Below are 72,089 nucleotides of genomic sequence, written 5' to 3'. Positions count from 1 at the left end.
GTATACATCTTTCCGGAAAAATATAAAAAAATAATACATCAATGACCTAAATGCATTTGTTAGTGTCCAAATACATAGGATTCTTATAGTATTTGTTTCCGACTTATTTACTTTATAATTTCCGATTAATTATATGATTTATTCAGGATTAAAATTGAAAAAAAAAAAAAAAAAAAAACCAACTATTTTTAAGGGATTTCATTATCTTTCTCATTTTAACAATTTCGGAAACTTCAAAGGAAAAAAAAAAAAACAAAAAAATTGGGAACTGAATCCTCCAATGTGCCAGTCCAGTGACGGAGCCAATTGCTCCACTGATTTTTTATTTTAAAAAATTAAGTGTGATTGTATATAACTCAAAAGGATTTACAAAATGTGGGGGGAGGAATTTATTATTAGTATTTTGCATACAAATTTTTATTTTTATTTTTTATAATTATAAAAATACCCTCACTAAAGTAATAGTAAACTCCTAAAATATTCACAAAATACCTAAATAAAACTTTCAAATTTTGAAACTCATTTTATAATTCATTTGCCTAACAAAATTTTCGATATTCAAAACATACCCTTTCTTTTCATACCCGACTAAACTCCTAACATATTCACAAAATACCTTTTAAAAAAAAAAAACTTTTAAAATTCAAAAAGATCTTTCATTTTTTTTAATTATTTTTTTTAACTCATTTGTCAAAAAAAAAAAAAAACAAAGAATTTTAAAAAGTCCCCTCCTTTGAATTTTAAAATTGAATTTAGACAATACAATTTTCAAAATTAAAAAAAGACCAATGTATTTTCTCCTTCGAAAATTCTAGAAAGACATTGATCACGCTGGTTAAAATATGCCCGCGAAGGCCTATTTAGCCCAAGAATATCATTTGGTACAAACTTTCGATCGTATCAAAAATGGCAAGAAAAAAAAAATCGAAATATACCTAAAAATTTCTTCTGTAATTTTTGTTCCGCTTCTTTCTTCAATTTGAAGTCGCCCTTGACACATCAAGACGATTCACATAAGAAGTTTGAGTTGAAATGCGGGACTTGCCATGTGCGATTTGCAGTAAAACCTGACTTGGCTAAGCACGCTTGCCTAGTAAAATTACACTTCAAGTCACTCTCTCAATCTCAATCTCGCTAATGCCCTCACTCTGTCTTGAATTTTTCATTTTAATCTGTTTTTAGGTTTCTCCTCCATTATCAGTACGGACAGATACAAGAATTTGGTTGCAAAATGTTTCCAAAGGTATGTATGTTCTCTTTTTCTCTACCCCAAACCTCCCAATTTTCCTAGCATTTGTGCCGTGTTTGGTTGCCGAGAAAATGTCGGAAGTAGTACAGAAGTTTAAACTCAATACTTCTATATTTGTTAGTTTTCATTAAATTTCATTGATTTTATCTGAACCCAAACGGTGGGTTTTTTTTAATCAGTGGGCTATGCAATTTCTTTATTCTTACTAGAGCATTTGTTCAGCCAATTTAGTGCTAAGTTTGAGCAGGGGAGTGAAGAATTTTAGTGCTAGATTTAGTGCTAGGTTTGGGCAGGAGATGCGAAATTTGTGAATTTTGATTTATCTTCTTCTGCTCAAATCAATGTTGAATAAGTGGATTAGTTTAGGTTCTGCAATTGAATCTCATCCACGTCTTTTGTGCATGCATCTGCATCGATACAAAAATGTGCGTTGTTAAATGAAGTATCACACACGCGCACACACATCAAGACACATACATCAATAACTACTGTAAAGAAACACATTTTGGTCACCATCTAGGTGCTGGTTTAATATTTCTGCAAAAGCTTAAAGTATTTATAGTCCTTCAAGCTAGAAACTATGATTATAACTTACTTGTCTATATGAATGTGAATGAGCATATCTTGATCAGGAACATTCTAATTGTAGCCGGAATTTTTGTACAGACAATCTGAAACCTGCAGCGTCAAGTTTTGAATCAATCAACATAAGAATGCTCAAGGAATCAGGCATTGAGGCAAGTGGAACACAGAGACAATTATCACTGGATCCAGCCTGCAAAGAACCGATGAGTGCTACAGCCAGCAAAGAACCGATGAGTGCCACCGGCAAACAACCTGGAGGTCCTGAGCATAGTCCTCCAACTGCGGGGAAGGGAGCCAAGAGACAGTTATTTCCAGACCCATCCAGACTAAGATCTGTGAACCTGGATCCAAACGAAGATGCTGCAACCCAGATCCAAACCAATCAAATCAGACAGACGATTCTGGTGATTCTCCTCCTCTATCTACTTCCATCCTGAAAACAACTGCTGATTTGATGGGGAAAGGATTGAAGGCCCTTCAAGATCGAAAGTTCGCCAAGTCTTCCAAACTGTTCGAGCAAGTTCTTCAATTGGTTCCTTTGTTAGTATTTCTTAATTCGATCTTCGATTCTTGTTCTATTGTTGTGTCTTGTTCGTATAGCTGATTTACTACTTTATTTATTGACTGCTACTTCTGTGTGTTGCTTCTATATAGCATATGTACATATATACTTGTCTCCCCTACTTTTTGACTGATCACAGCCTTCACTTAAAGTTCCCAGAAATTTTAAAATATGTATGATATATCTGCATGTATATATTTATTTATGTATTTTGGATGTGTGCAAAAATATTGCAAAGGTATGCATACACTAATTGCCTGAATAAACTGAAAGCTTTTAACACCTATTCAACTTTTGTCTGTCATTCAGGAATGACAACAAAGCTGAATTTGTTGATCAATTTGTCCCAGCAACCTTTAACAACGGTCTTGTCCTGCAAGCTCATTTTCGTCCAGAAAACAATCTAATGACTGAGGCTTTGCCAATGGAGGCAGATTACCTAGTGTGTGGATTAACTATCGTTGCAAAACAAGTTCCGCCTGACGGTTAGTGCCATAAATTCTTCGACCTTTAGATGATGCATTGTGAAAATTCTTTGTTTTTATGTCTGAATTCTGTGGTTTTATGTCCAATAGTAATGGTTAGATGTGAAAACTTGAGAATTTTGATTTATATTTTTCTGCTCAAATCGATGTTGAATAAGTGGTTTTGTTTAGGTTCAGCAATTGAATCTCATCCAGTCTAGATGTTTCTGTTATATCTAGCCTTTACGTTCCAGAACTGCCTATTTGAATGGACATTTCATGCCATGCATCTAAAGCAGCCACTAGATGAGGAATGGTTCTGTTGCACTTTTTAAATGTTTGAAATTCATACACAAAAAAGTATCATTATAGTTTCTTGACTTCTCTTTTATAACGTACTTTATTATATTAGTGGTTTTGTGCATGCTGCGTCAATTTTTCTTTATCTTCCTACTACAATCTCATTATACACTTCCATCACTATGGTTTTGCAGAAATTGTGGCTTCGTTATCATCTGAGGTCATTTTTTATATGGATCTTGCAATATTTTTGCTTGTAACTGACCATGTTCAAAAGCCATATCTGCAATTCAGCCCAAAGAGGTGGGGCCTCATCACAGGCCTCAGGGGATTCTTAACATCTGCCTTCTTCACAATTGGTTTTAAGGTTATCGCTCCTTTGTTTGCTGTCTATGTCACCTGGCCAATGCTTGGCTTGCCAGCCTTAGTTTCAGTGGTTCCTTTCTTACTTGGCTGCTTGGCTCAGTATCTATTTGAGACGCGTCTTGACAAGCGTGGCTCTTCTTGTTGGCCTCTAGTACCCATAATTTTTGAGGTATATATATAATAAACTATGAATCTTCTCTCTGTAGTAAAAGGGATTTTAAGACATAGTATGTGATGTGGCAGGTCTATAGACTATATCAGTTGAGCAAAGCTGCTCATTTCATTGAGAGGATGATGTTTGCAATGAAGGGGGTTCCTGTATCTCCAGAAGTGCTAGAAAGAAGCGGTGCCATAGTTGCTATGATAGTGACCTTCCAAGTCCTTGGCATGGTTTGTCTCTGGTCATTGATGACCTTTCTTCGTAGGCTCACTCCTTCCAGACCTGTTGCAGAGAAGTATTGATATTTGTGATGGATGCAAGTAGATATATACTTGTATATAGTTAGTACTCATTTCCCGCCCTTTTCTATGCAATGGAAACTCTTATCTACTATTAGGTGTTACACTATTACTGCGGCCCTACACGTGTTCATCGATGCTAAAGAAGTGTTACAAGTTCTGGAATCAAAACATGTATGCATTTGGCATTCTTAGAATATTCATCATTTGTATGGTTTTGTATTTCATGACAGAAGGTATTGAGATTAGAGAAAGTACAGAAAACCTGGAAATTGTATGGGATATTCTCTACTTGTTGTATGGTCAATTGTAGGAATGCGATCAGGTGACACAATGGAGAATGTCTTACTGTTTTACTTGAAATTTTCTTGCAACAGAAATCTATCAACATGGAGCCTAGCTCGATGTCTGCTCCATTTATTGCAGGAGGGAAAATTTTCTTGATTTTTACAACAACTGTGTGGAAGCTCCATCCATTCTGGAGTGTTTGGTTGAACTAGACAATCAACGCAAAGCTTTTCTGCATCTATTCCTAGGCTGCGATTTAGTACCTAATTCATTGACAGCTAACTTGTGTGTGTTGCTTGCTTCTACGTGTACCAGTCTCCCCTTCTTTTTAATTTGTCACAGCCTTCACTTAAGTTCCCGGATTCAGAGACGTGCAAATGTTGATCCCTCTTTCCGGGAGAAAGCTATGCTCAAGAAAACTGAGGTTGCATTGCTTGACTCACAGCTTAAGAGAATTTGAAATAAGGCAAGCACTTACCCAAGCTTTGTGTAAGAACACTTCTGTTGGAACAAAATTCATCTGCAATGGCAGAATCCAATTATGCAGTAACGGTTAATATCAGCCCCACCTTCAACCCCGGGTTTTGAATCACCCTAGAGGTATCCACTGAACATATTAACTGATTTCACTTCCCTTCCTTTGAGCAAATTATATTAGTGGCATATTATATCACATTGTGAAAGTTAGATGGTGCGCTTCGTTGTAGCAACATAAACTGATAAGTTGAACAAATTTAATCTTCCAGTGAAATGAGTCGGTCTGCCTCTACCAGGTCATCTGTACCATTCTGTCCACTTCCATTCGGATGGACCAAAGAATACTTGTGAAAAAGATTTATAACACCGTTACAACTACTCACAACACATGTCCGCGTGTGTAGAATATGTACGATTTGAATGAGTCCGGTGCATCCATTACCTTCTCCTGAAGAGGACAATAGTCCGAGAGGGGAGCCAATTATCATGGATGGTTCAAAGAATCTTTTACAAAAGAAAATATTGCAATTATGAAATTAATGTAATAGAAGCACAATGCAAGATATCAGGGCAGGTTAGAAAGTGTCAACCGATCATAATTTTTTCCAGAGTACCACAAAATACAGGCGTACTGAAGAAAGTTGGGATCAACTCCAGGTGAATCGAAGATAACTAGGATCAAACCCATACAAATTGGAGACAGTTGAGTTAACCAATTACTTATATTGCCTTAGATTGATTCCAACCAGTGCATTGGTGCACTAGTGACAGTTGAGTTTATCCAAATTATCCAATACTGCTGTGAGGTTGATTCCAACCGTTTTCCATGCACAGGATAGAATTTTCGTTCCTTTTATTTTATTATTATTATTTTTTTTTACCTTGACGAAAAACACATCCCCTCTTGTCCTTGTAGGGATTTGAACTTTCAATCACACACTCCCACTTGTCATTGTAGGGATTTCAACTCTCGATCGATCTTCTACTTTAGACGACCACAAAATAATATTACACATTGAAATATTACATTTACCAAATTTATTCAAAGTTGGCACAAAGTGACATGATGGTTTACATTTTATAAGCTAAATGGAAGAAAGTTGAATTGGTAATATTATTGATAAAAAAAAAAAAAAAAAAAAATCTTAGATTGACATTATAATTGCACAATTAATTTGGAACAGTTGAGTTAATCCATATTACAAGTGAAGACACTTGTAATAAATTAGCATACCTTGTCCATACCAAGTACTAGCCCAACAGTTGTCATTTAATTATACATTCTGCTTCCAATTTTAATCCATTTTCTATTAAGTTTATGGTGTTGTATTTAAATTAGGTTCTTGTGATTATTATTTTATCATTTAATTACATATATATTGCATGATATATATGCATACATATATGAATATATGAACGTATATATTTATTTATGTATTTTGGATGTGTGCAAAAATATTGCAAAGGTAATACACTGTTTATCGACTATTGTTGCAAAAGAAGTTCGGCCTATGGTTAGTGCCATAAATTCTTCCACCATTAGATGATGGATTGTGAAAATTCTTTGTTTTTATGACCAATCATAATGGTGAGACGTGAAAACTAGTGAATTTTGATTTATATTCTTCTGCTCAAATCAATGTTAAATAAGTGGATTTGTTTAGGTTCTGCAATTGAATCTCACCCACGTCTTTTATGCATGCATCTGCATCCATACAAAAGTATGCGTTGTTAAATGAAGGATTACACACACACACACATATTTGGAGGCACTATCCATTATGGAGCGTTTGGTTGAACCAGACAATCAACACATAGCTCATCTGTATCCGTTCGTATAGCTGATTTACTGTTGAAAACGGGGCATACAAAATAGAAACTTTGGATGAAATTTGGAATAGATTCTGCTAAGATTTTTTTGCGGATCTATAGACGAACGTGTTCCACTCCGCAAGGAGATGAACTTGATGTATTTACTTTCTCAAATCTGTTTCCTGATGTATAATAAATTAGCTCCAAAGTGAGGTGGTTGATAAGCCTAAATGAGTACACAAAATGCAAAAGTATTTGTCCCTCGTGCAAAAAATGTTAAATCAATTGAAATTTAAATAAAACAATTTGGGATTTGGGTTTGGGCTCAAGGACACCCATGTTTTAAGAGGGGGAGGACTTAGGCAAGCTTGGGTCCAAACTTGTGCTTATTTAAATTGGTTGGGTTGAATTTAAATGAAAACTAATTTCTGGTTTTTGAATTTAAATTAAAAATAACTTTTTAATTTTTTTCCAAAGAGTTGCACCTACCCAAAAAGGCACCTTACTTAAAAACCACTTTTTACTTTTTTTCAAAGGGCTGCACCCACTCGAAAAGGCACCTTGTTGTTTATAAATACCCCAATTTGGATCATTTGCAAATCATTTCAATTCAGAATATCTCTTCTACTATACTGAATTATCTCCTCTTCTCTCTTCCTCCATTCATATAAAAATAGCATGTGACTTCGAGTCTGAGTTCGAGTCTACTAAAGAAAGAGTATTACATCGAGTCGGGTCATCATTTCTTCGGTTTGCAATGCTACTATCGAAGGAAGAAAAATTGTTGTACCTTGGGAGATAGATATACGCCACCGAGTCCGTTAGCACTATAGTGGGGCAAATCTGTCTTAAAGATATAGAATTAAATTCTAGCCTCGACTTAAGTTCAGGTTCTTATATTTTATATAGTTTTATTTTATTAATTATACATAACTATAATTTATAAAGAATTATATATATATATATATATATATATATATATATATCTATATATTATTTTATAATAACAATTATATATATACACACATTATATTTTTGTATAATATTTAAATAAATAATACTACAGTATATGATATAATTAGACCATATATGTTGGACAACATTTACTACTCAATAACAGGCTTCACTTAAATTAAGCTCCCAGAAATTTTAAAAAATGTCTGTGCTTGGGAAAATGCTACAATAGTAAGAAAGCCATTGAATATTTTGAGAAGGCTATATCAATCTGCAAGAACCGGATTCAGAGGCAAGAGACAATTATTTGCAGACCCATCCAGCAATGAAAGTCCTCCAACAAAGAAGCAGTCATTGGACCCATCATTAGCAGAGGAGGACAAGGAGTGGGATTTTCCTTTCCATTAGTTGCGGCAATCTCCTTCGTTTAAAGGCTATCACCTTGAAGGTCTTCTGACAAATAGTGGATTATCTTAAGCATTTGGTCATTATCTCACGGCAAGAAGATACTCTCTATTTCTGCTCATTAATTCTTTCAATCTGCTTCTTAGATGTATAGTCTTACAGTACATTTTTCCTGACTTTGAATGTTAAGTCTGTAGGACTGAATTGTGCTTCATTTTAGAACAATTTTAATTGCGTAAATTTGGTTCCCTGCAGTGTGCTGCTTTATCTTCCATTGAAATTGGTTCTTCGATACTGTTTACAAAAACTTACACATCTCAATGTCGGTGACATTAAGAAAACTACACACTTGAGAAATGGTGTAATGTTATTGTGTCAGTTATATGACACTATCATGACATGAGTCATCCGACTCTGCCTATATAGACCGGGTTGTCGAAAGCTTTCAAACTCTAGAAAGAAGTGGTGCCTTGGTTGCTATGATAGTGACCTTCCAAGTCCTTGGTGTGGTTTGTCTCTGATCATTGATCTCATTTCTTCTTAGGCTCTTTACTTCCAGACTTATTGCAGAGAAGTATTCATATTTTTAATGGAAAGTCTCATGTAATTATTATTTTCTTTAAATCAAATTCTATCTCACCATTATCCTAATTGACAGGATGATCCAAGAGGTCTGGTTTTTTTTCTTTCAAAATTGAGTTAAAACATTAGCTATTAAATGATTCTATAAAAAGACTAATTAGTTAAATAAAAAATGAAGGACGTATAGCATAAGATCAATAACACAAACATAGATGGTGATATACTTTTCTCCTCTGGTAAATATCTTTTATTTCTTTTAAAAATCAAGCAATTTTTTTCCTTGATAGTCACACACCCAAATTAATCAAACATTAGTGACTTTTATCTGCTGCTTTTTTTCCATCATTTATCCATTATTCCTTTTCTCCAAACACTAAATAAAATGAAATTTTTGTTTTTGTTTTTCAAAAATTAAAAAAGAAATAGATATTAGACTTTCTAACGAACGAAAATATTTAAATATCTTAAAAGAAATAAATAAATATTTTTCAATAAAACAGATTACATTGCAAAACATTAATATAGTTTTTAGATTTACAGAAATGATATTTGCGATCCTTCTTATTTAAGTTCTATAACATGCTCTGTTTAATCAAGAATGTTGCATTTCACTATGCTAGTATATTTAACTAAGTAATATACTATACAAACTTTATAATAAACAACTTATTAGTGTTTGAATAATAAACTTAAGACAAAATTATGTTCACATTATACAAAATAATGTTAAAAATTATTTTAAATTCATATTCAGTGTTTTTCTCTCACCTAATTTTAAATTATTTCAATATCAATTGTAAAACTATCAACGAGAAAATATGAAAGAAAAAATTTAAAAAAAAACCCAAAGACAAGTTTGCTAATCTAGGGGCCATTTAGGGGAGCTTTCTCATATTAAAAGTCCTTCATTGATAAAGGCCTTCGTGAAATAAATTTTGATGGAAGCATAAGAAAAAGAGGTTTGGCAAGAACATTTTTTAAAATCACTCTAACTTTTCGTTTATTTTTTTCTTGACAATAATATCCTTTATCCTTGACAATTATTGTAACCTTCTAATAAAAAAAGTGTGAAGGCGACATTGGTGGAAGGCGATGATAATGCTAGTAGTGGTGGTGGTAGAAAGCAATTGTGATGGTGATTGTGGTTGTGATAGAAGGTGGTGGTGGTGGAATATTGTAATGATGTTGGTGGTGGTGGTAGGGGCAGTGGCGGTGGTGAAAGGTTGCGGTTGAGGGTGGAGGCAACGGTGGTGGTAGTGGTGGAAGCCTGGAAGGTGGCGGTAGAAGAAGGTGGCAATGGTGGTGGTTCGTGGCGGTAGTAGTGGAGGGTGATGGTGAAGTTCTTGGAAGGTGGTGGTGGCAGATGGTGGCGGTGGCAGTGGCAATGGTGGTGGTGGTTGGTGGCGATGGTAGCGAAGTGTCATTGTGGCGATGGAGGTAGTGAAGGGTGATGGTGGAGGTAGTGAAGGGTGATGGTGGTTGGTGGCGGTGGTAGTGACGGGTGGTGGTAGCGGTGGCAATGGTGGTGATGGTGGAAGGTCACGGTGGTAGTGGTGGTAGTGGTGATGGAAGGTAGCGGTGGTGGTGGAACGGTTGACCAAGAAATAAAATAAGAAAATGTTGTGAATCAATGAAAAATATAAGAGTAAATTAGTAAAATAATAAATTTATCATTAAAAAATATTGGCTTTTTAAAAAGAGGTTTCAAAAGTAACATTTTACTACTTCTTTGAGATGGACTTCATGTCCAGTGACTTTTAACCAAACGTCACAATTTTTTCCAAATGAAATTTTCAGACTTGGAAGGACTTGAAGCTCTCAAACGGGTTAAATACTGACTTTTGAATTGAGAAAATAACTCCACAAAAATGTATTAATAAATTACAAAATTTTATAATCGGAGGGTTTTCATTGAATTAGTCCACCAAATGTTAAATAGACCAAAACCATCAAATAATTTCTTCCCAAACGGGGCCTAGATTTCTATATATAAATTAAGTATTATGTCAATATTTTAAAGAAATTATATTCTTGATATTGAAAGTAAAAAATACAAATTTCCTTCAATTCTAGAAAGAAAAAAAAAAAGGAAAAAATGACTAAAAATATATGTATATTATACAAGATTTTGGCAATTGCCTGAAACGGAGGAAATCGTTTTTAATATCTTGATAACTAGGGGACCATGGTTGTTAAAATCGCGATTCTGAGTCGTAGAATCGCACGATTCTACGACTCAGCTCTTAAAATCGACTCAAATCGGATCAGAATCGCCCAATTGATAGAATCGTAGGTAGAATCGTTAGAATCGTTGTTAGAATTGTGGAATCGTACGATTCTACCGATTCTACCAAAAATGTGTGTTTGGGGCCTTTGGGCGGGCCTCTATACTATTTGGTCTTTGGGCCTTTATTCTTTTAGTTGTTTGGGCCAAAGCCTGGCCCAAATTTTGTATAAAAATTTATTTACCAAATTATATATTTTAATTAATTATTTTATAAATCATAAAATACAAAACGAAGTTACGAACCCTATCTCAGAGAGGAGTGATCGGTTGATTAACTATACATCAACCTTCACAATAGCACGAATCATTGTAAAATAGGGCTATTGGTCGGGTAAGTCGAACCACTGGGACTGCGCTAGTCTTAAGGCAACCTAAGTATCTAGAGTTATTTAAGAATGATAAGGTGTAATAAGGAGTTGTTGATTGGTTTGTCACTAAGCTAGTAATTGAAGTGTGCATAAAACAAGAATGCTAGTAAATGTAAAGGAAGGAGATCTAGGTAGAGAGGGCTAGGGAAGTGAATCCACTACCTATCCATAAGCATGTTAATACATGATTTACTTGGGGAATAATATATACACATAACCATGAAATGCAACAACATAAAATTGCTACATTACCTTCAAGAATTTTTATGAAATCAATAGGCAAGAATAACTTATCAAAGTATTGCATGTTTTGGTTACCTAAACTAGGTTGCAACCTTAGACATACTCACTAAGCATAGAGTTATCAAGCCCTTAATCACATAGTAGAAGCACATGACATTAGGAATCAAGAATAATTTATCAAAAGAGAACCCTAAGCTATAGACTATCAAATTTCCCAAGCATCATGCCAATAAAAACATTTCCATAAACTCATCTTCATTGTCATTATGAAAATGGAAGCAAAATAATCATAAGAGGAAACAATCTTAAGACAAGATCTTAAACTCAAAATGATCATTAATAGACATTGAAGCTCTTCACATCAAATAAAGCTCTAGTTCATGGAAAGGTCATATATATACATTACATCCCCAAATGTAAATAAAAAATAAGACATGCTTACAAGAAGGAGTTTCATCACCTCCATAGAAGGGAGTTAGTTACCCATTGCCAAGCTAGAAGAAGGAAGAAGCTCCATCTTCATGGATATTTTCGTGCAACCTCCTTGGAGCTTCAAGAACACCTTTCTTGCTCTCTTCTCTCTCCTCTAATCTTGTAGAAATGTAGGATTATGAAATGTGTGGCTCTTATCCCTCTTATCTACCACCAAACTAGGCTCTCTCTTTCCTCCAAAAACATCCCCAACCACCTCATTAATAGGGAAATCCAAAGTTGGAAATTTCAGAGCACAAGTGGGCTGTCTCGTGGAGCAAACTGCCCAAATTTCGAGTGCTCGAAATAGGGCCTCGAGCACTCGAATTTAGTGTAAAAAGCTCCATGTTTCACTTGCTCGGCCCAGAACTACTTTGATGAAATGGCCATAACTTTGCGCTCCAAACTCCGAATGACGAACTGTTTAAAGATTTAGAGAGCTGATTCAGAGCTTTAAAAACTTCATGCTTTGATGAAGACCCAAATCTCAAGTCTAGTTGGTCGAAAATGGGGAGAAAGGCAGTACTTCAGTGCTGCCAGGCAGTTCTGCGCACCTCTGGTAACAAGGCCATAAATCTCTGCTCCGAGCTCCGAATGATGAACCGTTTGAAGATTTAGAAAGCTAATTCAGAGCTCTAAATCTTTCATGTTATGATGGAAGTCCAGTTCTTGAGCTTTCTAGGTCAAAATGGCAAGCAAAGTCCTGACTCCACTGCTGATCTCGTGAAGCAATCTGCCCTAATTTCGAGCACTCGAAATAAGGCCTCGAGCACTCCAAAATTGGCCAGAATGCCTTATGCTTGGTTTGCTCCGCCCGGAACTACTTTGGTAAAACAGCCATAACTTTGCGTTCTGAACTCCAAATGATAAAACGTTTAAAGATTTGGAAAGCTAATTCAGAGCTCTAAAAACTTCATGTTTTGGTGGAGATCCAATTCTCAAGGATGGTTGGTCGAAAATGAAGATCAAGGCAGAATTTCATTGCTACCAGGCAGTTCTGCGCACCTCTGGTAACAAGGCCATAACTCTCTGCTCCGAGCTCCGAATGATGAACCGCTTGAAGATTTGGAAAGCTGATTCAGAGCTCTAAATATGCCATTTTATAATGGAAGTCCATTTCTTGAGTTTGCAAGGTCAAAATGGCAAGTAAATTCCTGACTCCACTGTTGCCAGAAATTCAGAATTGTGCCTTTTGATGGCCAAAACTCCACAAAGCCTTGATTTTGCTCCTTTTTTGGCAAATGGACCTGAAAATATATACATACACACAAATGAAGATAATCTACTTAAATAATCAAATGATGGACTTAACTAATGCAATTTAGGGCGCTTGAATATACAATATTCGGCGCTTATCAAGGAGTGAGGAGTCGAGGACTGAGAGGAGGCGGCAGTGCAGAGGGCAGAGGCTCATAGCTTGCAGATCGGAATCATTGGATCCATATAGTAGCTTACAGGTTCGGCCAGGTATGTTATATATTTATTTTCTTCCTTGATCAAGAAATTTCAAGAATCTCCAACTACTAATTAACAGGATCCATGACGGTGAGGAGAGAATTCAACCAATTGAAAAATAATAGGAAATATATACACACAAAGATATAATAAATAACTTCAAATCCTGTTTTGAATATATATATAATTTTGAATAGACTGGTTTGATGAATTATTATTATTATTTTTTATTTCTAGTGTTTGGAAACCTGCTTTGAATTAAAAAAAAATAGAGGTAGATTTAGGGCAGTAAAATAGAGGAATGTTGAGGTAAATTAAGAGAGATGGAGAGGAGAACAGATCTAAAAGCAAAGCTATGCATATGCATAATTTATTCAGTGAAATCAGTTTTTTTTATAATGGCTAACTCTCCATCACAACTTGTGATTCACAAGTACATAATATAATATTTTTATAATGGATTAAGGAAAAAAAAATAGAGAAAAAGACGAGCAATTCATGGAACAATAATACTATTACAAAACTCAAACCTAAGAGAGAATGAAGTTCCATTGGTAGAAACCTAAGAGCACGGTCTAGAGAGAGAAAGAGGATATGAGGTAGAGAGAGAGAGGGACTATGGGGATATAGATAGAACAAACACAGTTGAATTGAGTTGTGATGTGAATGAGAAGTGTTGTCCAATCCTAGTGTCTCTCCTCTTCTCTATGTAGCCGCTCATACAGCTCTTTCTACAGTAGAAACATGAAACGAAGTGAGGAACTGAGCAGGTGTTGTTTTTGGTGTTGGGAAGAAAAGTGCACAGAAAAGGAAATTATGGAGAAGGTACTAAACTAAGCACACAGTCACACACACAATCGTATATACCCTTTTTTTATATTTAATATATATATATGTACCTCAGGATTAATCTTAGTTAATACATAACTTTCTGTTGGCTCCATGATTTTAGTATTTTACAGAATATATATATATATACACACACACACACACACACACACAAACAGTAGGTTCTAGCTTCAAATTAAGAAGTATATATGTGTAGTGAATTTAATTAATTTGTTGCAGGAAAAGCAGGTATAAGGCTTAATACACCTGATCTGCTTTCTTATCCGTATTTCTAATCCTGCCAACTAGTTATATGAATTATATGAATGCAAAACTTTTGATTGGTTGAATAACTTGAATTATATGAATATTGAAATAGATGTCATCAGCTGGAAGTTTTGGTAAAACTACAAGAAAAAATGCTCTGGGACAAAGATTAGATCCGGGATGGGAACATGGGGTTGAGGATGGGACTTTAAAAAAAGTGAAGTGTCGGTATTGCAACACTTCCCATTCTGGGGGTATTTATCGGCATAAACATCACTTGGCTGGCACTCATTTAAATGTTGAGCTGTGTCCACAAGTGCCCGAAGAAGTGAGAACACAATTTCAAAAAATTCTTCAAGCTCATTCAGAGGAAAGTCAAAAGAAGAAGAAACAAAACTTATATGATGTTGATATCGATGATGATGATAGTGAATGTATAGCCTTAGAACAATCAAAGAAGCGGAAGCAAGGTGGTGCAATGGATGGATTTGTAACAAAGAATTCGTCACAGCAAACAACATTGAATGAGAAATTTAAAAAGGAAGAGAGAGATGCAGTATGTCAAATCATAGCCCGATTTTTTTATACCAGTGCTATACCATTCAATTGTGTGAACAATCCCATATTTCCTCTTATGATTAAAAGGATTGGAGAGTATGGGAGGGGGCTTAATCCTCCTTCTTATCATGAAATTAGAGAGACATTCTTGAAGAAGGAAGTAAGTGAAGCATTGAATATACTCGAGAATTTTAGAGGAGAATGGGTGAAGACTGGATGTACTATTATGTCAGATGGGTGGTCTGACAGGAGGAGACGTTCAATATGTAATTTTCTTGTCAATAGCCCATCGGGAACTATCTTTTTGTCATCCCGAGATACTTCTGATATTTCAAAAATTGGCCAAATGGTTTTTGAAATGTTAGATGAGATTGTGGAAAAAGTTGGAGAAGAAAATGTTGTACAAGTTGTGACTGATAATGCTTCTAACTACAAATTGGCTGGAGAGATGTTGATGGAAAAGAGGAAAAAATTATTTTGGACACCTTGTGCCGCTCATTGCATTGATTTGATGTTGGAGGATTTTGAGAAAAAAATTGAGATGCATAGTGAGACAATTGAAGATGGAAGGATGATTGTTTCATACATTTATTCAAGGTGTATGCTTAACCATTGGATGAAGGAATTCACAAATGGCAAGGAGCTTATTAGACCTGCAGTGACGCGATTTGCCACTTCTTACTTAACTTTGCAGCGTCTTAATGAACTAAAAGGAGAATTGATGAATCTTTTTACAACCTCTAAGTGGAAGTCTAGTAAGTTTGCAAGGACACGTAAAGGGAAAAGAGTTGAAGGCGTGGCTTTAGACAATCGTAACTTCTGGACAAATGTTGCCAATTGTCTAAGAGCTGCAATACCTCTTGTTAAAGTACTCCGATTGGTGGATTCTGATAAGAGACCGGCTATGGGATTCATTTATGGAGCAATGGATCGTGCCAAGGAGGAAATTAAGAAAAACTTCAATGGCATCAAAAAGTGGTAAAGTTTTAATTTATTTAAAAACTAAAAGAGTAATAGAGTTTTTTATTGTTTAGAATATAGTATTGTTTGTAAATAGTGAAACTGAAAATTATTAGACTTACATTAAATTAACGATTTTATAGGTATGAACCTATTTGTACGATCATTGATGCAAGATGGGCATCTCAACTTCATCAACCCTTGCATGCGGCAGCATATTTTCTGAATCCCCAATTCCAATATAGTCCAAGTTTCCATTTAGATGCAGATGTGAAAATAGGAGTTTATAAATGTCTCCAAAGAATGGTTCCTGATTCTAATGAGAGAGTAAAAATTGATTGCCAAATGGACACATTCAAAGCTGCAAGAGGGCTCTTTGGCCTAGATAATGCAATATTGACAAGGAACAAGAAGTCTCCAGGTTAGAAAATGCAATATTGATATTTGATAATTTATTATATTTCGTAATTCAAATGTCAATTGAAAATTGAATAGTTTTAACTTTAATGTTATAATTTTTTTAAAATAATAGCTGAATGGTGGGATTCATATGGTGATGAGTACCCCGAGTTGAAGCGGTTTGCAATTAGAATATTGAGTTTAACATGTAGCTCTTCGGGATGTGAAAGGAATTGGAGTGCCTTTGAGATGGTAAATTACTGAATAATGCATAGTTCTAAAATTTTAATAATGTTGTTGTTTAATTTTAAGTTTTAACCTCATTGGTAATATATTTAGGTGCATTCAAAAAGGAGAAACCGGTTGCAACAAAAGAAAATGAATGATTTGGTATTTGTTATGTATAACATAAAATTGAAGGAGAGGAACTTGAAAAGACAAGCTGTCATAGAACCAATTATTTTTGAAAATGTCTCTTCCGATGATGAATGGATTACTGAAAAAGAGGATCCGGTTCTTCCAACAAAAACTAAATGGTTGAGGGTTCTTGATGACAAAGTTCAAGAAGATGATTCCGATGAAGAAGATGAAGTAGAAAGGATGACTAGGACACGTGAGAACTTAAATTTTAAACTTTTATTATAATATTGTATAAGTTATTACATTATATTAATTTTTGTTCTTTCTTTATGCTTTGTAGTTGAGGAAATTTATGCAATTGATGATAATGAAGATTTGCAGCCATTAAATCCTATTGATGAAGCTAATGAGGAAGATGGTGCAGGGTTCAATGATGACTTTATGGATATGTAATTTTAGTTTCTAACTTTGGAGAGGGATGAGCTAGGATTTGAGATTTATGGACTATTTTATTTTGTGTTACATCCTCTTTTATTTATATTCAGACTTTGGAATATTTTCTTTTACTTTTATTTATATTCGGACTTTAGAATATTGTTAGGATTTAAGATTTGAAGTCATAGATATGTAATATGGTATGTTTTGGCCTTATTTTGGTTATATTTTACATATCTTATTGTTTAGGAAGTTAGTTTCAATTATTTTTTCACAATTTGGTAGAATCTTACGATTCACGATCCGATTCTACGATTCCGATTCTACGGAGTCCAAAACGATTCTACGTAGAATCCCGATTTTAACAACCTTGTAGGGGACTGGGGCGGACGCCAAAGAGTCAAAGCCACCTTTTGGCGGAGGTCTGTTGAGATGTCCCTCTATTAGAGAGGGCACTCGACCCTCTCAAGAAGACGCCAGCTGACAAACCATTTCTTAATTATAAGAAAAAGCAATTTGTCCGTTATATTATGATTTTTATTTATTTTTTAAATATTGCCCTAAATAACTACTATGTGGTACTCCAAATCAATGAAAGAGTCTCATTTTCTCTTATAATTAAATCTGTCAATGACTCAAATGAATTGAATTTCAATTCAAATTCGATTTGATAACTTTGAAATGAATTGAATATCTAATTAGATAGTCTGTTAATAATTTGAATTCAAGTTACGTTAACAAATTAGATGTGAATTATTAATTCGAATAATCCAATCAGACTAAATATAAAATAGGCTATACAAATATCATATGCCTACGTAGTTAGTTGATTATAAAATTGTTAAAAAATATTATTTTCATAAAGTTTTGTATTATTTTTTTTGAAAAGCAATATTAATTTCTTTTCTTCCCCTATTTTTTTTTTCTTCGCCGTGTCCGACACCGTGTCCAACATGAAAAAAATGATAAAAAAAATAGGACACCTTTACAGAGGAGTCGGACACGTGCACGTGTCGGAGCCTCATACACGCGTATTCGTGTCGGATGCCCATTCCCACGTGTCGGTGCTTCATAGCTTCAGATCAATACTTGTTCGTATACCCATTAAGATATTTGAAAATTGAATATAAATGAGGAAACTATTTATAAATTAGGGTTTCTTCTTATCGTCCACATTATTCTTCTTGAGGGTTCAGTATCGCATTAAAGGGATTAAAAGGCATTGAGGTAACGCAATCTAAAATTCCTTATAATCTTGAAACAAAATTCCCAAAACCCATCTTTTTAAGATAGGGTTTATCCACAGTTTAATTTCATTCTTTCAATGAAATAGTTCTCTTTGGTCTCTTACCTAGCTTGCAAAGGAAAACTCACTTTTTTTTAAAAAATGGTATCCTTTAGTCTTGGTTTGCATGCACCGTGTAACTCAAGACTTTGGATTAAAAGGCGTTGAGAAAAAAATTAAAGGTGGTTGAGATAAATATTAATGGTGTTGACGTAAACATTATAAGGCAAGACAAAAATTAAAAGACATTGAGAAAAAGATTAAAATTTGTTAATGTAAAGATTAAAGGTATTGAGAGAATAAGATTACAAGGGGTTAAGAACAAGATTAAAGCATTTAGATTACGCACTCTAAAATTTCTTATAATCTTGAAACAAAATTCCCGAAACCTAACTTTTCACTCTAGGGTTTATCCACAATTTAATTTCATTCTTTCAATTCATTATCCTCTATTCATTAACGAGCGTGAGCTGTTACATACCATCATATGAAATATAAATGGAACACTTCTAGATGAATCCTTCCTCAGCACATGCAAACAACATTCTACTTCAATAGAAGATATCCTTCTCTATCCGTCCCCATCTTCTTGAATTCGCCCACACATTATCCTCAGAAATATCTGAATCATCTTACTGATTAGTTTGTCCCAAAACAATCCCATGGTATGAGTTTGGTTTTACACGCTTGCCGGTGTTCCACTTCCATTGATTCATATATATATATATCTATATATATATATACACACTACTATATATATTATATATAAACAAAAATAAACAATTCTCTCTTATATCAATCAATTATACATTAACGTGAAGAGGGAGATCGGTAAGAAAGTAAATTTTCAATTTAATTTAATTTTTTTTAAATTATTTTATCATTAATGCCGTTGGGTTTCACCGTTTCACTTTTAAATTACCTTTTAAAAAGCATACTTTAAATGACCTTATTTGCATTATATCATGAGTATAGGAGGACTGATCCTCTAGTCCTTATTTGAATAAAAAAGAAAAAAAATTGAATATAAATGAGGATGCCTAAGTGAGTAGCAAGCTTTAACAAAAACTATATATAAGGGTTCTTAAGGGTTCTATGTCACATTGAGGGTCTTGAGGGTTCATCTAGACGATGGTAGACAAAGGGTATTAGACCTACACAGTCATCCTTTATTCAAGGCAGACACATTGATGACTCCATTCTCTTTGCACAAGAACTCCTCAGTGGTTACAGTAATACTCCTAATTTTAAAAGGATAGTCTCGGCATTTTAATTATTATTTAGTGTATTTTTGTTTGATTATTTGCTTATTGGCCTATTTGTTAATTGTTTTTATTTAATTAAATTCTTTGTTAATTGTTTTATTTAATTGAGTTGTTTGTTTTAATTAATTGTTTTATTTAATTGAGTTATTTGTTTTAATTCTTTGTTTTCATTAATGTTATGCTTAGGTGGCAGTGTATAATTATGTGCGTTATTTCTTTATTGGTTTAATTAAATATTAGATTATAATTGTTTTCATTGTGTAAATTAAATGGCTTTAATTTAGGATTTTTATGGATGAAGTAGCCGACTTACAGTTAGGTTGGAATTAGGATTAGTTTTTAAAGAAGCCAATATATATATAAGTTATGTGTCTGCTAAGGGTTTTAGAACCTTATTCACGTACTGTGAGGCAAAGAGAAACAGAGAGGGATTTGGGAGGAAAAGAGAGAGAAACATAGAGAGGCTCAAGGAGGAAAGAAATGGTATTGCTCATGGATTGAACCAAGAGGCAACAGAGGAGGAGAACAGTGAACAGAGGAGAAGGGATTTGTCAGAACTCAAAGACGGTAGTTTAAGGTTTCAAAACTGAAATCGAAGGCAAGTTTTATTCTAACTCCTTCTCTTAAACCTGTATTTTGTGCATGCTATATAGTCTCCAGGAATTTAATCAAACTTTTAAAACGTATGTTTATGCATGTTAAATCAGGCTATAAACTGTTCTACGTTTTATGTAGCTGAAATTATTTTATTGCATGAGCTGTTATGGATTTTTTTTTTCAATTTTTGTCAAGCAATTCATATTGGGTTTTGCAGAGGTTCTGGAACTTTTGAAACTTAAATTGGATCCTAAAAATCTTAATAAAATCAGTATAGAGGGTTCGGTACTTCATCGGAAGCAAAGAAGACGAACAGAAGGAGCGTTGCATAGCTCTCAGGGAGAGAGCCGGCTCCCTAATGGAGGGATCCGGCTCCGTAGGTGAGAGAGTTGGCTCTCTAAGAGGGAGAGCCGGCTCCCTTGCTGTAACACCCAGATGGGTGTATTTTTGGTGTTTTCTAATGATAGGGGCCTAAAATGTAATTTTGTAATTCAACTGGGGGTTTTTTAAAAAATGTTTTGAACATGTTAAAGACCCAGAAATTTTGGTTTAGGCTATGGTAAGGGACATCATGAAATATAAATATTAATATGCGTGCTTTCAAGGAGGGAGGAAGATTTAATTGCTAGTTTTTGTTTAGCAACTTAAATGGACTAGTATGAGTATATTTTTAAGATATCAGTATAATGTGCTCAGCTTATACTTCTGAGTATCATTATATCATGCTCTGGATTAGTAATTGAGGATTAAATGGACACCATGAAATTTATGTATTAAATTGCATGCTGTTAAGGATGGTGGAAGATTTAATTGCTAGTTTTGTTTTAGCCAATTAAATGGATTAGTCTGGAAGTATTTTTGGGATTCCAGTATAATGTGCTTAGTTTACCATTATGATTATCATGATATTATGTTGTAGATGTTAGTTGACGAACTATTATAATTTCTGTTCTGTTAGTTATATGGATATAGATGATTTAAATTGTTTATTTCACTCTAGTAATTTAAACGGAGGTTATATGATTATCATCATATACTGGATGCGTAGTAGGATCTTGCATATATCTGACTTCTATTATGTTTGTCTCTGGATGTATTTAATGTTCAAATGAGTGTGCATCATTTATGGATCATATGCATTATATGCACCGATATGGGACGGTGGTATATTAGGGATGGATTAGATCAAAACGTTAATTCCTACCTATTCATACATATGGAATGGATTAACTAAAATAGTTAAATCATACATGGATTCATGTCTTGTTAACTAAAATAGTTGAACGACATAATGGATGTTTGTTTTATTTTATGTACTAGGAAGGATTTATATATATACTTATGGTACCATGATATGAGCTTTAGTCTCAGGATCATGGTTAGGGTGCGTATATCGCCTGGGATGAGTAATTAGATATAGTTGATGTTTCCTAGTAGGTCTAGGTACACATGCACACTGTAATGTGTAATTTACATGTTACCTTCTATTCAGGCTGATAGTACACTATAGGCTAGTGAGCGTCCTATAGTGTGTATTTATATCTATATGGACTACTTTAGTTATTGCCGAGCTATCTAGGATGTATCTGCGTATCGGACTTCTGTATGGATTATAGTAAGATAAAACTTGCATGTTGGCCAGACCCACTCTTATTTTTCAGGTGTTCGTTAGTTCCAGGCTTAGAGCTTGATCGTGTTGAGCAGATACAGTCACTCATTCTTCCGACTACATAGGATTTCTTTTCATATTTAGTTATGGATTTTGTTTCTGTAATTTACTTACATTTGGGATTATTAGGGGTCCACTAGATGGATTCTCGAGTTGTACGGATATTGAAAAGTTTGAAATAGTAATATATAGATTTGAGGATTTTATATTTAGAATTCTTTCAGCGTTTATTATTTAATTCATATTATTCTTTTGTATTATGTGTTCAATTACATATTAATTATTTGGTATCCCCCGGATCTGTGCTCGGACTTGATCATCTATGGCTCTAGAATCGAGGGGTATCATAGTTGGTATCAGAGCACTCCAAGTTCAGTGTCTTTAGGATTCTATCATTTAAGACTTCCGCGTAGCGTATTCTCTTATTTAGAACTTAAGTTTAGGATTCATTGTATTCCTTTACGGTTTGCTTAGAACGTACTGATGTCAAGTTTATTTTGTAATTTTAGAATGTTTGGCACTAGGAAAAGGATGTGGTTAGGGATGAAAGCAAAGAAGGACCAAAGGAGGAACAAGGTTACTCCGATGATTCCCCTGCGAAGGCGGATTAAGAAGGCAGCATTAAAGATCAAGCAATTGGTTCCAATAGACGTTGTTTCGGAGTATAAGTCAAGGATGATTTCTGGTGTATGAGATTGGCCACCGTACTGTAGACCTAACACAACTTCGGTAGTGCTCGAAGCTGAGCCAAGCGGAGAAGAAAACCCCAAAGAAGATTAGGATGGAGGAGATACTGGAGTGTCCAAGCTGGAGGGTACCAGAGTTCAAGGATGAATATTCTTTTAAGAGTAACTTTAATTACTAGTAGTAGTGGAGATATTAGTAAAAGTGTAGTACGGATTTAATCACGTACACTAGTAGTATGCTAAAGAATATTTGACAATTATTTTTTGGAGGTTTATGATTTAAGAAGTTCTTAATAAAGTGAACTGGTGGTTTTGGCACCTCAATGGTGTTTCATACGGGTTTTTGAGTTTTCTTCCATAAATGGTTGCATTAAACTATATTTGAATCTGTTTGTCGCGATAATAAATGATTATCACAGTGGAGTGATTGGTTTTTGGACAGGCAAACAAAAATTTGCTTGTTAGTACGTTGTGTTGAGACAGGATGATTACCAAGGAGTTTATAAAAGAACTTGTGTAAATCAATATGGTAAGTTTGATTTCAAGGAAAAAATTCCCAAGATAGTGCGATAATCTAAAAGTGAGTAGATTACGGAGTATTTTGTTTACCTTACGTGTTTTGCTTTACGGAGTATTCTGAACATTTGGGATATAGTTTAGTGGTGCCACAAGTATGCGATAGACCTCAGGGTATATCTACACTTTTAGGCAATACTGCCATTTTACTTGAGTGTGATGTGCCTGTGACACTAGATATTGGTAGACTCAGATTTCTAGCCAATCTAGTGGTCCTGGACATGCACACTTATGATGGTACTTGGGATAATTGGTTATCTCACTACCATACCCAAGTTGATTGTTGTGATAGGTTTATGGTGTTCACCATACCTGGTCAGGATATGTACATCGTCGTTACGCCACATTCTAACGGGGTCACTAGTACGTGTTTGTTCTATGTGGAGAAGGAAGTGGAGGAGGAGATTACTGTGTCATTGGATAGCATACCAATTGTACAGGAATTTTTGGATGTTTTTCAAGAGATTCTAGGATTTTCACTTAGTCGTGAGATAGACTTTGTGATTGACTTAACTCCAGGCACTACGCCTATGTAATACCCCTAATTCTCAAAAGGATATAACTGGAATTTAATTAGTTGTATATGTGTATTTTAATTGATTAAATTGATGAGTTGGTTTATGTGCATTTAAATGTGATTATCTGGTGATGTGATTAATTGTAATTGTTTATTTATTTTATTATTTACTTAATTGATTAATTGTAATTATTTTAAAATTAATTGTTTAATTGTAATGGTTTTAATTTAATTGTTGGTTAATTTATATATTTGATTATTGTTGATTTAATTGACATGTAATCGTTGGTAGCTTATAATTTGTATATGTCGTAGGGTTTTATGTTTATATAACTTATGGTCGCCGACTTATAGGAGGTTGGAATTAGGGTTAGGGTTTATAGAAGCCTATATATATATAAGCTTTGGGTCTGCAAGGGTTTTGAACCCTTTTCCCGTAATTGGAAGTAGAGAGAAACAGAGAGGGTTTGAGGGGAAAAACACAGAGGGAAACTGAGAAAACCAGTTAGGATTGGACTGAAGGTGTACCAAGGAGGAAGGAATGGATGGCTTGTGGGGTTGAAACTGAGCAGTAGGAGGTTTACCGAAAGTCGGCCGTCGTCGGAGAATTTAGAGACGACGTTGAAAAGTTTCAAACCGAAACCTAAAGGCAAGTTTTATTCTATCTCCTTCCTGTAAATTTGTGTTCTGTGGATTCTATATGGTCTCCAGGAAGTTAATTAAACTTTAAAATGGATGTTTATGCATAAAGAACTAAGCTACAAACTGTTTTTACGTTTTGTGTAACTGTAATTGTTTTCTTGCATAAACTGCTATTATTCTATTTTAATTTTTGTCAATCAATTTATAATGGTATTTGAGAAGTTTCTAGGATTGTTAAGACTTGAATTGAACCCTAGAATCTTTAAAAAAAATTAGAACAGACAACTGGAACTTCGCTAAAAGCGAAGAAGAAGACCAGAGGCGGAGAAGCTGAGCTCTCAGCGAGAGAGCCGGCTCCTTAAGTAAGGGAGCTGGCTCCCTAGATGAGAGAGATGGCTCTTCACGAGGGAGAGCTGGCTCCCATGGTGGGGGAGTCGGCTCCCTTGTTGAAACACCCCTACTAGGTGTTTTCTACTATTTTTGTGATTTCAGGGGCTGAAAGGAACTTCTGAAATTAAACTGGGGGTTTTTTTTAAAAAAAATTGAACCTATTTAAGACCCAGGGATGTTGGTTTAGGCAATGGTAAAAGACATCATGAATTATAAAGTATTAATGTGCATGCTGTCCAGAAAGAAGGAAGACTGAATTGCTAGTTGTTTTAGCAAATTAAATGAACTGATATAAAAAGTATTTTTAGGACTTTATATCAATGATATATATCACATATTTAAGTCCCAGGAGTGTTGGTTGGGTTGCGGTTATGGACGTCATGTAATTTTAGATGTTATTTACATGCTGTCAGGAGTTGAGGAGGTTTTACTTGCTGGTTTTGTTTTAACCAGTTTAAATGGATTAGTATAAAATATCGTTGGGGTTTTATATACTATGCAGTTTAGACTTCTGAGTGTCATTATATTATGCACAGGTTTTAAGATTGGGATTAAATGGATGTCATGGGATTTAAATATTAATTTACATGCCGTTAAGGATTGAGGAGAATTTAATTACTAATATTTGTTTTAGTAATTTAAATGAACTAGTATAAAAGAATTGTTTGGGAATTCTAGTATAATGTGCTTAGGTTATAATTCTGATAATCATTATACCATGCTATAGATGTTAATTGATAAATTGTTTTAATTTATGTTCTGTCAATTATGCGGATATGGATAGTTTGAATTGTTTATTATTACTTAGCAACTTAAACGGAGTATCTATGATTATAATCATATGCTGGATGCATGATAGGATCTTATCTGTATCGGATTTCTATTATTTTGGTTTCTGGATGTACTTAATGTTCATTTGAGTATGCATCATTTATGGATCATATGCACCGGTATGGGACGGTGGCATATCAGGGATGGATTAGATCAAAACGCTAAATCCTACATGTTCATGCATACGGAATGGATTAACTAAAACAGTTAAATCTTACATGGATGCATATCCTGTCAACTAAAACAGTTAAACGACATAACGGATGTTTTCTTTACTTTTCTATATTATGAAAGATTTATATATATATCATTATGATACTGTGATATGAGCTTGAGTCTCCTGATCATGGTTAGGGTGTGTATATTGCCTTGGATGGATAATTGGATCTAATGATGTTCCCTGGTAGGTCGAGGTGTGCATGACTACGCTATGTGCGTTTTGCGTGTTACCTTCTACTCAGGTGTGATGACTATAGGTCAGTGAGCATCCTATAATGTGTATCTATATCTATATGGACTAAGAATGGTTAGGGAAAGAAGATACTTGGTTCGCCGAGTTTTGGTTAATCAAAAATTAATCAAACCTTTGAGACAAAGACTTCATTTCGGCGGCTATTTCATTTGAATGGTCAACTTGATGTAAGCCAACACTCTTCCTACTGTGAATTTCTACTATTATTGGATGATAGTGTTCTATGCAAAGAATTTTCACTCATGCTCTCATAGAGACGCTACACATCATCCTCATGCCTATCAATGTATGAGCCACCCATGGAAGCATCAACCATACCCTTATAGTTATTTGATAAGCTCTCAAAGAAGTATTGAACTAATTACCATTTGGGCATGTCATGATGTGGACACTTCCTAAGCAATTCATTGAAGCGTTCCTATGCCTCATGAAACGTTTCTCTATCCCCATGTGAAAATTCTTGAATTGAGGTTCTCATGGCATTGGTCTTAGAAACTGGATAGTACTTCTTCAAGAACTCTTGTTGCATTTCTGCCCAAGAAGTGATTGAAAAGGGCCTAAGATTGTTAAACCAATACTTTCCCTTGTCTTTTAAGATGAATGGAAAAAGTTTGAGTCTTAAAACCTCTTCCGGCATGTCCGTATATTTAATAGTGGAACATACTTTAAGAAACTCATCCAAATGCTTGTAAGGTTCTTCACTTGGAAGTCCATAATAGTTAGGAAGCATTTGAATGGTTTGTGGCTTAATTTCATAATGATGTTCTCTAAAAGGAGGCAATTGGATGCATGTAGGTGCATTATACTCATTAGGCACATAATGGTCTCTTAAAGCAAGAGGTGGATTAGCTACTTGAGGTGCAACATGAACACCTTGGTTTTGAATTCCTTGATTGTCGATGGGCGATTGTGGAGCATACATTGGCCTTGGCATTCCATATGGAACTTGGCCTTGTTGTTGTGGTGGTTGGTGAATGAATGGCCTAGGCATGCCTAATGGTACTTGTTTATTCTCATTGTGCACATTGGGATGAAGGATACCTTGTTGGTCTATGTGACTAAGGTCCTCAACATGATTATCATTATGGTTATCCATTGAAAGATTGGTTTTATTTGAACTTCTTCTTTACCTAGGATTTCTAACGATAGATTCAAGATGCAAATCAAGAGGGACAAGAGTTGGTCTCAATGAATGACGTCCATGCATGCACAATGCAAAACACAACAAACACAAAGAATGACAAACACTATGCCTTCACAACAATGCTATTAGACTTCTTCCACAAACATTTAATTCATACTCCCATGCTTTAACAATAATGATGCAAGACAATTAAAAATAAGCCTCCACGCGAGCTGACGATTTAACTAAGGGATTGAGTAAAGAAAATCTCACAAAGGTCCTTTAGCACTTCAACTCCAAATTTAAAGCTTAGCTTAGCAATTTTTACAATTTTTAGCTTTTTACTTTCTTTGCTTGCTTGAATTGAATGCTAAATGGCTCCTTTGCTTGCTTCCTCTCCAACAATGTACCTAGTTAAGTAAGAATAACACAATAAGTAACCAAAAAAATAAAATAAAAATAAAGATAAAGTAAAGACACGATCAAAAGAGTATTAATCCTAGTCAATTTTGCCAAATCTAATCAATAAATCCCCGACAACGGCGCCAAAAACTATACATACTTAAAGCCCTAGATGTGCACAAAATAATGCACAACACTTTGAGTTTGGAGAATAGTGTCAAGTAGGCATTATACTTAAATTTATAAATCGCTTAACAACTATACTATGTAATATGAGTGAGAAGGGATCGTCCCAAGGGATTATGAGGATCGAGCAATGTCGTGGAATCACAATTAGAGCTAGTAGGTCGAATGATCAAACAATTGGTTGGTTGGTTGATTAAAGAGCAACTAAATTAAACTAAGTAATAGCAAAAGAGTGTAATTAAGAGTAAGTAGGAGAAAGAGAGAGATCTTGGGGTTTAGAGATCACCACTAAGTAATGCATTTCTATATCATTGACAAGTGATTAATGAGGGCAAATGGTGTGTTGCAATATTGATGTGTGTGTGTTTGGTTGATTCAACAAGCAAGGATGACTAGTTAAGCATGTATTGTCTAAACATCATGTGAGAGGCACAATATATCTAAGCAATGAAGCATATATTATCTAAACAACATGTGAAAGGCACAGTAAATCAAAACAAGTCATTAATCCTTTCATTAAGCTCACAATCCAAATACAACACAAGGATAGAGACATATGCTACTTGTATTCAAAAGCTTGGATCATCAAACAACAAGCATAGATTGTCCTTCCATTTAACACTACACTACAACTACACTACATCTACACTACTAGCATGAAAATAAACTAGGAGAGAGGCATAATCCATCAAGAGATAAGCATGAACCATCAAGAGAATTATAAGAGCATTCCTTTAAGCACTATGTTTTGACAATCTTCAAATCTATAGCACCAATACACATAGACATGCATCAATAACACAAAATCTAGAGACAAGCACATGAACATCTATTCTAGCATACATAGATATATGGGTAAAATGAAATGACCAATTGGAAGCATTAAACCACATAAATCATTGAATAAACAAGATCTATATATATATCAAAATGTCAAAACATCAATTACAACACTAATCCCTCAATAATACATAAGATTAAGATATAGAAGCATGCTTGGGGCTAACTCTAGCCCCAAGAGGATGTTTAGCCACTCATGGTGATGATGCTTCAACCCTCAAGGGCTAATTCCATGGTTGAAATCTGCTCCTTGTTGATGAAGAACTGCTATGGTGTCTCTAGCCTCCTCTTCCTCTGAGCTTGCTCTCCAAGAGATGATATGAAAATAATGTTGGCTCCCCTTGTAAAAAGCAATCCTTATCCTTATATAGGTAGGTCAAAATGACACCCAAAATGAGCTGGGGTCGTGCACACAATATTCCCTAATGATTGGATAAAGGACAACTTTCAATGAGATGGAATTTTAAATTTTTCGCACTGGAAGAAGTTCGATCAATCGAACCTTAGTCTTGGATCGATCGAAAGTAAGTGAGATCGATCGAACTTAGGCTGGATTGATCCAACTGGCTGAGCTTCTTGGAAAAAGACAAATCCGAGATATATATGGGAGATATTTATGGGAAAAGGACAAAAGTGGTTAGTGGGTGGTACAGCTGTGGATATGATTAATCATTTGAATAAGGACAAAAGTGTTTGATCGATCGAAGGATGGTGTTGGATCGATCGAACTTTTGGAACTTTATGCTTTTGGGTCAAGGCTTGGATCTATCTTGAAGTGTTGAGATCAATCATTGTTCGATCGATCGAACCTTGAACTTGGATAGATCGAACTTTGCTGCTTGCCACCTTTGGCTTCATTTGCTTCCTTTTTTTTCTCCACTTTGCTCCTTTCTTTGTTTAATCCCAGAATTGCTTCAATTAAGCTCTTATTTGGCTGAGTTAGCTTATTTTCGGGATAAGTGCCTGAAAAAGGAAATAATACGAAATCAATCTAAAATGGTAAAGTAAGATAGATAAAGGTAATAGAATGCCTAAGCTTAAGGGGTATTAGAACACTTTTTGAAAAGTGCGTATTTAAACCCCTTAAGCTTAGACATTCTAGTACCTTTATATATCTTACTTTACCGTTTTAGATTGATTTCATATTATTTCCTTTTTCAGGCATTTATCCCGAAAATAAGCTAACTCAGCCAAATAAGAGCTTAATTGAAGCAATTCTGGGATTAAACAAAGAAAAGAGCAAAGTGGAGAAAGAAGGAAGCAAATGAAGCCAAAGGTGGGAAGCAGCAAAGTTTGATCGATCCAAGTTCAAGGTTCGATCGATTGAACAATGATCGATCTTAGCACTTCAAGATAGATGCAAGCTTAGACCCAAAAGCATAAAGTCCAAAAGTTCGATCGATCCAACACCATCCTTCGATCGATCGAACACTTTTGTCCTTATTCAAGTGATTGATCCTATCCACAGCTGTATCACCCACTAACCACTTTTGTCCTTTTCTCATAAATATCTCTCCAAAATATCTCTGATTTGTCTTTTCCCAAAAAGATCAACCAGTTGGATCGATCTAGCTTAAGTTCGATAGATCTCAGCCAGTTCGATCGATCCAAGTCCAAGGTTCAATCGATCGAACTTCTTCTAGTGCGAAAAAGTTAAAATTCCAGCTTATGCAATTTGTCCTCTATCCAATCATTAGAGAATATTCTTTGCACGACCCCAGCTCATTTTGTGTGCCACTTGACCTACCTATAAAAGGAATATGATGCATTTTTTGAGCATATAGACTATTATAGGGTTTAATCTCTTGGAGAGGAAGTTTAGAGGAGGAGGAGGCTAGAGACACCATTAGAGTTCTTCATCAACAAGGAGTAGATTTCAACCATGGAGTTAGCCCTTGAGGGTTGGAGCAACATTACCATGAGTGGCTAGACATCCTCTTGGGACTAGAGTTAGCCCCAAGTATGCTTTCTATATCTTAATCTTGTGTATTATTGAGGTATTAGTGTTGTAATTAATGTTTTGACACTTTGATATGTTTAGATCTTGTTTATTCAATGATTTATGTGGTTTAATGCTTCCAAATGATAATTTCATTCTATCCATATGTCTATGTATGCTAGAATAGATGTTCATGTGCTTGTCTCTAGATTTTGTGTTATTGATGCATGTCTATGTGTATTGATGCTATAGATTTAGAGATTGTCAAAACATAGTGCTTAAATGAATGCTTTTGTGATTCTCTTGATGGTTCATACTTATTTCTTGATGGATTGTGCCTCTCTCCTAGTTTATTTTCATGCTAGTAGTGTAGATATAGTATAATTGTAGTGTAGTGTTAAATGGGAGGACAATCTATGCTTATTGTTTGATGATCCAAGCTTTTGAATGTAAGTAGTATATGTCTCTAACCTTGTGTTGTATTTGGATTGTGAGCTTAATGAAATGATTAATGACTTGTTTTGATCTAGTGTGCCTTTCACATGTTGTTTAGACAATATATGCTTCATTGCTTAGATATATTGTGTCTTTCACATGATGTTTAAACAATACATGCTTAACTAGTCATCCTTACTTGTTGAATCAACTAAACACATACACACACCAATATTGCAACACACCATTTGCCCTCATTAATCACTTGTCAATGATATAGAAATGCATTGTGTGGTGGTGATTTCTAAACCCCAAGATCTCTTTCTCTTACTTACTCTTAATTGCATTCTTTTGCTATCACTTAGTTTAATTTAGTTACTCTCTAATCAACCAACCAACCAATTGTTTGATCACTCGACCTACTAGCCCTAATAACAATTCCACAATATTGCTCGATCCTCATAATCCCTTGGGACAATCCCTACTCGCCCTAGCTATATTTATAGTGAAAGGTAGTAGTGGCTTCTATAAATGTAAAACTCTTGGCCCTCGCCTTAATACACACTCTTAAGCTTTTGGTAAGACGACGAAGCCACCAAGTTTTTGGCGCCGCTGTCGGGGATTGATTAATTAGATTTGGCAACGTCGGATTTGTGGAATTGATTAAGATTTATACTCTTTTGATCGTGTCTTTACCTTACTTCTATTTTTCTTGTTGGTTACTTATTGTGTTGATTACTTGATTAGGTGCATTGTTGGAGAAGAAGCAAGCAAAGGAGCCATCGAGCATTCAATTCAAGTAAGCAAAGAAAGTAAAAAGCTAAAAATTCTAAAAAATTGCTAAGCTAAGCTTTAAATTTTGAGTTGAAGTGCTAAAGGACATTTGTGAGACTTTCTTACTCAATCCCTTAGTTAAATTGTCGACCTGCATGGAGGCTTATTTTTAATTGTCTTGCATCATTGTTGTAAAGCATGGGAGTATGAATTAAGTGTTTGTGGAAGAAGTCTAATTGCATTGTTGTGAAGGCATAGTGTTTTTTATTCTTTGTGTTTCTTTATGTTTTGCATTGTGCATGCATGGGCGTCATTCATTGAGACCAACTCTTGTCCCTCTTGATTTGCATTTTGAATCTATCGTTAGAAATCCTAGGGGAAAAAGAAGTTCAAATAGAGGCAATCTATCAATGGATGACCATAATGACAATCATGTTGAGGACCTTGGTCACATAGACCAACAAGGTATCCTTTATCCTAATGTGCATAATGAGAACATGCAAGTACCATTAGGCATGCCTAGGCCATTCATTCACCAACCACTATAACAACAAGGCCAAGTTCCATATGGAATGCCAAGGCCAATGTATGCTCCACAACCTCCTATCAACAATCAAGGAATTCAAAACTAAGGTGTTCACGTTGCACCTCAAGTAGCTAATCCACCTCTTGTTTTAAGAGACCATTATGTGCCTAATGAGTATAATGCACCTACATGCATCCAATTGCCTCCATTTAGAGCACATCATTATGAAATTAAGCCACAAACCATTCAAATACTTCCTAACTATCATGGACTTCCAAGTGAAGAACCTTACAAGCATTTGGATGAGTTTCTTGAAGTATGTTCCACTGTAAAATATACGGACATACCGGAAGAGGTTTTAAGACTCAAACTTTTTCCATTCACCTTAAAAAACAAGGCAAAGTATTGGTTTAACAATCTTAAGCCTTTTTCAATCACTTCTTGGGCAGAAATGCAACAAGAGTTCTTGAAGAAGTACTATCCGGTTTCTAAGACCAATGCCATGAGAACCTCAATTTGAGAATTTTCACATGGGGATGGAGAAACGTTTCATGAGGCATAGGAACGCTTCAATGAATTGCTTAGGAAGTGTCCACATCATGACATGCCCAAATGGCAATTAGTTTAATATTTCTTTGAGAGCTTATCGGACAACTATAAAGGCATGGTTGATGCTTCCATGGGTAGCTCATACATTGATAGGCATAAGGATGACGTGTGGCGTCTCTATGAGAGCATGAGTGAAAATTCTTTGCATAGAACACTATCATCCAAGAATGGTAGAAATTCACAAGGTAGAAAGAGTGTTGGCTTACATCAAGTTGACTATTCAAATGAAATAGCCGCCGAAATGAAGTCTTTATCTCAAAGGTTTGATCAATTTTTTATTAACCAAAACTCGGCGAACCAAGTATCTTTTTTCCCTAACCATTCTCATTGTACATCAAATAAAAAATGTATGACTTGTTCTAGTGTTCTTCATTCTAGTTCTCATTGTCCTCACGGACAAGTGCAAAGTGAACCTAATGAACAAGTCAATACAGCTTTTGTGAACCAAGGGAACAATCCTTATAGTATTCATTATAATCCAAGTTGGAGGAATCATCTGAATTTCTCTTGAAAAAACCAAGGGGAGGGCTCAAACCCTTCCCAAGGCGGTTTTCAAGGGAAGTACATTCCACCTCCACTTCAAAACCAAGGATCCCAAGGTTATAGACCTTATCAATCGCAAGGGAATCAATTTGTTAATTCTCATTTTCCCAACCAATCTTATTCCCAAGGTAATACTAGAAGTCCCACCTTTGAAAAGAAAGTTTTGAATGCTTTGGGCACTTTAGAGGCTAACAATGAATTACTTCATTCTCACTCTCAATCTATTGCGAAGCTAGAAACACAAGTAAGGCAAATAGTTAGCATTCTCAATGCAAGAGAGAAGGGAAAGATGCCTATAAATGCCCCACCTAAGCAACAATATGTTGTGGAAACCCATTCCTCATCGGAAGGCTACACCATTGAACATGTTAATGCAGTGACTACCTTGCGGAGTGGTAGGATTGTGGATAATCAAGTTGGAATGTCCAATGAAGAGAGTGAATCGGTGTAACCTTAAGTTGTCACCCGTCCTGTTTCACATCCCATTCCTCCTTCATTGCATATACGTGATCTTGTAAATGAGAAAGTTTTGAAAGATGTGTTTGAAAAAGAAATTTTGAAAAATGATGTTGAAAATGTTTTGTTGAAAAATGATTTGAAAACTTCTTGTGTTGAAGAGAGTTCAAAAGAAAATTTTGAAAAAGTGTTTGAACCAAAAGTTCCATTTCCGGATGCCTTAAAAGGATCCATTTCAAAAGACAAGCAAAAGGCAAAAACCAATGAAATCATGGAAATGTTTAGGCAAGTGAAAGTTAATCTTCCACTATTGGATGCAATCAAGCAAATTCTGGTTTATGCCAAATTCTTGAAAGACTTGTGCACCCAAAAGCTGAAAAACAAGAGCCAAGCACCAAGAAAAGTGGTTTTAACCGAGCAAGTAAGCTCAATTTTGCAACATAATACTCTTCCAAAGTTTAAGGACCCCGGTTCACCCACTACATCATGCATTATTGGTGATCATATCATTAATCGGGTGCTTTTTGACTTAGGAGCAAGTGTTAACCTTCTTTCATACTCGGTTTTTGTCAAATTGGGCCTAGGTGAATTGAAACCGACGTCGGTAGTTTTACAACTTGCCGACCGATCCATTGAGAAGCCTAGGGGTATAATTGAGGATGTTTTGATAAAAATTGTTCTTCCCGATTGATTTCGTTGTCATAGACACGGAACCTATTCCCAATTCTAAGAGCCAAATTCCCGTTATCCTTGGCCGTCCTTTCTTGGCAACTGCTAATGCCAACATCAATTGTAGGACGGGGATAATAAAGATCTCATTTGGCCACATGAAGGTGAGGTTGAATATCTTTAATCCCATACCCAATTCATTTGACAGATATGAAGGAGAGGTTAGTGTTGTAGATAAATGTTATGATCTTCAATGTCAAGGAAATGAGCTTTTGTGTAAGATCAAAACTTCCAAAGGATCATCTTCAACCTTGCATTCTAAAAATCTTGTTTCAAACTTTTGCTTTGAAAGGGCATGGAAGCCCAAAGGTTGTGATTGCATAGACAAGGGACCAAAGATTTCTTTTGAGCTTAATCCAACAAGTTCTTCAAAGAACCATTTGTTGGGTGGAGTTCAAAGCATCTATCACCCCAACAAGGAGGGGATGCATTATAAGATCTTCGATCCGGGCTAAAAGAGCCCAATGTCTTGCTAGAAACGTTAAAGACTAGCAAAAGCATTCGTAAGGTGTCAAAACCCTATTCCTCCCCCATTTCTATCTTTCATTTCATTTCTTGCGAAGTTTAGATACTTGTTTTTGGCTCATATGCATTTCAAGGAACTTGGGTGAGGATTGCATAAGCTTTCATGACATTATTGAGCCTTCTGCATAGTTCGATCGATCTAATATCACCCTTCGATCGATCAAACTCCATTCTGCATCCAACACTTGGAAATATTTTGACCTGCAGAAACCTACATCCAAATCACCTCTCTGTCCCATCGTTCGAACTAACTCTTAGATCGATCAAAAGACCTTCGATCAATCCAACTTCAAAGTTCGATCGATCTCATTATTGAACACTTAGAAAAATTTTGAGCCTGCATTAACCTACATATTTCAGCTCTCTGTCTGATCGATCGAAACATTCCAAGATCGATTAAGAAGTTCTTCGATTGATCCAACTTCCAAGTTCGATCGATCTCATGTTCCAACACTTAGCCAATTTTTTGAGCCAAAAACCTGCATATTTTTGCTCTGTGTCTGATCGATCGAACTCTTGTCTCGATCGATCTCAGTCTTCATTTCATTATTTTAATTTTATTTTGACTTTTCAAACTTTCAAAAATCCAAAAATATTTTCACTTTTATTTTATTTTCATTTCATTTTATTTTTATTTTTATTTTATTTTTATTTTATTTTATTTTATTTTTCAAAATGTTTTCAAAAATTCAAAAATATTCTATTTTTAATTATTAGTGTTTATTCAATTAAATTTAATTTTAAAAAAAAAACCAAAAATATTTTATTTTACTTTATTTTCCATTTTTTAATTTTAATTTTGCAATTTTCAAAATTTCAAAAATCCAAAAATACTTTGAAGAGAGTTCATTAAAGTTCGATCGATCACAATTGAGTTCAATAGATCGAACTCTGTCGGGAATATTTTTTAAAAATAGAATCGAGGGTTCTCAAGATCGATCATTTAGATCGATCTCACCCTCTCTGTAAACCCTTGTTTCCCTCTTTGCGCCGTCGTGCACCCATCATCTTCCCCTTCTCTAGCAAGCCCTCCGGTGTCATCAAGCTTCCCGAATCACTCTCTCTTATCTCGATTTCATCTCTCCCTTTTCATCTCCAATTTTCTCTTCGGTTGAGGTAAGAACCGAGATCTACTTTGAAACTTGATTTGATTTATTGCATACATGTTCTATATATTTGATTTAGGATGCTTAAATGATCAAATCCACCATTGTTGAGCTTCGAAGCATTGTATTTCCATATATATATATGTGTGTGTTGCTTCGTGTATATATTTTGCATATTTTCGGATTTTGATCTCATATTGGGAGTTTGGGCCTCGTTCAATGATGGGGATTTGTTGATTTGATGTGTTGTTGGGCCCACGAACACGTTCGTGTGGGCCTCATCCTTCCAAGGTTATAGATCTGTGACTTTTGAGTTTTTAACGTCGCACAGTTCAATCGATCGAACTTGTATCTCCGATCGATCTTGAGAGATCGATCGAACTCATGTCTCCGATCGATCCAACTTTTGTGATCGATCTCACTTCTTTTTATGATCGATCAAACTTCACAGATCTCACACACACACTTCATTCATCATATCTTATGTTCATGCTATTTTATCTATACCTAATGCCTGTGATATTCCGCATTGGATGCATTTCATACTTACATTGTTTAGCATGTTTCATATTCTACCACTTGCATAAATTCATGTCATATTTGTTTTGTCTAGTTTACTTGACATACATGTTTTTATTTCATACTTAAAAATTTCTTATTCTGGTACTAACTCCCATTGCAAGTTTTTCTTTTTCTTTTTGCAAGCCATGGTTAAGAGGAAGACCATTACCAACAAGCAACACGGGCCTACCCGACATATTAGGCCACGAACAGAGGAGCCAGCAGAGCCCTCTTATGTACAGCGGGAGCCAGCACAGGCTACCCCACCTCAGTCACCATCTCATGAGCCTGAGGATGACCACATACCATCCACCTCTGCGGCTCATCCTGCTTTCACTCCATCACCATCTCCACCACATCATGGAGCTGAGTATTCACATATACTAGCTCAGCCTGCTCAGCCAGCTCATCTGGGGCGTGATAGGCCCATGCCTCGATATGCACATATGACGTTAGACCAAAAGAGAGGCGATTATCTGACAGCCCTTTACTCCTTCTACACCGGATACTGGGTGTCTATTCCCACGCTCATCTGGAGCGTGATGAGGAAGCTGTATGATGAGTACATCAGCAAGGAGACACCCGAATGGGCTAAGTCTCTTCCCTTCAGCCACCTCATCACCCAGATTCTCATAGATCAGCGCTACCCCATCCATCCTCGGGAGCACCCCGAGAGAGGTTCCTATCACTTCTTCAGGAAGGACTGGAATAAGACCTACAGTTCCATTATTACCAGGCTACAGGACCACACGGTAGTGGCTGTAGTGGAGTTAGAGTTAGAGGACGCACAGGCACAGGCATAGGCCCAAGCACAGGCACCGGCACCAGCAGACGCAGTAACATCACATCCCGCAGCGGACAATGCACCAGTCGATCCAGCTGCCGAGCATTTAGACATAGACTTAGAGTGCCCTGTAGACGACGCAGAGCAGGACTCTCTAGCCAGGTCGCCCATTCATGAGAAGGAACAGACTCAGGAGCTTTGTTCTGATTTATCTATACCTGAGACTCCAGATATGGCCCCCGGCTTTGGAGTACGCCTGCAGACACTTGAGGATGCTGTTGTTTCCATCCGAGCTGATCTCACAGCCCACAGAGCTGATTTTGCTGCCTTCTGCACGGATGTCGTGACCATGTTCAGAGATTTATCCAGAGACATCTGCCGAGCCAGACCTGCCCATCCTACCTCATCCTCTTGAGCTCCCAGTCTTTTCTATCTTATGATCCCTCTCTCCTTTTGATACTTTACTATTGTCACTGTACATTATTATTTTTACAGCCGGTCTGTTGGCTTTGATATTTTTGTTGTACCTGCACTTTATCTATTTTATATATCTGTTTTTGCTATGGATTTCATATGATTATATTCTCATATCTGTATGTTTGACTCCATTAGGTGCATCACAGTGACTTTAGTGAGAGAGTGCTACCTAATTTTTAGGACCACCCTTATACCTCTCTCATTTCTTTATCTGTTTATCCCATTTACACTTGCATGTCCACTATACACTGATTATCCCATTTTGTTATCTGATAAGTTTATCCAAGTGCCAATTTTCAGGACCGCAGTTCATCCCAAGTTTGGGAGGGCCATGCCACCCACTTCGAATACTTCAGTCCCGATCATTCTTGCTTAGTTGCACTGGTATACTCTTTCCTTTGTTCTCTTTGCACATTGAGGACATTGTGCCATTTAAGTTTGGGGGGAATGGTTCTTTACAGTGTTAGTTTTAAATTCAAAATTTTGAGCATAACTTGTGTATTTGAGGGATATTTCTATGATTGGTCCATATCTAGCTATGATTTTGACCTTTTGAGGACTATATTGCTTAAAAATTAAAAATTGCTTGACTTGAGAGTCCAATACTCCTTGTATGCCTTATGAATGCCATTTAGGAGTAAATTTTTTGAAAAATTGATATCATGCTTGCACTTGTGGTTCACATCATCTTGATTTTATGATTGTTTTGAGATTCATTCTAGGATTCTACACTGGCACAGGTGCACACTAGCATTCATTTGTGGGGTACATGCTTTGTTGATTATTGAATTGGTTATATTCCAATTGGGCTAGTAGTGCATTGAAAGTTTTCATTTTTGATAAAGGTGGATAACAACCCCTTTTCACTAAGTAGCCGGGATTCTAGCCTCATCAAGCATTGAACTTCTCGTGTCGAAAGGTGGGGGGCCCGAACTCTAGGTTAATAATTGAATTCAAAAAAAAAAAAAAAGTGAGAACTTCTCCCAAAATGGTGAGAAGTGGGAAATGATTAGATGGTTGTTGTCTTGATTTGTAGCCTAGTTGATTTGAGGTTGTAAGTCCGTAGGGGTATTTGAATGCCTAATGCCATAAAGTCGTCTAGTTTGGGAGTCATTGACCTAACGCTCGACCTCATGAATCGCTAGAAAGCTTAATAGATCAACACATTGCACCATACTTCCATCTTTCATCCTATAAAAAAAAAAAAAAAAAAATTTAAGTGAAAAGAATAAACGCACCTAGATGAATAAAGCTTTAATAAAAGGTCCACTTTTTGTCTTGATGATCGGTACTAGATTTGTGTGCTAGTTTGAGAGTAAGGATGTGATTAATTCTTTAGTTGGCTAAGATAGCAACACATTTGATGCCGGTCCACTCAAAAGGATTCTAGAGTTGTTTTGACTTGCATAATCATTTTCTTGATGTGTGGAGGACCATATTTGCTTGCTTGATGTTGAGATTTTGGGTGATTGCTTAGAAAGAGTTGAAAAATTGCATACTTGAGGTAGTTTTCTCCCAATACTTGTTTGCAATATTGGTGTCTCTTTTGAAAGAATAAGCTTAATGTTTGTGGGTACCATTTCTAGAGCCCTCACGAGACTTCACTCGTCCACTACAGGTAACCTAGAGGTTTAAAAGGCTTGTTGCATATGTTAAGTGCAATTGTGTTCCCTACAAAAGTGGCATTATCCATTTATTATTTTCTAGATTCATACTTGTATAGTTATTTATTTCATTCCTTTACTTTCTAGTTCATTGTTAGGGACTAGCAATATTTAAGTTTGGGGGTGTGATGAGCGCTGAAAAGTGCGTATTTAAACCCCTTAAGTTTAGGCATTCTACTACCTTTATCTATCTTACTTTACTGTTTTAGATTGGTTTCATATTATTTCCTTTTTCAGGCACTTATCCCAAAAATAAGCTAACTCAGCCAAATAAGAGCTTAATTGAAGCAATTCTGGGATTAAACAAAGAAAAGAGCAAAGTAGAGAAAGAAGGAAGCAAATGAAGCCAAATGTGGGAAGCAGCAAAGTTCGATCGATCCAAGTTCAAGGTTCGATCGATCGAACAATGATCGATCTCAGCACTTCAAGATAGATCCAAGCCTAGACCCAAAAGTATAAAGTTCAAAAGTTCGATCGATTCAACACCATCCTTCGATCGATTGAACACTTTTGTCCTTATTCAAATGATTGATCCTATCCACAATTGTACCACCCATTAACCACTTTTGTCCTTGTCCCATAAATATCTCTCCAAAATATCTCGGATTTGTCTTTTTCCAAAAAGCTCAACCAGTTGGATCGATCCAGCCTAAGTTCGATAGATCTCAGCCAGTTTGATCGATCCAAGTCCAAGGTTCGATCAATCAAACTTCCTCCAGTGCGAAAAAGTTACAATTCCAGCTTGTGTAATCTGTCCTCTATCCAATCATTAGTGAATATTCTTTGCACGACCCCAGCTCATTTTGTGTGCCACTTGACCTACCAATAAAAGGAATATGATGCACTTTTTGAGCATATAAACTATTTTAGGGTTTAATCTCTTGGAGAGGAAGTTTAGAGGAGGATGAGGCTAGAGACACCATTGGAGTTTTTCATCAACAAGGAGCAGATTTCAACCATGGAGTTAGCCCTTGAGGGTTGGAGTAACATTACCATGACTGGTTAGACATCCTCTTGGGGCTAGAGTTAGCCCCAAGCATGCTTTCTATATCTTAATCTTGTGTATTATTGAGGGATTAGTGTTGTAATTAATGTTTTGACACTTTGATATATTTAGATCTTGTTTATTCAATGATTTATGTGGTTTAATGCTTCCAATTGATTATTTCATTCTATCCATATGTCTATGTATGCTAGAATAGATGTTCATGTGCTTGTCTTTAGATTTTGTGTTATTGATGTATGTCTATGTGTATTGATGCTATAGATTTAGAGATTGTGAAAACATAGTGCTTAAAGGAATGCTTTTGTGATTCTCTTGATGGTTCATACTTATTTCTTAATGGATTGTGCCTCTCCCCTAGTTTATTTTCATGCTAGTATTGTAGATGTAGTGTAGTTGTAGTGTAGTGTTAAATGGGAGGATAATCTATGCTTGTTGTTTGATGATCCGAGTTTTTGAATACAAGTAGTATATGTCTCTAACCTTGTGTCGTATTTGGATTGTGTGCTTAATGAAAGGATTAATGACTTGTTTTGATCTATTGTACCTTTCACATGTTGTTTAGACAATATATGCTTCATTGCTTAGACATATTGTGCCTTTCACATGATGTTTAGACAATACATGCTTAACTAGTCATCCTTACTTGTTGAATCAACTAAACACACATACACACACACACCAATATTGCAACACACCATTTGCCCTCATTAATCATTTGTCAATGATATCGAAATGCATTGCTTGGTGGTGATCTCTAAACCCCAAGATCTCTCTTTCTTACTGACTCTTAATTACATGCTTTTGCTATCACTTAGTTTAATTTAATTGCTCTCTAATCAACCAACCAACCAATTGTTTGATTACTCAACCTACTAGCCCCAATAACGATTCCACAACATTGCTCGATCCTCATAATCCCTTAGGACGATCCCTACTCGCCCTAGCTATATTTATAGTTAAAGGTAGTAGTGGCTTCTTTAAATGTAAAACTCTTGGCCCTCACCTTAATATACACTCTTAAGCTCATGGTATGGCGACACCCCACCCACTTGTTAGATGGTCAAGATTGATCATAAGAGGCTACCAGAAGCTCTACAGCCATTACCGATACCGGAGTGGAAATGGGAGAGCATTTCTCTTGCTTTCGTGGAAGGATTGCCTAATTTCTATAAGGATCACAATTCTATTTGGGTCATCGATGATAGGTTGACTAAAGCAACTCATTTCTTACCTATTCGCACTAACTTCACTTTGGAGTAGTTGGCGAAACTTTACATTACAGATATTGTAAAGCTATATGGCATTCCATCGTCTATTATATCAGACAGGGATTCGAGCTTTGTGTCAGGATTTTGGAAAGAGTTTTCAGCAGGCTTTGGGTACAAAGTTGCATCTTAGCACTGCTTATCATCCTCAGACTAATGGACAGACCAAGAGGATTAATCAGATCATGGAGGATATGTTTTGTTCGTATGTTTTTGATTTCAAGGGCCATTAGGAGGATTATTTTCCACTAGTCAAATTTGCGTATAACAATAGTTTCCAGAAGACTATTGGTATGGCACCGTTTGAGGCATTATATGGCCGACCAAATCTCCTGTTTGTTGGATGGAGGTTGGAGAGAGCAGATTCTTGGGTCCTAAGTTTACTAAGTATACTTCTGAAAAGATTACTCTTATTAGGGATCACATGTGCACTGTCCAAAGTCGGCAGAAAAGTTATGCCGATCGTCGTACTCGTGCTTGGAGTTTTAGGTTGGGGATCAGGTTCTACTTAAAGAATCTCATATGAAAGGAGTAATACACTTTGGGAAGAAAGGGAAGTTGTCACCACAGTTTGTCTGTCCATTCATGATTATAGATTGCGTTGGAGCTGTAGCTTATCGGTTAGCACTTTCGAATAATTTGGATCATGTGCACAATGTGTTCCATGTTTCCTTGTTGCGGGAATTTCTGCGAGATAAGGATCGGTATCAGTATATCGATGTTGGGGAGATTGAGTTGCAACCAGATGCAATATATTTGGAGCCATTGTGTCGTATTATCGACCGTAGGGATCAAATCCTTCGTAATAAGGTTATCCCTTTAGTGCGTGTTCCGTGGAGTCACCATAATGAGGCTGAGTTTACTTAGGAACGGGAGGATGTCATTCGCTCGCAATTTCCTGAAATATTGGAAGAAGGTAAGAACGAATTCCTATAATAGAATTCATTTTGTTAGGGGGAAGAATGTAATACCCCTAATTTTAAAAGGATAGTCTCGGCATTTTTATTATTATTTAGTGCATTTTTCTTTGATTATTTGCTTATTGGCCTATTTGTTAATTGTTTTTATTTAATTAAATTCTTTGTTAATTGTTTTATTTAATTGAGTTGTTTCTTTTAATTAATTGTTTTATTTAATTGAGTTATTTGTTTTAATTTATTGTTTTCATTAATGTTATGCTTAGGTGGCAGTGTATAATTATGTTCGTTATTTCTTTATTGGTTTAATTGAATATTAGATTATAATTGTTTTCGTTGTGTAAATTAAATGTCTTTAATTTAGGATTTTTACGGATGAAGTAGCCGACTTACAGTTAGGTTGGAATTAGGGTTAGGTTTTATAGAAGCCTATATATATATAAGTTATGGGTCTGCCAAGGGTTTTAGAACCCTATTCACGTACTGTGAGGCAGAGAGAAATAGAGAGGGATTTGGGAGGAAAAGAGAGAGAAACAGAGAGAGGCTCAAAGAGGAAAGAAAGGGTGTTGCTCGTGGGTTGAACCAAGAGGCAACAGAGGAGGAGAATAGTGAATAGAGGAGGAGAACAGTCTTGGGATTTGTCGGAACTCAGAGACAGTTGTTTAAGGTTTCAAAATTGAAACTGAAGGTAAGTTTAATTCTAACTCCTTTCCTTAAACCTGTATTCTGTGCATGCTATATAGACTCCAGGAATTTAATCAAACTTTTAAAATGGATGTTTGTGCATGTTAAATTAGGCTGTAAACTGTTCTACGTTTTGTGTAACTGAATTTGTTTTATTGCATGAACTGTTATGGATTTTTGTTTTCAATTTTTGTCAACCAATTCATATTGGGTTTTGAGGAGGTTCTGGAACTTTTGAGACTTAAATTGGATCCTTAAAATCTTAATAAAATCAATACGGAGGGTTCGGTACTTTGCCGGAAGCAAAGAAGACGAACAAAAGGAGCATTGCATAGCTCTCAGGGAGAAAGACGGCTCCCTAATGGAGGGAGCCGGCTCCCAAGGTGAGTGAGACGGCTCTCCATGAGGGACAGCCGGCTCTAGAGGTGTGAGAGCGAGCTCCCATGAAGGGGGAGCTGGCTCCTTTGCTGTAACACCCTGATAATGTATTTTTGGTGTTTTTTCTGATGACATGGGCCTAAAATGTAATTCTGTAATTCAATTGGGGGTTTTTTAAAAGATGTTTTGAACCTGTTAAAGATCCAGAAATGTTGGTTTAGGCTGTGGTAAGGGACATCATGAAATACAAATATTAATATGCGTGCTTTTAAGGAGGGAGGAAGATTTAATTGCTAGTTTTTGTTTAGTGATCAGTTGATCAACTATACATCAACCTTCGCAATAGCATGAATCATTGTAAAATAGGGCTATTGGTCGGGTAAGTCGAACCACTGGGACTACGCTAGTCTATGGCAACCTAAGAGTCTAGAATTGTTCTTAGAATGATAAGGGGTAATAAGGGTTTGTTTGATAGTCACTAAACTAGGAATTCAAAGTGCATAAAACAATAGTGTGCTAGGAAGTAAAGAGATAGAACAATAGAGAAGAGACTAGAGAATTGACTTCACCACAAGCCATATAAACATGCCTAATTGCAATTAACTTGGGGAACAAAGTATACATGTAACCATGATATATAGAAATGCAAAATAACTACAATATCTTCAAGAAGTTCACACATTCAAGAATTAAGTATAATCCATCCAAGGTTGGCATAAGTCATCTATCTAAACTAGGGTATAGAATGAAGTATCCTTCCTAAGCTATGAACTATCAAAGTCCTCAATTTGTGTGGTAAGTGCACATGAAGTCAAGAACTAAGCCATAATCCATCAAAGGTTTCCCTAAGCCATGGAATATCAAATTTCTTAAACAACATGCCATTAAAACCATTGTATAATCTCATCTTCATTCTCACTATAAAGATGTAAGTAGCATAATCATGAAGAAACAATTTCTAAGACAAGATAAGAGTCTCTACAAGATTAAATATGGAATGAAACACAAATACATCAAAGTGTATCTCTAGATTAGACAACTTGTTACATAAATGCAAAGTTCCCCAAATATAAATACAATTAATACATATTTACTTTACAAGGGTTACATCAACTCCCTAAGAAGAGATTTAGTTACCCATGGTAGCTCTAGATGAAGGAGGTAGCAAGGCTTCCAACTCCATTTTCATGCTCCCTTGTGTTAGCTTGAAGAACTCCTCTTTCTTGCTCTCTTCTCTCTCTTCTATCTTCTCAAAAATGAAGCTTATCCCATTGTGTGGCTTTGCTTCCCTCTTATCTAGATCAAGACCCCAACCAAAGCTCTCTCTCCTCCCTCCAAAAACATTTCCAACCACTCCATAAAGAAGGTAAGTAGAAATGAGGAACCCAATGCACAAGTGGCTGAAATGAGCCATTTCTGAAGTACAATCTGCCTGAATTTCGAGTACTCGAAATAGGGCCTCGAGCACTCGAAAATGGAGCAGATTGCTCCATGCTTGCTTTGCTTCGCCCGTACTTACTTTGGTAAAACAGCCATACTTTGCACTCCGAACTCTGAATGATGAACCGTCTGAAGATTTGGAAAGCTAATTTAGAGCTCTAAAAACTTTATGTTTTGGTAAAGATCCAATTCTCAAGTCTGGTTGGTCGAAATTGAAGAGCAAGGCAGAAACTCATTGCTGCCAGGCAGTTCTGAGCACCTCTAATAAGAAGATCATAACTCTCTGCTCCAAACTCCGAATGATGAACCGCTTGAAGATTTGGAAAGCTAATTCAGAGATCTAAATCTTTTATGTTAAGAGGGAAATCCCGTTCTTAAGTTTGGTAGGTTAAAATGGCGAACAAAATTTAGGCTTCACTGCTGCCAGAATTTCAGAATTGGTACCTTGATATTCAAAAACTCTACAAAACACCCTTCTTGCTCTTTTATTGCAATTGAACCTGAAAATGCACAAAAATATACAAATGAAAGTAATCTACATAATTAAACGAACAATGGACTTAACTAATGCAATTAAGGGCGCTTGAATATGCAATATTCGGCGCTTATCACATCCCCAAACTTACATTTTGCTAGTCCCTTAGCAAAACTACAATGGAAAACTTAATGAAAAGACAACCATGGGCATGCTACTACAAAAATATCATCCATGGTAAAATGAGATATATACATAGCTCAAAAATAACTTGAAACAGAAAAAGAGCTGGAGATTGGGTCATTGGGAAGACTACCTTGCATGTATGAAGCATTAATACTAAACACATTTCAACATGCATGTATCAACATCATAGTCCATATAAATAACTCAATTGTCATGTCTTAAATGGAAATCAACTCTAACTTCAGTGAAAGTGGATTGGATTCTCAACATGCGGCTTTTAATTTCTTTTCCAATTCCAAAGCATAAGTTTTTAAATCATTGAATTCCCCTTTAAATGAGGTCCCTAAGGCATGATTTTTTTTACAAGACAACTTTTGTTGCTTGTTGACAATTTATTGTAACTCATAAGCGAAACATATAATGGTTGTGCAATGCTGAAGTCCCTTAAGCTTTCTTACCAACCTATGTAGCAAGCGTTAGGCCAACAACTCCCAAACTAGACAGCTTTAGGGTGTTAAGTGTAGAGACACTCCATAGGGCTTAATAGCTCAAGTTGGAAAGGCTACGAACTCTAACGAACCATGTTTATTACAAAAAAAAATTTGAATGACCGTGCAATGTTTAAGTCCTTTAAGCTTTCTAACCAACCCATATAGCAAGCGTTAGGCCAACAACTCCCAAACCAGACGGCTTTAGGGTGCTAAGTGTAGAGACACTCCTAGGGCTTAATAGCTCGAGTTGGAAAGGCTACGAACATCAACTGGTCATTATTTTCTTTCTTTCTCAGTTTTTTTTTTTTTTTTAGACAACTTAAATCATGCCAAAGATATTCATTTATCAGGTTCATCAAATCAAATTAACTAGGCCAAGGTCAAGGTCGATCAAGTTACATGCCTCACAGTTTAGTTTCCAATGTGCATATGTACATTGTGAAGTTTAAAAGAGTGTCAAATCCAGCAAGAATCTAATTGAGACATTTATACAGACTAATTTGAATCCACATGATCATTTCAACTCAAATTTTTCTTTATTTTCAAAAATGTCAATAACTTCTATACACAAGGTATTAAACATATGCTTTATCCCCGACAAGTTCAAATCATACTATCATTGCTTAGCAAAAATGTGAAACCAAAAATGTCCTATTGCACCCCCAAACTTGAATGTCACATTGTCCTCAATGTGTGAAGACAAGTGAAACAATATAAGAGCAAAGAAGGTAAAAGAACAATATTACTAAGTGCAGTGACGAATGCAAAGATATCCATTGATGTGAATGCGCAAACGCGTCCCCCAAACCTGGACAGGAAGACCTGTCAAAACATAACTACTATACACAAGTAAAAGCATAGGCTTTTATGAAAAATCAAAACAGAAATAAAAAACAGTAACATGAATTATATGGCAAGATAAAAATTTAAACAAAACCCAAAAATTTATGTATTTATTTATTTATTTAGTATTATTATTATTATGTGTGTGTGTGTGTGTGTGTGTGTATATATATATATATATATATATATTATTATTATTATTATTATTATTATTTATATATATATATAGTATGATGTTTTTTTTTTTTTTTTTTTTTTTTTTTTTTTTTTTTTTTTTTTTTTGTTTTTTAAAGACAGCATGTATATGTGTGCCAAGGGGTTTGTTTGTGGGTTGAGGAGAGGTCGGCATGGTGGGGAGGAGGAGGGTTGGGGTAGGTTGATGGTGGTTGAGAGGTGGTGGTGAGGGTGTATAGAGAGAGTGGAGTGGTTGCATGCAGGGTTGTGGGATGGTGGGGTGGTGGTTGGCATGGTTGAGTTGGGTATGAGGTTTATGCCGAGCGGGTTAAGGTGAGGTCTTGATGCAGGTCATGGAATGTTGCATGCTGGTGGTTTAGAATTTGGTTGTGAGTGGGAGAGAGAGAAAAGTTGGTGTGGTGTGTGAGAAGTTCGAGCAGGAGGGTGGTGAAGTTAGAGAGAGAGGTGAAGAGTGGTTGAGAGAGAGAGGTGAAGAGTGGTTGACAATGTGGGTTGAGTTGATGTTGAGTTTGTGAGTTGGGGAGAAGGCTGGTTTAAGGTTGATGCCGATGGGGTCGAGTTAGTTTGAGAGGGGCATGCATGGGAGTTGAGGTGTGATTGTGTGGTTGAGTTTGCATGGTGTTGATGGGGTTGCATGGAAGTTGATTATGGGTTGTGTATGGAAGAGAGAGAAGCCGAGAGAAGTTGGTTGTGAGTTGGTTGATGTGCATGGCATGGTGAGGGTTGATGGTGGTTGAGGGGTGATGAGGTGAGATGTGGTGAGCCCGAGCAGGTGAGGGAGATGGGGAAGGTTGGCTGCATGGTTGGTGGCCTTAGGTGAGGGGTGGAGGAAGGTGTTGTGAAGTGGTTGATGCTGCAAGGGAGGGGTTTGGTGTTGAGCATGCTCGAGGAGAGAGTGAGGGATGAGTTTCGTTTTTCGAGCACTCGAAATTTGGCTTCGAGTGCTTCAAAAATAAGCAGAGCCTCGAAATTGTTTTTTGTAGAAGTTTCGAGCACTCTGGATTGGCCTTCAAGTGCTCGAATGTGAGGCAGTGTGCTAGGGATGTTTGGGATGGAGGTTCGAGCACTCGAAATTGGAATTCGAGTGCTCGAAATGGAGATAGTAGCCGCACATGAAGGGCTGAATTTTTGGAGCAATCCAAATGGAATTTAGAGTGCTCTAAATGAAGGCAGTGAGCTTGGGATTAATGGTTCACATTTAGAGCACTCCAAATGGGAGCTAGAGTGCTCCAAAAATGGGCAGTAGCTCATGGAATTTTGGTTAGATCATTCGAGCACTAGAATCTTGGCCCAGTGAGCATTTTGAATGGATGCAATTGCTGAAACAAATGTGTCAAACTTTGCAACATCTTGCTAATGCATGAATCAAATTGGAGAAATTTTCAAAATGCAACATATTTCCAATGCATGGATGAATGTAGGAAAATTTTTAAACCTTTGCAACATCACACAATGCATAAATTAAGTTTCAGAAATTTTTTTAAAACTTTGCAAATTCATTCCAATGTAATGCATGGATGGAAAATTTTGAAAACTTTTCAACTTCTTTCTAATGCACGGACAATGTTCAAACTCTACACTTCATTGCAATGCATGGAAAATTTTGGGGAACCATGATCCAACAATGCATTAAAAATGAGAGGTTGTGCATATGAGTTGCATGCCAAAGATCCTATGAAATTGCTAGAAAGCGATGGAAATTTCCGGGAATGAAAATTAGAGCTGAGAAGGTCTAAGATGCCAGTCTAAAATTGCGGAACACAACTGAAGACCATTTCAGAAAAATCAAATTTTTGGCTTTTCTAAACCATTTCCCAGAAAAATTCAAGTCACGAGCAATTTGAGAAGGTAGGGAAGCTTGGAACATCGAAAGAATTTCTTCCCTTGCTTTGCTAAATTTAATGTCGATAGCTAGACGAACCAGGATCGGGATCCATTGGAGAGATGGATACTTAACGCTCCGTATGCAACTTACCTCCTTCATATGGTCTCAAACTTGGATCAATGAATGGTGAGGGATATTGACCCTTCCGAAGAGAAACAAGTTTGGCCTTAGAGGATTTGAGCATCACTTTTAATCTCACTTCTTTTATTTTTAGATTTAAGCAAAGGTGTTGCTTGTTCGAGATTATGGAGGCTCGTTGAATGTCATTGTCTTGACTAACAATGGAAGGATCATGACCTTTCATATTTGCAATCTCCAAGTCATATACCTCATTGTACTCAAATGGTTTGTTCACAGGTTGAGTATCATGGACAATGATTCTAGATTGGGCCGGAATGATTAGAAGAATTTCCAGCAACTTGTCAACATTCTCCTTACCTTTGTCCGGTGGTTCACCCTCAAAATGTTGAGGTAACTCCGGTGAAGAAATGGAAGGAGATGGACATTCCCAAGATAGAGATGGGCTTGGTGCTACCCATAAAGGAGAGGAAAATGGTGATGAAATATCAAGTAAGGAGTTGACTTTCCGAATGGATTTTTCCTCATCAAAATCCTCAAAATTAAAGTGGACCAAGCAAGCTTGTAGGGGATCCTCCGTTGAAGGAGGTGGAATTGGATTTTCAATGAGTTCATCAGCAATAGTGATTGCAAAACACTCACTCTCATCCAGAGAAAGATGCACAGCATTGAAAATATTGAGCTTAACATTCATATTCCCAAAAGAGATATCCATCAATCTGGTTCTATAGTTAATAGAAGCATTAGCTGTAGCTAGAAAAGGACGTCCGAGAATTATAGGAATGTGTTTTATTGGGTCATGGACTGGTTCCGTATCAAGAACCACGAAGTCTACCGGGAAGTAGAACCTATCCACCTTTATAATAACATCTTCAATGATTCCCCGTGGTTGCTTAATAGATCTATCAGCAAGTTGCAATACTATCAGAGTTGGTTTAAGATCTCCCAAACCAAGTTGTAGGTAAACCGAATATGGAATCAAATTCACACTAGCTCCTAAGTCAAGGTGGGCCCTCTCGATTTTGTTGTCTCCAATGACACAAGAGATTGTAGGGGCACCCGGATCCTTATACTTCGGAGGAGTGTTGTGCTGAATGATCGAACTAACATTTTCGGTTAACCTCACTTTCTTTGGTAAATGACTTCTGAAAGTGCGCTTTTGAGTGCACAAATCCTTAAGGAATTTTGCATAGGGAGGAATTTGCTTGATAGCATCCAAGAGAGGAAGATTGATCTTTACTTGCCTAAAGACCTCCCACATGTCTTGAATTTTGCAATTCTTATTCCCAAAATGTGTCGACTCTTGAAGACGTTAAGGGAACGGAGCTTTTGGCCCATAAGTAGTTTCCACATTTGGGTTGACATGCGTGGGATTTCCGTGAATGGTATTTGGATAAGAAGAACTTGGATTTGGATTGGAAGAGCTTGAATTTGGATTTTTCAAAGGAGTATTTTGTTCACTTTTGTCTCCATTGACCTTGTTGTCAACCACTTTACCACTCCGAAGGGTGGTGATAGCTTGAACATGCTCAAGACTCGGCCCACTCGGAAGAGGGGTTTCATCAATTGCATGTATCCCTCTAGGATTTTCAAATGGTTGAGCGGGAAGCTTACCCTTGTTTTTTTGAAGAAGTTGGTTCACTTGGTTAGCTATTTGTCCCATTTGATTTTTGAGCCTAGCTATGGATTGAGTATGGGAGTGAACCATTTGGAGAGTAGGTTGCAAGGATGTCAAGAGATGCTTGTTGGAATCCATGATTTGCTTGTTTAATGATTCCATCATTTGCACATTTAATGATTCCATCATTTGCTTGTTTGCAGCCACTATCTCATCAATTGGATTCATAGGAGGTTAAGTGGAGACATTTGGATTGTTTTAAGGTTGGTAGCTTGAAGAGGCTTGGAAAGGCCTACCTTGATATTGAGAAGAGGGCTGATTTTGAGGCCCTTGATTTTGAAGTTGGGAATTTTGTGGGGCTTGTTGCCTCCACGAAAAATTCGGATGGTCCCTCCAACCTGGATTATATGTATTGGAATACGGGTTATGCCCGGGCCTTGAGAACATGGCATTAGCTTGCTCTTGGTTGGGATTGGGAAATTGCTCAGGTGTAGGGCAATCTTCCGAGAGATGGAATGGACTAGTACATGAAGCACAAACCGAACTTGCCGAATTTTGAGACAATGAAGGGGAAAGATGTGGTGCCATCAATTGGTAGAATTTATGAGCAATGGCATTCACTTGAGATGATTCCTCCCTTATTGATTTTTGTTGACAAGGATTGGTGTTCTTTGGAGTGGTTGAGGTCGGAGCCCTACGAGAATTGTGTTGAAGTGAATTTTCACTCAAATTCTCAAATAAGGTCCAAGCCTCATCCGCATTCTTGGACATGAACATCCCACCACAAGAAGAGTCAACCATGAATCTATGGGTGTCGGTCAAGCCGGCATAGAAAGCTTGCACTAATTGCCATTTTGGGATCAAATGATGAGGACACTTCCGAAGAAGATCTTGTAACCTTTCCCAAGTCTCGTAGAGTTGTTCTCCATCAACTTGAGAAAAGCTTAGAATGGAACGCCTCATTTGGTTGGTTTTACTCACCGGATAATACTTCTTAAGAAATTCTTGTTGCAATTGAGCCCAAGAAGTAATAGAGTTGGGAGCGAGGGAGTTCAACCAATATTTTGCCCTATCCTTTAGGGAGAATGGGAAAAGATGTAAGTGGAGTGCATTTTCAGGAAATCCTCTCAACCGGATGGTCGAACAGATTTCAAGGAACTCATCGAGATGCTTATATGGATCTTCATTATCAAAACCATGAAAAGATGGAAGCATTTGGATGGTACTAGATTTGATCTTATATTGAGCTGCATCGATGTTTGGCATCACTATGCAAGATGGAGAAGCATAGGTGGTAGGGAAGAAATGATCTCTAAGAGTCATTGGCTCGATATTAGGAATTTCAGCCCTTTCATTCCTCGGATTTCCTATATTATCCCCCATTGTATTAAATTAAGTTTTAAGATCCCTTATAAGAGTAGATTCCCTAAGGTTTCTTCTAAGAGTTCTTTCAAGAGAATTGATATCAATGGGCGAATCGATTGTGGGTAGAGAGAGTGACCTACGACCGAACATCAACAGCACAGCATATAATCAACAAAGCAATTCATTATCCACAACTCCACATACGATGTTCCCTTTCTCCTCAATTATCAAGGCAGAAAATAAATGGCCACGACAAGGACCGATACTTGAACACGAAATTAAAACAATAATATAGCCTCAACAAGGGCTTGCAAATAAATTAACTACTTCTAAGCTTAACACATACACAATATATAACAATGCGAAACTAAAAGGTTAAGAAGCTTACCTAGGGTCCTCTAGACTTACACTTTGCTAGCGTTCCCACGACGAGAGTCGAGTCCCTAGAATCTTACGACACGAAAATGGTTAAACCACACGAAAAATATGCACAAAACATAATATGCACAATCAAACTAAATTTAACCCTAAACTTTGGTTGCTAAACCGTTTGCAAGTCCCCTGCAACGGCGCCAAAAATTGATCGGTTGATCAACTATACATCAACCTTCGCAATAGCACGAATCATTGTAAAATAGGGCTATTGGTCGGGTAAGTCGAACCACTGAGACTGCGCTAGTCTATGGCAACCTAAGAGTCTAGAATTGTTCTTAGAATGATAAGGGGTAATAAGGGTTTGTTTGATAGTCACTAAACAAGGAATTCAAAGTTCATAAAACAATAGTGTGCTAGGAAGTAAAGAGATAGAACAATAGAGAAGAGACTAGGGAATTGACTTCACCACAAGCCATATAAACATGCCTAGTTGCAATTAACTTGGGGAACAAAGTATACATACAACCATGATATGTAGAAATGCAAGATAAGTACAATATCTTCAAGAAGTTCACACATTCAAGAATTAAGTATAATCCATCCAATGTTGGCATAAGTCATCTATCTAAACTAGGGTATAGAATGAAGTATCCTTCCTAAGCTATGAACTATCAAAGTCCTCAATTTGTGTGGTAAGTGCACATGAAGTCAAGAACTAAGCCATAATCCATCAAAGGTTTCCCTAAGCCATGGAATATCAAATTTCTTAAACAACATGCCATTAAAACCATTGTATAATCTCATCTTCATTCTCACTATAAAGATGTAAGTAGCATAATCATGAAGAAATAATTTCTAAGACAAGATAAGAGTCTCTACAAGATTAAATATGGAATGAAACACAAATACATCAAAGTATATCTCTAGATTAGACAACTTGTTACATAAATGCAAAGTTCCCCAAATATAAACACAATTAATACATATTTACTTGACAAGGGTTACATCAACTCCCTAAGAAGAGGTTTAGTTACCCATGGTAGCTCTAGATGAAGGAGGAAGTAAGGCCTCCAACTCCATTTTCGTGCTCCCTTGTGTTGGCTTGAAGAACTCCTCTTTCTTGCTCTCTTCTCTCTCCTCTATCTTCTCAAAAATGAAGCTTATCCCATTGTGTGGCTTTGCTTCCCTCTTATCTAGATCAAGACCCCAACCAAGGCTCTCTCTCCTCCCTCCAAAAACATTTCCTACCACACCATAAAGAAGGTAAGTAGAAATAAGGAACCCAATGCACAAGTGGCTGAAATGAGCCATTTCCGAAGTGCAATCTGCCTGAATTTCGAGTACTCAAAATAGGGCCTCGAGCACTCGAAAATGGAGCAGATTGCTCCATGCTTGCTTTACTTCGCCCGGACGTACTTTGGTAAAATAGCCATACTTTGTGCTCCGAACTCCGAATGATGAACCATTTGAAGATTTGGAAAGCTAATTCAGAGCTCTAAAAACTTTATGTTTTGGTAAAGATCCAATTCTTAAGTCTGGTTGGTCGAAATTGAAGAGCAAGGCAGAAACTCATTGCTGCCAGGCAGTTCTGAGCACCTCTAATAAGAAGATCATAACTCTCTGCTCCAAACTCTGAATGATGAACTGCTTAAAGAGTTGGAAAGATGATTCAGAGATCTAAATCTTTCATGTTAAGAGGGAAGTCCTGTTCTCGAGTTTGGTAGGTCAAAATAGCGAACAAAGTTTGGGCTTCACTGCTGCCAGAATTTCAGAATTGGCACCTTGATATTCAAAAACTCTACAAAACACCCTTCTTGCTCCTTTATTGCAATTGAACCTGAAAATGCACAAAAATATACAAATGAAAGTAATCTACATAATTAAATGAATAATGGACTTAACTAATGCAATTAAGGGCACTTGAATATGCAATATTCGACGCTTATCACACCCCCAAACTTACATTTTGCTAGTCCCTTAGTAAAACTACAATGAAAAACTTAATGAAAAGACAACCATGGGCATGCTACTACAAAAATATCATCCATGGTAAAATGAGATATATACATAGCTCAAGAATAACTTGAAACAGAAAAAGAGCTGGAGATGGGGTCATTGGGAAGACTACCTTGCATATATGAAGCATTGATACTAAACACATTTCAACATGCATGTATCAACATCATAGTCCATATAAATAACTCAATTGTCATCTCTTAAATGGAAATCAACTCTAACTTCAGTGAAAGTGGATTGGATTCTCAACATGCGGCTTTTACTTTCTTTTCCAATTCCAAAGCACAAGTTTTCAAATCATTGAATTCCCCTTTAAATGAGGTCCCTAAGGCATGATTTTATTTACAAGACAACTTTTGTTGCTTGTTGACAATTTATTGTAACTCATAAGCGAAACATAGAATGGTTGTGCAATGCTGAAGTCCCTTAAGCTTTCTAACCAACCTATGTAACAAGCATTAGGCCAACAACTCCCAAACCAGACGGCTTTAGGGTGCTAAGTGTAGAGACACTCCATAGGGCTTAATAGCACAAGTTGGAAAGGCTACGAACTCCAACGAACCATGTTTATTACAAAAAAAATTTTGAATGACCGTGCAATGTTTAAGTCCTTTAAGCTTTCTAACCAACCCATATAGCAAGCACTAGGCCAACAACTCCCAAACCAGACGGCTTTAGGGTGCTAAGTGTAGAGACACTCCTAGGGCTTAATAGCTCGAGTTGGAAAGGCTACGAACGTCAACTGGTCATTATTTTCTTTCTTTCTCAGTTTTTTTTTTTTTTTTTTTTATTTTTTTTTTTATTTTTTTTTTTTAGACAACTTAAATCATGCCAAAGATATTCATTTATGAGGTTCATCAAATCAAATTAACTAGGCCAAGGTCAAGGTTGATCAAGTTGCATGCCTCACAGTTTAGTTTCCAATGTGCATATGTGCATTGTGAAGCTTAAAAGAGTGTCAAATCCAGCAAGAATCTAATTGAGACATTTATACAGACTAATTTGAATCCACATGATCATTTCAACTCAAATTTTTCTTTATTTTCAAAAATGTCAATAACTTCTATACACAAGGTATTAAACATATGCTTCATCCCCGACAAGTTCAAATCATACTATCATTGCTTAGCAAAAATGTGAAACCAAAAATGTGCTATTGCACCCCCAAACTTGAATGTCACATTGTCCTCAATGTGTGAAGACAAGTGAAACAACATAAGAGCAAAGAAGGTAAAAGAACAATATTACCAAGTGGAGTGATGAATGAAAAGATATCCATCGATGTGAATGCGCAAACGCGTCCCCCAAACTTGGACAGGAAGACCTGTCAAAACATAACTACTATACACAAGAAAACGCATAGGCTTTTAAGAAAAATCAAAACAGAAATAAAAAATAGTCACATGAATTATATAGCAAGATAAAAATTTAAACAAAACCCAAAAATTTATGTATTTATTTATTTATTTAGTATTATTATTATTATGTGTGTGTGTGTGTATATATATATATATATATATATATATATATATATATAGTAATATTATTATTATTATTATTTTTATATATATATAGTATGATGTTTTTATTTATTTATTTATTTATTTTAAAGACAGCATGTATATGTGTGCCGAGGGGTTTGTTTGTGAGTTGAGGAGAGGTCGGCATGGTGGGGAGGAGGAGGGTTGGGGTAGGTTGATGGTGGTTGAGAGGTGGTGGTGAGGGTGTATAGAGAGAGTGTAGTGGTTGCATGCAGGGTTGTGGGATGGTGGGGTGGTGGTTGGCATGGTTGAGTTGGGTATGAGGTTTATGCCGAGAGGGTTAAGGAGAGGTCTTGATGCAGGTCATGGAATGTTGCATGCTGGTGGTTTAGAATTTGGTTGTGAGTGGGAGAGAGAGAAAAGTTGGTGTGGTGTGTGAGAAGTTCTAGCAGGAGGGTGGTGAAGTTAGAGAGAGAGGTGAAGAGTGGTTGGGAGAGAGAGGTGAGGTGGTTGGCAATGTGGGTTGAGTTGATGTTGAGTTTGTGAGTTGGGGAGAAGGCTGGTTTAAGGTTGATGCCGATAGGGTTGAGTTAGTTTGAGAGGGGTATGCATGGGAGTTGAGGTGTGATTGTGTGGTTGAGTTTGCATGGTGTTGATGGGGTTGCATGGAAGTTGATTATGGGTTGTGTATGGAAGAGAGAGAAGCCGAGAGAAGTTGGTTGTGAGTTGGTTGATGTGCATGGCATGGTGAGGGTTGATGGTGGTTTAAGGGTGATGAGGTGAGATGTGGTGAGCCCGAGCAGGTGAGGGAGATGGGGAAGGTTGGCTGCATGGTTGGTGGCCTTGGGTGAGGGGTGGAGGAAGGTGTTGTGAAGTGGTTGATGCTGCAAGGGAGGGGTTTGGTGTTGAGCATACTCGAGCAGAGAGTGAGGGATGAGTTTGGTATTTCGAGCACTCGAAATTTGGCTTCGAGTGCTCCAAAAACAAGTAGAGCCTCGAAATTGTTTTTTGTAGAAGTTTCGAGCACTCTGGATTGGCCTTTAAGTGCTCGAATGTGAGACAGTGTGCTTGGGATGTTTGGGATGGAGGTTCGAGCACTCGAAATTGGAATTCAAGTGCTCGAAATGGAGACAGTAGCTGCACATGAAGGGCTGAATTTTTGGAGCAATCCAAATGGAATTTAGAGTGCTCTAAATGAAGGCAGTGAGCTTGGGATTGATGGTTCACATTTAGAGCACTCCAAATGGGAGCTAGAGTGCTCCAAAAATGGGCAGTAGCTTATGGAATTTTGGTTAGATCATTTGAGCACTAGAATCTTGGCCCAGTGAGCATTTTGAATGGATGCAAATACTGAAACAAATGTGTCAAACTTTGCAACATCTTGCTAATGCATGAATCAAATTGGAGAAATTTTCAAAATGCAACACATTTCCAATGCATGGATGAATGTAGGAAAATTTTTAAACCTTTGCAACATCACATAATGCATAAATTAAATTTCTGAAAAATTTTTAAAACTTTGCAAATTCATTCCAATGTAATGCATGGATGGAAAATTTTGAAAACTTTTCAACTTCTTTCTAATGCATGGACAATGTTCAAACTCTGCACTTCATTGCAATGCATGAAAAATTTTGGGGAACCATGATCCAACAATGCATTGAAAATGAGAGGTTGTGCACATGAGTTGCATGCCAAAGATCCTATGAAATTGCTAGAAAGCGATGGAAATTTCCGGGAATGAAAATTAGGGCTGAGAAGGTCTAAGAGGCCGGTCTAAAATTGCGGAACACAACTGAAGACCATTTCAGAAAAATCAAATTTTTGGCTTTTCTAAACCATTTCCCAGAAAATTTCAAGGCACGAGCAATTTGAGAAGGTAGGGAAGCTTGGAACATCGAAAGAATTTCTTCCCTTGCTTTGCTAAATTTAATGTCGATAGCTAGACGAACCAGGATCGGGATCCATTGGAGAGATGGATCCTTAACGCTCCGTATACAACTTGCCTCCTTCATATGGTCTCAAACTTGGATCAATGAATGGTGAGGGATATTGATCCTTCTGAAGAGAAACAAGTTTGGCCTTAGAGGATTTGAGCATCACTTTTAATCTTACTTCTTTTATTTTTAGATTTAAGCAAAGGTGTTGCTTGTTCGAGATTATAGAGGCTCGTTGAATGTCATTGTCTTGAGTAACAATGGGAGGATCATGACCTTTCATATTTGCAATCTCCAAGTCATATACCTCATTGTACTCAAATGGTTTGTTCATAGGTTGAGTATCATGGACAATGATTCTAGATTGGGCCGGAATGATTGGAAGAATTTCCAGCAACTTGTCAACATTCTCCTTACCTTTGTCCGGTGGTTCACCCTCAAAATGTTAAGGTAACTCCGGTGAAGAAATGGAAGGAGATGGACATTCCCAAGATAGAGATGGGTTTGGTGTTACCCATAAAGGAGAGGAAAATGGTGATGGAATATCAAGTAAAGAGTTGACTTTCCGAATGGATTTTTCCTCATCAAAATCCTCAAAATCAGAGTGGACCAAGCAAGCTTGTAAGGGATCCTCCGTTGAAGGAGGTGGAATTGGATTTTCAATGAGTTCATCAGCAATAGTGATTGCAAAACACTCACTCTCATCCAGAGAAAGATGCACAGCATTGAAAATATTGAGCTTAACATTCATATTCCCAAAAGAGATATCCATCAATCTGGTTCTACAGTTAATAGAAGCATTAGCTGTAGCTAGAAAAGGACGTCCGAGAATTATGGGAATGTGTTTTCTTGGGTCGTGGACTGGTTCCGTATCAAGAACCACGAAGTCTACCAGGAAGTAGAACCTTTCCACCTTTATGATAACATCTTCAATGATTCCCCGTGGTTGTTTAATAGATCTATCAGCAAGTTGCAATACTATCGGAGTTGGTTTAAGATCTCCCAAACCAAGTTGTAGGTAAACTGAATATGGAATCAAATTCACACTAGCTCCTAAGTCAAGGAGGGCTCTCTCGATTTTGTTGTCACCAATGACACAAGAGATTGTGGGGGCACCCGGATCCTTATACTTCGGAGGAGTGCTGTGCTGAATAATCGCACTAACATTTTCGGTTAACCTCACTTTCTTTGGTAAATGACTTCTGGAAGTGTGCTTTTGAGTGCACAAATCCTTAAGGAATTTTGCATAAGGAGGAATTTGCTTGATAGTATCCAATAGAGGAAGATTAATCTTTACTTGCCTAAAGACCTCCCACATGTCTTGAATTTTACAATTCTTATTCCCAAAATGTGTCGACTCTTGAAGACGTTGAGGGAATGAAGCTTTTTACTCATAAGTAGTTTCCACATTTGGGGTGACATGCGTAGGATTTCCGTGAATGGTATTTGGACAAGAAGAACTTGGATTTGGATTGGAAGAGCTTGAATTTGGATTTTTCAAAGGAGGATTTTGTTCACTTTTGTCTCCATCGACCTTGTTGTCAACCACTTTACCACTCCGAAGGGTGGTGATAGCTTGAACATGCTCAAAACTCGGCCCACTCGGAAGAGGGGTTTCATCAATTGCATGTATCCCTCTAGGATTTTCAAATGGTTGAGCGGGAAGCTTACCCTTGTCTTTTTGAAGAAGTTGGTTCACTTGGTTAGCTATTTGTCCCATTTGATTTTCGAGCCTAGCTATGGATTGAGTATGGGAGTGAACCATTTGGAGAGTAGGTTGCAAAGATGTCAAGAGATGCTTGTTAGAATCCATGATTTGCTTGTTTAATGATTCCATCATTTGTACATTTCATGATTCCATCATTTGCTTGTTTGCAGCCACTATCTCATCAATTGGATTCACAGGAGGTTGAGTGGAGACATTTGGATTGTATAGAGGTTGGTAGCTTGAAGAGGCTTGGAAAGGCCTACCTTGATATTGAGAAGAGGGCTGATTTTGAGGCCCTTGATTTTGAAGTTGGGAATTTTGTGGGGCTTGTTGCCTCCACGAAAAATTCGGATGGTCCCTCCAACCTGGATTATATGTATTGGAATACGGGTTATGCCCAGGCCTTGAGAACATGGCATTAGCTTGCTCTTGGTTGGGATTGGGAAATTGCTCCGGTGTGGGGCACTCTTCCGAGAGATGGAATGGACTAGTACATGAAGCACAAACTGAACTTGCCGAATTTTGAGACAATGAAGGGGGAAGATGTGGTGCCATTAATTGGTAGAATTTATGAGCAATGGCATCCACTTGAGATGATTCCTCCCTTACTGATTTTTGTTGACAAGGATTGGTGTTCTTTGGAGTGGTTGAGGTCGGAGCCCTACGAGAATTGTGTTGAAGTGAATTTTCACTCAAATTCTCAAGTAAGGTCCAAGCCTCACCCGCATTCTTGGATATGAACATCCCATCACAAGAAGAGTCAACCATGAATCTATGGGTGTCAGTCAAGCCGGCATAGAAAGCTTGCACTAATTGCCATTTTGGGATCAAATGATGAGGACACTTCCGAAGAAGATCTTGTAACCTTTCCCAAGTCTCGTGGAGTTGTTCTCCATCAATTTGAGAAAAGCTTAGAATGGAATGCCTTATTTGATTGGTTTTACTCACCGGATAATACTTCTTAAGAAATTCTTGTTGCAATTGAGCCCAAGAAGTAATAGAGTTGGGAGCGAGGGAGTTCAACCAATATTTTGCCCTATCCTTTAGGGAGAATGGGAAAAGATGTAAGTGGAGTGCCTTTTCAGAAAATCCTCTCAACCGGATGGTCGAACAGATTTCTAGGAACTCATCGAGATGCTTATATGGAACTTCATTATCAAAACCATGAAAAGATGGAAGCATTTGGATGGTACTAGATTTGATCTCATATTGAGCTGCATCGATGTTTGGCATCACTATGCAAGATGGAGAAGCATATGTGGTAGGGATGAAATGATCTCTAAGAGTCATTGGCTCGATATTAGGAATTTCAGCCCTTTCATTCCCCGGATTTCCTATATTATCCCCCATTGTATTAAATTCAGTTTCAAGATCCCTTGTAAGAGTAGATTCCCTAAGGTTTCTTCTAAGAGTTCTTTCAAGAGAATTGATATCAATGGGCGAATCGATTGTGGGTAGAGAGAGTGACCTACGACCGAACATCAACAGCACAGCATATAATCAACAAAGCAATTCATTAACCACAACTCCACATACGATGTTCCCTTTCTCCTCAATTATCAAGACATAAAATAAATGGCCACGACAGGGACCGATGCTTGAACACGAAATTAAAACAATAATATAGCCTCAACAAGGGCTTGCAAATAAATTAACTACTTCTAAGCTTAATACATGCACAATATATAACAATGCGAAACTAAAAGGTCAAGAAGCTTACCTAGGGTCCTCTCGACTTACACTTTGCTAGCGTTCCCACGGCGAGAGTCGAGTCCCTAGAATCTTACAACACGAAAATGGTTAAACCACACGAAAAATATGCACAAAACACAATATGCACAATCAAACTAAATTTAACCTTAAACTTTGGTTGCTAAACCGTTTGCAAGTCCCCGGCAACGGCGCCAAAAATTGATCGGTTGATCAACTATACATCAATCTTCGCAATAGCACGAATCATTGTAAAATAGGGCTATTGGTCGGGTAAGTCGAACCACTGGGACTGCGCTAGTCTATGGCAACCTAAGAGTCTAGAATTGTTCTTAGAATGATAAGGGGTAATAAGGGTTTGTTTGATAGTCACTAAACTAGGAATTCAAAGTGCATAAAACAATAGTGTGCTAGGAAGTAAAGAGATAGAACAATAGAGAAGAGACTAGGGAATTGACTTCACCACAAGCCATATAAACATGCCTAATTACAATTAACTTGGGGAACAAAGTATACATGCAACCATGATATGTAGAAATGCAAGATAACTACAATATCTTCAAGAAGTTCACACATTCAAGAATTAAGTATAATCCATCCAAGGTTGGCGTAAGTCATCTATCTAAACTAGGGTATAGAATGAAGTATCCTTCCTAAGCTATGAACTATTAAAGTCCTCAATTTGTGTGGTAAGTGCACATGAAGTCAAGAACTAAGCCATAATCCATCAAAGGTTTCCTTAAGCCATGGAATATCAAATTTCTTAAACAACATGCCATTAAAACCATTGTATAATCTCATCTTCATTCTCACTATAAAGATGTAAGTAGCATAATCATGAAGAAACAATTTCTAAGACAAGATAAGAGTCTCTACAAGATTAAATATGGAGTGAAACACAAATACATCAAAGTGTATCTTTAGATTAGACAACTTGTTACATAAATGCAATGTTCCCCAAATATAAACACAATTAATACATATTTACTTGACAGGGGTTACATCAACTCCCTAAGAAGAGGTTTAGTTACCCATGGTAGCTCTAGATGAAGGAGGAAACAAGGCCTCCAACTCCATTTTCGTGCTCCCTTGTGTTAGCTTGAAGAACTCCTCTTTCTTGCTCTCTTCTCTCTCCTCTATCTTCTCAAAAATGAAGCTTATCCCATTGTGTGGCTTGCTTCCCTCTTATCTAGATCAAGACCCCAACCAAGGCTCTCTCTTCTCCCTCCAAAAACATTTCCAACCACTCCATAAAGAAAGTAAGTAGAAATGAGGAACCCAATGCACAAGTGGCTAAAATGAGCCATTTCTGAAGTGCAATCTGCCTGAATTTTGAGTACTCGAAATAGGGCCTCGAGCACTCGAAAATGGAGCAGATTGCTCCATCCTTGCTTTGCTTCGCCCGGACCTACTTTGGTAAAACAGACATAACTTTGTGCTCCAAACTCCAAATGATGAACCGTTTGAAGATTTGGAAAGCTAATTCAGAATTCTAAAAACTTTATGTTTTGGTAAAGATCCAATTCTCAAGTGTGTTTGGTCGAAATTGAAGAACAAGGCAGAAACTCATTGCTGCCAGGCAGTTCTGAGTACCTCTAATAAGAAGATCATAACTCTTTGCTCCGAACTCTGAATGATGAACCGCTTGAAGATTTGGAAATATAATTCAGAGCTCTAAATCTTTCATGTTAAGAGGGAAGTCCCGTTCTCGAGTTTGGTAGGTCAAAATGGCGAACAAAGTTTGGGCTTCACTGCTGCCAGAATTTCAGAATTGGCACCTTGATATTCAAAAACTCTACAAAACACCCTTCTTGCTCCTTTATTGCAATTGAACCTGAAAATGCACAAAAATATGCAAATGAAAGTAATCTACATAATTAAATGAACAATGGACTTAACTAATGCAATTAAGGGCGCTTGAATATGTAATATTCGGCGTTTATCATTTAGCAACTTAAACAGACTAGTATAAGCATATTTTTAAAATATCAGTATAATGTGCTCAGCTTATACTTCTAAGTATCATTATATTATGCTCTGGATTTCTAATTGAGGATTAAATGGACACCATGAAATTTATGTATTAAATTGCATGCTGTTAGGGATGGTGGAAGATTTAATTGCTAGTTTTGTTTTAGCCAATTAAATGGATTAGTCTGGAAGTATTTTTGGGATTCCAATATAATGTGCTTAGTTTATCATTCTGATTATCATGATATCATATTGTGGATGTTAGTTGACGAACTATTATAATTCCTGTTCTGTCAGTTATATGGATATGGATAATTTAAATTGTTTATTTTACTCTAGCAATTTAAGCGAAGGTTATATGATTATCATCATATACTGGATGCATAATAGGATCTTGCATATATCTGACTTCTATTATGTTTATCTCTAGATGTATTTGATGTTCAAATGAGTGTGCATCATTTATGGATCATATGCATTATATGCATCGGTATGGGACGATGGTATATTAGGGATGGATTAGATCAAAACGCTAATTCCTACCTATTCATACATACGGAATGGATTAACTAAAATAGTTAATCCTACATGAATTCATATCTTGTCAACTAAAACAGTTGAATGACATATTGGATGTTTGTTTTATTTTCTGTACTAGGAAGGATTTATATATATACTTATGGAACCGTGATATGAGCTTGAGTCTCAGGATCATGGTTAGGGTGCCTATATCGCCTAAGATGAGTAACTAGATATAGTTGATGTTCCCTAGTAAGTCTAGGTACACATACACGCCGTAAGGTGTGATTTACATGTTACATTTTATTCAGGCTGATACTACACTATAGGCTAGTGAGCGTCCTATAGTATGTATTTATATCTATATGGATTACTTTAGTTATTGTCGAGCTATCTAGGATGTATCTGCGTATCGGGTTTCTGTATGGATTGTAGTATGATAAAACTTGCATGTGGGCCTGACCCATTCTTATTTCTTAAGTGTTCGGCAGTTCCAGGCTTAGAGCTTGATCATGCTGAGCAGATACAATCACTCACTCCTTCGACTACGTAGGATTTCTTTTCATGTTTAGTTATGGATTTTGTTTCTGTAATTTACTTACATTTGGGATTATTAGAGGTCCATTAGATGGATTCCCGAGTTGTACGGATATTGAAAAGTTTGAAATAGTAATATATAGATTTGAGGATTTTATATTTAGAATTCTTTCAGTGTTTATTAATTAATTCCTATTATTCTTTTGTATTATGTGTTCAATTACATATTAATTGTTTAGTATCCCTCGGATTTGTGCTCGGACTTGATCACCCGTGCCTCTAGAATCGAGGGGTATCACAGTTACCACAAGCTAGCTTCTTCTCCAAGATATTCCATGAAGATTGATATAAAAAAAGCCTTTGATACTGTATGCTGGGAATTTCCCTTTGATTGTCTTAAACTGCTTGGTTTTCCCCCTCCCTTCTTGATATGGATTAAACATTGTGTCTCTATACCTTTCTTCTCTTTATCAATCAATAGTGAACTATGTGGACACTTTAGAAGTGTTAAAGGCCTTAGACAAGGAAATCCCCTCTCACCATTTCTATTCACAATTGTTATACAATGCTTCTCCTCAATTGTTTCCAAGCTCATCTCTGAAATGACCTTCAAATATCATTGGAGGTGTAAGAAACTTGGACTATCCCACCTCATTTTTGCAGATGATCTCATGTTATTTTTACATGGTAGTATCCCATCTCTGCACACATTATTAACTACCATTGAAAAATTTCACACCTTGTCTGGATTACAAATTAACCATAACAAAAGTCAGGTTTTCTTATCTGGTCTAACCTCATATATGGAGTCTACCATCCTTGATTTTCTTGGTTTTGAAAAAGGAGTTATTCCTGTGAGGTATCTTGGAGTACCATTGGTTACTACTATGCTCAAAGTAAATGATTGCAGAACCTTAATTGATAAGGTAACATCTAGAATTGCACATTGGATAAGCAAAAATCTCTCCTTTGCAAGAAGGCTACAGCTTATTAAGCTGTCCTTTTCTCAACTCAGATGTATTGGAGCTCTAAATTCATCTTACCAATGAGCATTATACATGAACTTGAAAGTATCTTTGGTGTTTTCTTGTGGTCTGGTCCAACATTGAAAAGGACATGTGCTAAAGTTGCTTGGAACAGATGTTGCCTTCCTAAAAGGGCTGGGGGCTACCAAATCTGCAAACTTGGAATGAGAGTGCTATTATAAAACATTTTTGGCACATCTATAGCTTAAAGGACATGTTATAGGTCAAATGGATTCACACCTATCTCCTTAAAGGTAGAAGTATTTGGGATATCAAAGTTCTAGGTCAGTGCTTATGGAGTTGGAGAAGACTTCTTGGCCTCAGAGATACAATTTCTCCCCTTGTCAAGGTAGAAATTGGTGATGGAACCTCTACCAATTTCTGGTTTGACAATTAGAGTTCTCTTAGACCACTACACCACCTTGTTCAACCCTAACAAATGGCTGGAATGGAGTTTGGAAACATGACAAAATGCAGCTCATTCATCAGCTCCAACACCTGGTCTTTCCCTACAACTATCCTCAACCTCCTACCACAACTACAAAACATTGGCTCATTACCTAGCCTAAACCCCAACAACAAAGATAAATTTATTTAGCTCCCATCTAATTCCAATCAATTCTCTATCTCAAAGACAATGAAACACTTCAACCAGCAACACCCTACCCTACCTTGGCCTCATTTGGTCTGGTCCAAACCATCCATTCCAAAACACTCTTTCACACTTTGGGTTGCCATACAACACAAACTGCCTACACTTAACAGAAGGTGCACAGCACACATCAACTCAACATTGTGCATTCTATGCAACACTAAAGATGAATCCCATGATCATCTATTCTTTTCTTGTACATTTGTCAAACCCTTATGGAGTTTTTTACAAGCAAAATGTGGTTTCTACACCCAACCATCCTCTTGGGCAGAATTTGTTGTTTGGGCATCGCATCATTGGAGGGGGAATTCAGGAATCCATAGCAATGCAATATCCAAGTTGGGACTAGCAGCCCTTGTCTACCATATTTGGATTGAGAGGAACAATAGAATCTTCAAAAAGAGAACACTCAGTGCTAATTCAATCCTTCACCAGTTCTTAGAGATAGTTCGAGGAAAGTTACTTACCTCTACAATTACTAATTCACTCTACACCACTAGAATTGCTTTGGAATGGAATATTCCTGAAGTAGTAATTCGTCCACCTGCAAAACCACCTGACTTGAATTGCTGAAACTCTTCACCACTGCTGGTTATTCGCTTCCTGATCACCGAATTGTTGTGTTGATCAATTTCATACAGTACTATTGTTGGGTTGCAATTCAGATTTTGAGAGTTCGATGCACAAGGGTCTTTAGGGTTCAATTCAGATGATGATACAGATAAGGATCTAATGGTTTTGATGATTCGATCCATATGATGATGTGGATGATTCGATTCATATGATGATTTTAAAGGTTCTACTACATACTTAAAAGTTAGAGGAAATGAAATGGGAATAGTACTAGGGTTTTTTGAGGTGTTGCCTATATTATGAACTCCTTTTTCATTTACTAAAAAGTTGGATGGCATTCATTAAGGAAGGAAACATCCGTGTTTCTTTGAATTTTTTTATTTTTTGGTAGCTTTTCATTTATTTTTGAGTTAAGTCACACAATTCTTTTAAATTGTACTGTTCTCACGCTGCACTCTTGTCCTTGCCCTCTACATGTACTCTCACTCCCATTCTTATTACGTCTACTTTAATTTTTAATATTTTTGCACTCCCTTGCACCCGCGCTTTGTATGACTTGACTCATCAAGGCTGGTTGAGCCTTAACATTATAATGCTTGGCTCGTCAGGTCTTTTTGAGAGTTTTGAGACCCATTTGACTATAAAGCAATAATGTATAGGAAAAGTCACCTAATTTATAAAATGGGACCCACTTAATAATTTAGTTAAATAAAGCTATATGTGGGTCCCATTTTATGAATTGGGTGACCATCCGCCTAATGCAGGCGTGTGTGCACAACACCAGCAGCTTGTTAATATATAACTGTAGAAGTGAATCAGCCAAAGTAAGGTGGGCTACTATTTGGCATATGGACAGGTTTAGGCTATTTTGCCCAATCCAAAATCTCTACTGTGGGAAAAATATATATATACAATGTGGTGTACCAAGCATAACATAGCTGTCAATGTGAGCGTGTGTTGTACACACACCTACACTTGTACAATATGAACTGTTACGATGTGCCTGGTGCACCGGACACATTATATATTTTCTCCTCCAGTGACACTAGTGATGGATGCATGGAATCAACCTATCAATATTATGTGAAATATATATTTGAGAGGTTTCTCTATGAATTAGGTATGTGAATTAATGAAGGAATTTTAGTAAAAGAAGCTTTGGTGTAAAACTGATTATTGAAGCCTTTATATAACTAGTTTAGATAGCCACAAGAACGAGTTCATTTGACCTGACAAAACCTTACTCTGGCTGGAAATAGCTCTGCGGCCAAATTCTACAGTTTAGAATACATATTTCTTATACAAGATGAAATAAAACACTTACTTAGCAATAACCCAACCCAAACTAACCTGAGCATAACACGAAATTTTTCGGGCTTGGGCAATGTATGTAAAGAAAATGGGTCCGGGCTTAGGTTGGATTTTCATAGCCTGAATTCATTTCAAGTCGGGCTTGGGTTTATGTGTTGGCCAACCCAAGCCCTGCTCGAATTGCAAAACCCGATCAACCCGATGTATGAACCTGAAAAATAAGCTCAATTTTCGTGCTTGGGCAATGTATGTAAAAAATGGGTCCGGCTTAGGTTGGAATTTCATAGCCCGAATTCATTTCAGTTTGGGATCCGTTTATGTGTTGGTCAACTCGAAGCTCAACCCAAGACCTACTTGGATTGTAAAACCCGATCAACTCGATGTATGAACCCGAAAAATAATTCCGGATTACTAAACCTGACCAACCCGAAAATATAACCGATATATATATTATATTTAAATATGAAATAGTTTGGTTATTCCTATAATACAATTTTATCACTATTGATAATGTTGATTAATCCTATAATACAATTTTATCAAGAAAATACAAGTACATCTAAGGATAATGAACTAAATTTGAAATCTATGTACTAAAAAATTACAAAACCTCCAATAGGATTGATGATGAATAAAAGAAATTAAAGAGTCTCAAAAATAAAGTTAATGGCTTTGTTAATTTGAGAATAGTATTTGGCATGAGACTTGTGACTCTCCAAGAATTATATAGTTTTGTTATATATATCCATATTGATTCTATAAAAATTCAGTGGTGAAATGATTATTGCGGAAGAATGTGATAAATAAAAATAAAATAAAATAAGAAAGAAAGGTTTCCAATGGTTTTGTACATAAATAATACAAGAGAGAAGAGATCCACTCACTTGGGATGTAATTGGCATAGGAGATTCTGATGTAAAGAGCCTACAATCTTTAATTATTAAGATTATTTCATTGTTTAGCACATTGACCTGAATTCTAACTCGAGGAATTGCAAGCCTGGGTTTAAAAAATTAAGAATAAATTGACCTCGGTTCATTAATTCGAGTTCATGATCGGATTCGATTGGGGATTGGATTGATAATTTTATACCTCAAGTTGAGCCCGAATTGACTCTCCAACACGCGCGTGTTATAGCCCTACTTAACGATATGATTATAGTCAAGAGGATTATCAAATTAGATTTGGCGTAATACAGAATATCAAGTTGTTAAAGATACTAAATTTTTTTACGTGAAACATCTTATTTTTCCACATTATGACATCAGAAATTGACAAACCATTTTGACAGTTATCATTAGTTTTCCATTTGGTTAGATCCAAGTAGCAATAAAAGAAAAGAAATAAAAAATGAAAAAAAAAAAAAGTAAATTGAAGGAAAAGAAAATTAATATTTTAGCATACATTTTATTAGGATAAATTTATTTAAAAAATTATAGAAAAATATCATATTATAGTTTACATAGCTAAATTGCCCTTATTTTATAAAAATAATAAAATAAAAGAATTAATTAGTAGCTAGTGATGTACATAAAATGAATAATAAAATTTTCAATTAATTTAGACCTCGCAAATTACTATTTATTTCATTTTCATATATAGAGAAAACAACTAGTTATTGAAGTTAAGTTAATTCAAACTTTATCGATGATAAAGTTATTGGTGAATTGCAATTCTTTGAAACGAGTAAAACAAATGTGTTGTTGATCACAAATATTAACAAAATTGTTGAGTAAAATAATACCAATGAAATTGATTAAAATAAGAAAACAAAATAATGAGACACTGCTTTCACGTTTATTTTTGTTTGTTTTGAACAAAAAACATTTTTTAATCCTGATTTTCAAAACTTTACCTACCCTATCTAACCATACTACAAACAAAGTTTTAAACTTTTCTGTTTCTTTTCTCATTCTATCTAAACCAAATGCAGGTGATGACTAATTAAGGTAACACATACAAAGTCTGAAATTTTTACAAGATTAATCATTGATATAAGCTATAAGTAGGTGATGACCCCAAAACTTGTAACACGTCTTTGAACTTAATGAGCTTGTGTAGGAGAAAGTCTGCAATACCCGCGTAACAACTGTGCATAGAAACAGGCAGGGAATGTATCAACAGATGCAATACATAGAAGTATACATCTTTCCGGAAAAAAAAAAAAAAAATACATCAATGAACTAAATGCATTTGTTAGTGTCCAAATACATATGATTCTCATAGTATTTGTTTCTGACTTATTTACTTTATAATTTCTAATTAATTATATGGTTTATTCCGGATTAAAATTGACAAAAACGCAAAAAATATATATATATATATATATAAAATAAAATAAAAAATAGTTTTAAGGGTATTCATTTTTTTTCCCTAGTTGGGACTCACACACACTGCCTCCACTGAGGTTCGAACCCCTAACATCCCTCTAAGAAGTAGGAGCCTTGTAGAGCTAGGCCACAGGCCTGTTGGTTTAAGGGATTTCATTATCTTTCTCATTTTAACAATCCAAAAACTTTGAAGAAAAAAAAAAAAAAAAAAAAAAAAAAAAAAAAAAAAAAAAAAAAAATTGGGAACTGAATCCTCCCATGTGCCTGTCCAGTGATGGAGCCAATTGATCCACTAATTTTTATTTTTAAAAATTAAGTGTAATTGTATATAACTCAAAAGGATTTACAAAATGTGGGGGAGGAATTTATTATTAGTATTTTTCATATAATTTTTTCATACAAAATGTGGGTAAGTTGTACGTGGGTCTCATTTTATAAATTGGGTTACCAACTGCGCGCGCGCCTAATGTAGGCCAATAACGATGAGCAGAAGCTGCTTTTCTACTCAATGTATTGCACTTAGCTGATTTCAACTTCAACTTCTTCATACAGAGTAGGTACTCGATGCGCCAGTGCATCGTGTACCGAAAGGACTAATCAGAGCCGTGCATGCACATCACAGACGATTCTAATTATTAGCACCCCATGCACTGAATATCTATTCCCTTACAGGATATCCGGGCACACACATGGGGGAGTCATGAATTTAGTGTGTAGTAACACTAAATTCAACTAATTTTGAACTAAACTAATAAATAACAAATGAGAGGTCTTTATAGAATATTAATTCTTAAAAATTTTGCATAAAGAAGAAAAGACATGGGTATTTTCTGATTTTTGAAAATTTTATAGGGCAAAATGAGTTAGAAAATGAGGAATCTTTTTTTTTTTTTTTTTTTTTTTTTTTTTTTTTTTTTTTTATTTTAAAAAAAGACGTTTTTCTTAAGCTCTTCATGTATTTGAAAATTAAATTTCTAGTTTTTCCTATAATATATTTAGGTCCATGTTTTAGAGAGTGACGAGACCAGGAAATAAGACTCATCCTTGTTGTATTGGAAAATAGTTTTGTAAAAATCACACAATTCTTCTCAATGGCTTCCACTCTCAGATTCCAAGCGCAGTTTTGCTATCACGATTTATGCACGTTGTTGCTCCCATTCCCACCTTGTGTGATTTAGATTTTGTCGTTTTATGCTCCCGCTCCTTGCAACTTTGATTAGGAAAAGAATTATGAAATTATATATATATATATATATATATATATATATATATATATATATATAAATCCAATACTTTTTATTGGTCATTTATGTAAGATATAAGAAAGTAATTAGAATCATTAGGTTAAGGAATTTCCTACAAATACTCAAGCTTT

At 36.3% G+C, this 72,089-nt stretch overlaps 1 protein-coding gene and 2 pseudogenes across 1 annotated transcript; 2 read left to right on the top strand and 1 right to left on the bottom strand.

Moving 5' to 3' along the window:
- Positions 1–14,534: 14,534 nt before the first annotated feature.
- Positions 14,535–16,840, top strand: LOC132277796 (uncharacterized; the record flags this gene model as incomplete). Its single annotated transcript, XM_059779642.1, has 4 exons — positions 14,535–15,958; positions 16,084–16,361; positions 16,473–16,591; positions 16,679–16,840. Coding segments are annotated over exons 1-4 (1,983 nt in total), but the record flags the coding sequence as incomplete, so codon positions are not given.
- A 9,598-nt stretch (positions 16,841–26,438) lies between these two features.
- On the top strand, positions 26,439–26,537 carry LOC132280574 (small nucleolar RNA R71; annotated as a pseudogene).
- A 6,259-nt stretch (positions 26,538–32,796) lies between these two features.
- On the bottom strand, positions 32,797–32,895 carry LOC132280380 (small nucleolar RNA R71; annotated as a pseudogene).
- Between the last annotated feature and the right edge of the window lie 39,194 nt (positions 32,896–72,089).

Source organism: Cornus florida, unplaced genomic scaffold (assembly GCF_030987335.1).
Source record: "Cornus florida cultivar Cherokee Brave unplaced genomic scaffold, ASM3098733v1 CherokeeBrave_3.0.0_Hap2_Chr10, whole genome shotgun sequence".
Classification (NCBI taxonomy): domain Eukaryota; kingdom Viridiplantae; phylum Streptophyta; class Magnoliopsida; order Cornales; family Cornaceae; genus Cornus; species Cornus florida.
The sequence above is the reverse complement of the archived record's forward strand: the minus strand, read 5'-3'. Positions and strand labels throughout refer to the sequence as shown.